This window comes from Crotalus tigris, unplaced genomic scaffold (assembly GCF_016545835.1).
Source record: "Crotalus tigris isolate CLP2741 ecotype Arizona unplaced genomic scaffold, ASM1654583v1 scf7180000018510.657491, whole genome shotgun sequence".
NCBI classification, from domain to species: Eukaryota; Metazoa; Chordata; class Lepidosauria; order Squamata; family Viperidae; genus Crotalus; species Crotalus tigris.
The window spans coordinates 321945-382892 of NW_024097046.1; the positions used below are offsets into that span (position 1 = coordinate 321945).

Below are 60948 nucleotides of genomic sequence, written 5' to 3' on the forward strand. Positions count from 1 at the left end.
TTATAATAAGCTGACCTTATTTCATCTCATTAAAAGTAATTTTCCAGATCCAATCAAATGGGGAAAAAATACATTTTTGACATGCAATACCAATAAAATTTCACAAACATCTGAAGCCTATTTGGTAAGCAGTTGAGGCTAAGTGACTGCTTTATAGGCTCTGGAATTTTAAACTGGTGTTATTTATTTCTGAATTAATTGCCTTTTAAAATATATTATGCTTTTTATTTTTCTTGTAGTTAGTTGCTTTAAACATCATGTGGTTGAAAATAAAATCCAGCTTTAACATATAAAATAGTATAAAGTAAACCAATGAATCTCCTCAGTACTTGACATTTCGTATAAATTCCAGACATTTGCACTTCTTACAAATAAGTTTAGCATTTTTCATTGGAATAAAACTTTTTTTAGCAAATAATACAGTAAACAGGATTCTAATCAATACAAAAACTAAAGTAACACTTTTTAAAAATCCCCAAACATTAAGTAAGAAGCACATTTTAACAAAAAGCTCTAGATCACACAGAATACCTGGAACCAAAATTCCTATTTCTCATTTTGAATATAGTACCTAGGTCTAAGATTTTGTAAATTTCTCCCATTTTATTGTTTTTAATAGCAAGATTTAAAAAATGCAAAGTACAAAAAATCCAAACGTTAAATAATAAAAGAAAAATGAAATACTAAAGAGAGTTCATAATACCCCTAAGTTAAAAACCCATACAAATAAAAAATTAAAATACCAATCTAATCTATTTGTCTATTTGTTTGTCCGTCTGTCTGTCTGTCTGTCTATCTATCTATCTATCTATCTATCTATCTATCTATCTATCTATCTATCTATCTAAATACTATATAATTATCAAATAGAAATGAAAATAAATTATATAAATATAATGACATTTATACTAAGAAAAACACTTTGCTTCATTTTCTGATTAGGTGAAAATATTGCCTTTCTGAAAATAGATAATTTACACATTTTCAAGTAGTGTGTCATCTATACTTTCAAATATATATTCTTTGGGAAGTATAATAGATTTGAAATATAATGTTTTGGTGAATCATGTTAATCTCAAGTCTATTGTTTTTAATTAAGCATTTTTAAGGGTTTGCAAACACTGATGTGGCATTTTCAGACATTCTATACCTTTGGTCCATGGCTGATAAAGCCCAGTGCTATACACTCAATCAATCAATTTTATTTTGGTTATAGATGAACATAGAACTAATAACATAACAATTGCTCTAAAAAAAATAAAAAGTTCTATTGATAGAATAAAATAAGGTATTAACATAAAATTACAGAGTATAGGAATTAAAATGCCAAAAAACTTCTTTAAAATTATAACTAATTTAAGAATGAATAATCTAAATGCTATAAATAACTAGGATAGATAAAAAGACATAAATAATGCTAGAATTTATTAAACTATGAGGATGTAAAACTATGCTAACTTATATTACTTCTAATACTTGCTAAAATCATGCTAGGGTTTGTTGGGATTAAGACAATTATGGTGCAACAAATTATAACAAATAGCAAAATAAAACAAAATGGTATGTGTATTTTTATATCTGTAATTCTCTCCTAAGATAGCACCAGGTAATTTTCACCAAGAAACCTAGAATTTGTTTTGAAAAGTCAGAGGCTGGACAACCTAGGTTAAAGATTAATTTGAACCAGTAACTTACATGTGGTGTTTGGGCACAAGTTTTAATTGGACCATTCCAGCTTCAATCTGAAGGCTTGAGTTAGAACAATGAACCAAACCAGGTTCCTTAGGAAGCATGATTGTATAGCTTCTAATGGTTCTAGATTCTTGCATACACATATATGGGAGCCGTAGGGCAGCTGTGATATTACTGCAGAATATATCCGGAGAACTTCAAAACTGTGTTAAGCTTTGTATCCAAAATGATAATGGGAATGTTGAAAGTTAACTTTCCTTCAAACAAATACGCTAAATCTTACATAAATCCCCTCTGTTGTATTTTATACTCTCCGTATCTTATACAAAAGTGAATTTATTAGAAATGAAAGCTGCATCTTACATAAATCCCCTCTGTTGCATAGATGCGGTATAGGTATGTGTATTTGTGCATGCCTCTGTGTGTGTGTGTGAACTGGGCACAGCTTGAAAAAAAAAGATATGGGCTCTTAATTGAAAATGTGCTACTAATCTGGGTCTCTACCACTTTCCTGCTAAAAAGCTGAGCCGACGTCTGGCCTCAAAAATGCTACTTAGGGCACGGGTGTCAAACTTGCCGCATCACATGATGTGTCATGATGTATCACAACTTTGTTTGCATCGCAGGAGCTGGGGTGGGTGCGGCCTCTGCATGATGCAACCGGCCTGCGGGCTGGCAGTTTGACACCCCTGACTTAGGGTAACCTCTAATTTATTGGACTGGGGTCTTTCAGTGAGATTTGCTTCTGTGTGAAAAGGCTCGGTGTACGACAGGGTAGATGTGAGTGACTCACATCAGTTATATTAATATTTAATGCATATTTTATTATTGAAGGAGTTGGGAAGCTCTGAATCTTTATGGAAGTAGGTGGCTCTCCGAGTCTGACAAATAAATTAATTGATACATCAGTTAGTTAGTAGCTAGTTTAAGCCTAATGCTAACATCTGATTTACAGTTATATAATTATATACACGAGTCAGTTTGGTATAGAGATTAAAGCACTAGGCTGGAGACTTTGAGCCAGTGGGATGACCTTGGGCCAGTCACTTTCTCTCAGCCCTAGAAAGCAGGCAATGCAAACCAATTCTGATCAAAAAACTGTTTTGGCAAACACTTACAGGGCTTAACCCAGGCAGTGGCCAGGAGGCAAGACTGAATCAAAGGGTCAAAACAAAGAACCCCCCCCCAGATTTCAAGCTGCTCCTTTTTCTTTCTCTGCTACAGTCATAATTGCAAATGCAAGCTTCTACTTTTAAATTACCTGAAATTCCTTGTTATACCTAAATTCAGCTGAATGTGGCAAGTTTTAACTATGGCTACAGAAGAAGCTTCAACCCCGACTGCTCTTTAGAAGGCCAGATCCTGAAGTTGAAACTCAAATACTTTAGCCATCTAATGAGAAGGACTCACTGGAGAAGAGCCTAATGCTGGGAAAGATTGAGGGCAATAGAAGAAGGGGACGACAGAGAATGAGATGGCTGTATGGAGTCACTGAAGCAGTACGCGTGAGCTTAAATGGACTCCAGAAGATGGTAGAGGACAGAAAGGCTCGGAGGAATGTTGTCCGTGGAGTCGCGATGGATCAGACACGACTTTGCAACTAACAACAACAGAACAAGCTAGGGTCACATGCTGCCATCTGATTCTGTCTCCTGCAACAATTCTTAATCCTTCCCTATACAATGTACTTGTCAATGCTTTGGCAATGCTAACAACGCGATAGGATTTTACAGCTTTTACTGAAAGCATTGCTGGCTGTGGAATTCTGGGAGTTGAAGTCCACATGCCTTAAAATTGTCAAGGTTGAGAAACACTGCTCTAGAAGCTAGCCTAACACAGTACCCGAAAATAATTTCTAACAATCTTTTGAAAACAATTCCTTTAAAACCCTGTGAGTACTTTACAAATATCTGTTTGGTGCTCAGGTCAGTTTTATATTGTAAGTTGTCAAGCAGCTTTCTTTGACTTAAGGATAGGCATAAGTGTCTTGAAGAGCTACACCTTTGAAATTATTAAAACAGGAGATATCCCCGGCAGTTGCTACAGCTGCAGTTTTTTCTAACCAAATCCTCAGTTCTGAGTGGTAAATGTTGCTATCTTACTAAACTTCTGAACCATTAAAGTCTGATAGGGATAAAAATTGCAACATAAGCAATTATCTACTTGTCTTTCCTCCAGATGCCCTAGCTAGCGCAAGGAGAAATTGACAGTTAAAATGCAGAGAAAGCAAACCTGACTAATTACAAAACTTGCTGGCTTTGTATATGTCACTCTATATCTTAACAGACAAAAGCTGTGGCAAGAATGTGTACATTTTAAAAGCATATTTATAGGGTTGGCTGAGTGCTGGTGGTAGAGGGACCACAGTGAGTGCAATATAAGTGTTCCAGAAGGGGAATTGGGGAGAAATTACAAAACAACTGCTTTAATATGAGTGAATGATACTTGAAGTGAAGATAAAATAAGAAAACCTGAGGGGAGAGCTTATTAATAAGATATAAATTTATGCTGAGTTTGCATGGATCTCTTGATTTTTCAGGTTCATCCTTCATTTGTTGAAGTCAAGCATTTCATTGCTAGGCTGGAATGAGTGGAAATGCAGTAGCCCATTACTGCTACATTGTTTGTGAGCTCATTGGAAAAAAGTTGTTCATGAACATTTGCAAAGTAACTTTAGGGTATGCATATATCTATACACTTCTTTCTAAGTGTACCAGAGAATACTAGCACAAAATTGACATTTACTATGTATATTCTCCTGTAATATGCGATACACAAGGTTCATGCAACAATTACAAACTTCACTGCAAATTCTGAAAAAAAATATCAATTTTGGCATATATATATATGTTCTAGTAGTCCTATGCAAAAGGCTTGAAATGTATTTATTCAAATATAAATTTTCATGTGATGTATACTTCATCCATCTCTAATTCCAGGTGGAAGGAACTAAGGACGCTTACAACAATGTGCTCAACAACAGATGCAGTCTCAAAAAATAAAATTTGGGGGGAACTAGGGGCTACTGCGTTGTTTACTTTCTGCAATATGGATGTTTCAGTGGTGACTACTTTTTCAGGCTGATGGCACCCAAAGTGTCCCTGAGCCTGAAAAGTGAGGCACATCCTGAGAGAGCAGAGCTAAACCACATGGGTGCAAGCTGATCTCTTTAGCCTGCATGTGAAATCTAAAGCCTTGCCTTCAACCTCTGGAAACCTTCCAAAGTCATTATAAAGGTGTAATTTTTAATGTGCCAAAAGGAAAAATGTATTGGCTGCATGGCTGAAGATATTATATACATTTACACTTAATTTAAATATATAAAGTGAAATTTAATTTTTCTCTTCATCACCACAAGGAGTCTGATGCTCAAAGGCCAAGGGTAGGCTTCAATCCAGAACAAAAGGGTCATTCCTGGTATAAATGAATAAAAAGCACCTTTGGCTATTACTGTCAACTTAAGGTTCCCTCTTCAATGAAAAGGTGAAAAGACCCTTGAGTTCAGCATGACTCTGGGGCATTGCCTAGACATAAACATGTAATTTGATTTACAATAAAATTGAAATGATTGCCATTAATGCTTAACTTCCAGAGTATTTCTGCAACTTTAAAATTCTGGAATTTCCTTGTAATCTTCATCTAAATACCACCCAAGTGTAGCTCTGCTTACGTCTTTTAGCTGCACCAAGATTAGTTGGGAATTGCTATTTCCCATGACACAAGTAATAATAATTCATAGCCATATTTAAATAAAGAGTTGGTTGTTACATTTCTGGAACCTCTCTCACCGTTATAGAATTTTAAAATGTGTCAAATCCAGCAGTGTGCTGCAGCTGCCAAAAAAGTCAACACAGTGCTAGGCTGCATTAACAGAGGGATAGAATCAAGATCACACGAAGTATTAATACCACTATACAATGCCTTGGTAAGGCGACATTTTGAATACTACATCCAGTTTTGGTCACCACGATGTAAAAACGATGTTGAGACTCTAGAAAGAGTACAGAGAAAAGCAACAAAGATGAATAGGGGACTGGAGGTTAAACATATAAGGAAAGGCTGATGGAATTGGGTATGTCTAGTTTAATGAAGAGAAGGACGAGGGGTGACATGATAGCAGTGTTCCAATATCTCAGGGGCTGCCACAGAGAAGAGGGTGTCAAGCTATTTTCCAAAGTGCCTGAAGGCAGGACAAGAAGCAACGGGTGGAAACTGATCAAGAAGAGAAGCAACCTAGAACTAAGGAGAAACTTCCTGACAGTTAGAACAATTAACCAGTGGAACAACCTGCCTCCAAAAGTGGTGAATGCTCCAACACTGGAAGTTTTTAAGAAGAAACTGGACAGCCATTTGTCCGAAATAGTATAGGGTTATCTGCCTGAGCAGGGGGTTGGACTTGATGACCTCCAAGGTACCTTCCAACTTTATTATTATTATTATTATTATTAATCTCTGCAAGCAGACTAAGAACAGTGTTTTCAAGGATACTGGGGACTGATTCCAGCAACTTCATGCTTTTTTAAAAATGATTAGCAATGTGACAATTACATCATGATGTGTTGGATTATATACCGCAGAAAATGGGAAGAAGTCAATGAAGTAAACAGGGTTGTAAAACATTGAAAATGAAGTTTTAATGTTAATCCTCTAGCAAAACTGACCTGAGACTTTTTAAAATTAAAAATGAATTGGGGTGTAAGGTTTCAAATGTATTATTTCCAAGTTATTATTCAAGCATTATTTAATATACAAAGGTGCTCTGTACAATTAGACTCTTCCAGCATATTGCAATAAAAAAATAAATAAAGGATGGCTCTCAGAGGTGGTATGTGGGCAATACTATAATAGCTGTCCTCCACATCAAAACAGCAACATGATACCAAGAAAAATACATAGCTCTTAGTGCTGCATTTATTCTCAGGTACATTGCCCTTTGCATATGGGTAGACCCACATCACACAACCAATACTGAAACGTGATCTACTTTTACGTCTTGTGACTACTCCTGCTTTTTATTAAAACAGACGAGTTAGGTTTTATTTTATTTTTTTTATAAAAGGAGGTTTATTTCATTTAAAATGTTTTACTTGATTTTAACTCAGGGTGATGAACAATACATGGAAAGTAATGAGTTCAATCAATATTTCCAGAAATGTATTTTTAGGTGTTTTGATACTGCCAGATGGTATTGTCTTAATGATGGAGGTGAGGTGATTGGATAACCAGGGGAATAGTAATAAATTAATATGTCCTTTGAATCCCTACAACCAGGCTGCAAATCTCTACAATGTTTAATTGAAACAGCATTAATAAATTATGTATTTGTTACCGAAATGGATTATTTGGTTTAAGGTTGTATACAAAATATGGTCCTGAATAGTCAGCAATGACTTAATTGCATCACGTTACTCATACTCCTTTCCAGTTGGACAACCGGTTGAGCACTTCTGACATGAAATGTTCCATCCATCCATTCATTCACAATATCACAAGGAAAGGCTAGGACTAAATACGGCTTATTTATGGTCCTTCTCCTTTAAAGACCAGAGCTGAAACAGAGCTGCCTAACCAACCTGGGGCAAAAGGGTTATGTCAGAGTTTTGAATGAGAAGCTGGAACCGCAGATGGCCCCAAGACCAAGGCCTGCAGGTACCCAAGAGCAGAGATAAACTGCATCACGTTTCATTGAAATTAATTAAAATGACACCTATGCGCCAAAGCCTGGAATTCAGCAGGTGTGACTCTTGCCTATATTTCTGCAGTTACCTTACAGCAGGGGTGTCAAACTCAATTTCATTGAGGGCCGCATCAGCACTGCGATTGCCCTCGGGGGGGTGTGGCCAGGGTGGGTGTGGCCTACTGGGTGGGCATGGTTTCGGCAGCAGCGGGGCGCTCTCCTCACAGCGCTGAGAGATTGAGCCGGGTGGTGTGAAGCTCGCCAACTTTGCACCCTGCTGCCTGCTGAAACTGGGCAGGCTGGGGGCTAGGCAGCATTGCACTTCTCATCAGATTCAAGCCACCCAGCTCAGCTCTTGGCGCTGTGAGGAGAGTGCCCCGCTGCCTGCTGAAACTGGACAGGCTGGGAGCTGGGTGGCCTCGCGTTTCTTTTTGGATTTGCACCGCCCAGCTCAGCCTCTCGGCACTGTGAGGAGAGCACCCCGCTGCCTGCTGAAACCCCTCCCCCCAGAGCCCATCAAGCCGAATATGTGAAGTAGGCAAGGGCCATTTGCTGGCCACTTCCAGGTGATGGTGCATTTATTCATTCCTCACAAAGGGTGACACCTCCCCAGCATGCACCCAGGGGGTGGGGCTGACGTGGCAGGGGCTGGTTCCTCACTGTTTCCAGACAGCCTTGTGGAGCTAAGACTGAATGTGTTTCAGCATAGATGGCCACCACAAAATTGTACATTGGCTCCCGGCCGGCCTGGGCCAGGGCCAGGGCAGCAGGGGCCATTCCCTCACTGTTTACAGGATGGCTTCGCGGGCCACATGAATCACTTCACGGGCTGCATCCAGCCCCTGGGCCTTGTGTTTGACATGTCTTGCCTTATAGGTAGACCTCAACTTATGACCACGACTGAGCCCAAAATTTCTGTTGCTAAGTGAAACATTTGTTGAGCAAGTTTTGCTCCATTTTACAACCTTTCTTGCCACAGTTGTTAAGTGAATCACTGCAGTTGTTAAAGTCAGCAACGCGGTTGTTAAGTGAATCTGGCTTCCCCATTGACTTTGCTGGTGAGGAGGTTGCAAAAGGGGATCACACGACCCAGCAATCATCATAAAGATGAGTCAGTTGCCAAGCATCTGAATTTTGATGACAGGATCACCGGGATGCTGCAACGGTTGTAAGTGCAAAATACAGTCATAAGTCTCTTTTTTCGGTGCTGTTGTAACTTCCAACGGTCACTAAATGAACTGTTGTAAGTTTATTTACAATGTTGTATTTTAAAGATATCTTTAATAGTAACGTCCTGTGTTGGCCCTCTCATTGGGGCAAGTACAGCAGTCTCCTAAGCTCCCTGGACATTTCCCTCTCCTGGAAGAGAATTGTGCTTCACAGCAGCTCTCGACTAACTATCCTGATCTTAGCCAAGCCAGTCATAGGCACTGAAGATTTAACTGTTTGTCTAAAACAGTTCCATCTTCTGTTTTATCATGGGGAAGAAAAGGGTGTAATCATTTTTGCAAAACATGGCACTCAGTCTGCCAAGTTTAGCTTGCCAATCGTTAAGGTGACCAACTTTTTTACAATGAAAAGGAGGACACAAATAAATTGAAGAAAAAAGTATCGTAGATTAAAAAAAACATTTTATTCATTGCAACAATAATACAGTCAATCTGGATGTGCAAAGTTTGCCAGCTGGGTGTTTTGGCGCACTCAGCAGCAATTCCTATTGGCTTTTGAAAGCCAATAGTGGGAGTAGCACAGCTCATGCAAAAGTTGAAAAAAAAAAACCATCAAAAAAAGGTGCCAGAACACCGTTCTGAGCGTTTGATGAGAAAAAAAAAAAAGCCCTGCAGATTAGTCTTCAAATATCAAAAAGGAGGACATGTAGGAGGATACTTTTCGAGGGAGGACAGAACTTACAAAACAAGGACTGTCCTCCCTAAAGGAGGATAGTTGGTCACCTTACAATCGTTGCTATTAAGAGATTTTAATGTCTTTTTTTATTGTTTTGGTTTTCCGATGGGAAAAAGCTATGGTTGTGGAAGGGAAACAAAGCTTACTGTAAGGTTCAAGAGCCTATTCTTTAACATAGTAAGATGTCACTGCAAAAAGGAGTAGTTCTTAGTGGAACTATTGTTTGCACTTCTTAATAATCAAAATGCTTTCATATGCATATTTTTCTGAAGGAAATGAATCTGCGCTTTGGGTTGTGTATTTGGTGCATACCAGGAGTCTGCAAAGCAAGCAATTTGACCAGATGTATATAGGTGCCTCTCTGGAAAAAAAAAAAAGCACAGGAAGGAAGTGACAGCTTACTTCACCCTTAAGACGTGTCCTTTGGGGTTTTCTTTTCAGTCATTCCTATCAAGAAGACAGACATTTCCCAATTTTGAAATGAATGTTCGAGCTAGGTTAAGTAAAATTTGCTGCAGACTGCAGCACACCAATACACACTTATAGTTGGATTTCTTATAAAAGGAAGCAAAAGAGTTTTTTTCTTAAAAAACTAACCATAAATATTTTATTAAATTAAAATGTTGTAATTTTTGTTTCAGATATAATGTAAGTTGCCAAGAGTTGTCCTAATGGCGATATAGAATGTGATAAATAAATAAAGCCAAGTTTTGTTGTTGTTATTGTTGTTTTATTTTGAGGGAAAACTCAAAATAAAAAGGGAAACAAGTGAAAGGGCGGAAAACCCCTGGACCGCATAGATTGGGTTCTATGAAGCTCTGCATCCCCCAACCTCTGGGAAAAAGATACAGTATTTTTACTGTAAGGGCCTTCTCAATCAGGGCTTCCAACTGAACCATAAAACAAATTTCCCTCTTCAACTGCCAGTATCACTGTTTTATTTGTTTCTTCCAAGTTTGGCAGTGTGAGACTTCCTGGGAATCAGGCTTGTTGCAGAAGCCTCTTCAGGTCATAAGAGGCCGGCCTATTCCTGCCCATAACTGAGTCAGTTGTACCACACCAGCCTGTTTTAAATATTTGCTACTGACTTTAAAAAGAAAGTAATTAAGCATGATAATGAAATGATTATAATACATGAGATTTTCATGAGGGCATACCCACGTTAATTAAATTTAACCTCATTTAAAACTATTCATTTTTTCAGCATATATGTACGTGTAGATATACACACCGATGCTGTTCCTTGACATTGCTTTTTTGCTTCAAGTATGAAAACAGGGACTTAGTGTTCTTCTGGATAAACTTATGTGTTTTCCTATATGGGAAATGGAACAATGGTTTAGACTTCTGGCAACACAACCTTTTGCACTTTTAATCTCTCCTGAGCTTGAGGAACTGACATCCTGCAGTGTATATAACTTTCCAACTTTATGGTTGAAATTAACTGCATTAGTCTCACTGTTCTAAACAAGCCGATATATAAATAAAGGAAACGAAGCATACAATTAACATTTCCACAAACCATGAACTCCTCATATGGCTGTGTCAATACCTCTTTCTAAGCTTAATTGTTCCACAAGTTGTTGAGATACAGCTATGTTTGCTGCCAAAAGGTGGCTACCTTTTTCCTTTTATTTATATTCTAGTGTACAATAGATTAAAATGCTGAAATAGGCCCCCAATCTGGGGGGGGGGAAGAAGTGGCTCCTGCACTTATGGGACAATGCTAGGAATTTTAAAAAGTCAGCCTATGAAGCTAGTGTAGAGAAAATTCAGAAGGGACCTCATCTACAAAGATTAGATAATCTCTTAGGACAGGGGTTCTCAATCTTGGCAACTTTAAGACTTGTGGACTTCAACTCCCAGAATTCCTCAACCAGCAAAGCTGGCTGAGGAATTCTGGGAGTTGAAGTCCACAAGTCTTAAAGTTGCCAAGATTGAGAACCCCTGTCTTAGGAAGACTTTGGATTCAAGTTGGCTCTACAAAATGGTAGGTCTGCTTATTATAAGCCCCTGCTTTTCTACAGGTAGTCCTCATTTAGTGACTGCCTTGGATAGAAACATCTGCAGTTACGATGATGAAAAAAAGTAACTTTGCAACCAATTTTTGGATTTATGACATTTTCAGATCTTTAAAGCAAAGGAAAGCTGAAATAAGATTGTAAGCACAGTAGCAACTGCACTTAGCAATCTCTTACTTAACGATTGAGTTGCCGGTCCAAATTGTCGTTGCTAAATGAGGACTGCCTATAATGGAAAAGAGAGTAGAGCCAGAATGTATTACAGATCTTGGCTTAACAAGCTCTGGGAGACGGATTTCAAGTTGTACACCAGCCACTACACCAAGGTCAGGAAATGGAGGAGGGATGGCCATGATATACTGTGAGAATGAGATGTATTTTTCCTCTGAATCTGAACTCACTATAAGTGATTTTGATTAACAAGCATAATCTGGGAGTAATATTAGTATATTGGCCTATGTCTGTGATGGCGAACCTTTTAGCGACCGAGTGCCCAAACTGCAACCCAAAACCCATTTATGTATTGTCGGATGCTGGGTGGCATGGCCAATTGGGTGGGTGTGGCTGTGGTGATAACGGCAGATTGGGCGGGACTAAAAAGTTCAATCAATCAACTCCAACTTTGCGAGATCTTTTTTTCCCCACAAGAACTTGAAATTGATTGATTGAATCTTTTTTTTTTTTTGCACATGGTGGCTGAGGCCTAAAGTGAAAAGGTTTTATAAAACCCTGAAGGCCTAGGACTGGGGCAATGGCACGCGTGCCCACGGAGAGGGTCTGTGTGCCACAGGTTCGCCACCACGGGCCTATGTTATAGCCTGCAGGTTCCCTCCCAAAGAGCTTTCATTTCATTGCCAGGCTGATAGTCTCCCAAAATTTGTTTACTGGGACCTGGATGAGGTTAGTGTACTTCTACTACTGTTACATCTCTCAATGATACTCATCCATGCTGTTGACTATGGTATCATTTTGGACTATTAAAGACTTGGGGTTAGGACACCGTTCTTTCTGAATAGGTGGTGCCATCTGAAGTTGGCGGGAGAGAGGAGCTTGCTGTAATACATCTCCACCCCCTAGGCTGAGCAGAAGCGGTGGTGAAAGTCTTGACCTGGAGCCTGGAGATTTTGTGGTGACTTCTAGTTTCTATTGGTACAGAATAGGTGTCAAGCCCCCAAGGGCCTGACATACACACGGGGACGAGGGAACACGAACGGTACACCCCCAACCCCCGAGGACGCCGAGATACCAGCAGCCACAGCCGAGGACCACACCAGGCAGGGACCCGGGGCTGTGCGCCTTCACGACCCGCTACCTGGTGCTGTCATGCCGCTTCCGGATTCCGCTCCACCCAACTACCGGCTGCTGCCGGGGCGCGCCTACCAGCTGCTGCCGGGGCGCGCCGACCTCCAGCGCGCCGAACTCCGGCTGACGCCGGCTTGCTGGAGGAACGACGGCGCACGAACAAAGGGAGCCGAGCGAGGCAGCGCGTTGCAAAGGAGAACGAAGCGGACAAGATTGGAGGACCTTACCGGCGTGTTCAGGGTGGACTGGGGGTAGGGGATACCTACCCGACGGGTGGGATACCAGTTGGGGAAGGGTGGGCGGCCGGAACAATGCACAGGGAGCGGGCGACCGAGCAGAGGAATGCGGAAGCGGGATAGCGTCGGTGAAAGGGAGGACACCGGGAGAGGGTGGGGCATTTATTGAGTTTAGGCGGATGTTGGTTTGGGGCCGGGGGCGGAGAATCAGGGTGTGGCACACAGTTATAGAGCACCGGAAAACCACCACTTCCAGTGCTGACTTCATTTCATCCTTGGAATAAACTAGTTGATGAGTTCGTTGTATACCGGCGTTCCAGTGCATTCTTTCTTCTTGCGGATGACGGCGGATACTCCTGACAACAGGTATTATGGACGATCCATTTGTAGGTCTTGATGGAATTGCACTTCATTTGAAGGATCAACTCTACAGTATGTTTGTTCTTTTAGACTTCTGGCTCCTGCTAGAGCAGCAGATAAAAACTGTAGGTAGGGAAGTCTTTGGCCAGCTTTGTGTGCACCATTTGCTCTCTTTTCTAGATGAGAAAGTTCTGGAGACAGTGAATCTTGCTGTTAACAACTCCTAGTTAGGCTACTACAATTTCTTCTACCTGGAGTTTCCCTTGATGTTGGTCTGGAAGGTACAAATGGCACAAAATTTGTCTGCCTATTTTGTGACTAGCACTAACAGGCTTAGCAGAGTCATTTTCCATCCAGCAGCAGAGTTTACCAGTAAGCTTCTGAAACCAAGTCATGGTGGTGATGTCACCTATAACTCCTTTTATGGATTAGTTTCTTGCTAGTTGTGAGGTGGTCTGCTTCAAGTAGAAACTACCTGCCCAATACATCATAATGGGAAGCAGCATCTAAGCCAGCGGTTCTCAACCTATGGGTCGCGACCCCATTTGGGGTCGATCGACCATTTCACGGCGGTCGCCAAGCAAGGCTGTCCGCCATTTTTTCCCCCTTTTCTGGCGGGTGCCTAACCTCTCTTGTGCTGGGCCAGCTGGTGGCCCAGCCGGTGGTTGGCCTGCTCCGTCTCTGCCGCTTGCCAGCTATGCCTCGGCCGCCGCAGGGGGCAGCACCATGCATGCGTGGCGCTCCCGGGCAGGAAAGTCCTCGACTTACGACTGGTTGGGTAGTTCTCAACTTACGACTGATTTAATCCTCGACTTACGACCGGTTGGGGTCGCGGCATTAAAAAGGTTGAGAACCACTGATCTAAGCAATTATGTGACAGAACATGGTCTTTTTGGTGTCTCCTCACCCTCAAAGAGTTTGTCTACTGCAGTCAGAAAGCCACCCACCCTTAAGACTCTGGTTGTATTAACCGCCCAGTTAATACTCTAGTTGCAAACAATATTCTTCTGCAAGGAAAACTCCCAATACAGGGAGAGTATAGAATTTATTTATGTTTATTTATGGAGTTAAGTACTGTTTATAAGCATAGGTAAGCTTGGAGAGGCATGGAAATCAGGGGTAGGCAACCTTGGCCTTTTATGACTTGTGGACTTCAACTCCCAGAATTCCTGAGCCAGCCATGTCTGGCTCAGGAATTCTGGGAATTGAAGTCCATGAGTCATAACAGCCAAGGTTGCCTACCCCCCCCCCCCCCCGGGCATGGTGAATGAGGTTGTTATATACTTGTTTAGAATTATTAAAAAAAAATATCTTGTGCCTTTTAATTTCTTTGCTTTACCACACTTGGTTATTTTTGCTTTCCATGAGTTTATTCTGAGAGAGAACAGTGTGCCGAATATCCTTTTTTTTTTTAAAAAAAATGATCTTACATGGCCCGAGTCTTCCACATACATTAATTGTCCCTTTAGGTCTCTGCTGCACCCAAAGTCTTCCAGGGAAATCCTACCCCAGATCGTGTGTTGTGGGGAATTTAATTAACCTGCCTAGCAGCAGCGTCTCCTCCTCTTAGCCTCCCCATCTATTGCAACGAATCTGAACAGCCTCCATTCTGCGAGTAAACAACCCACTTTTAAACCGGTCTTTAAACTCCCTCATACCTTGTACAATGCTTCTTCCCCCACCCCTCCGGTCACCTTTACTTAATTCTTTTCGTGTTCCGTTTTATTCCAAAACCCTGCACGGTATATATATATTGATGATCTCACAAGGCGATCGATTTAAACAGATTTGAAACACGGCATTTAGAGCTCTGAAGAGCAGCCGGCCTTTTCGCCCGGCGGGCGCTCCTCGCATACACCCTCCGCCCGCACATCCTGCCTTGCTCACCGCAGCCGCACCCTCGCATCCCCGCGGCCTCTCTCGCGGGCGCACACACCGTCGCTCGCTCACGCGCGCGCACGAGGGGGGGGCTCCATCCCACGACGCGAAGGGGGAGCAGAGTTCCCGAGGCCACCGGGGTCTCGGCGGACCAGACCGGGAAGAAAAGACGAGACGCTGGGTTGGCCCTGAGCGGCCGGAGGGGGGGAACTTCAAGAAGTCCCCACAACTCGCTGAGGGCCGCGGGCCGCGCTTCCCCCCCTCTTTTGGCTTGGACTGCGAAAGTCCAGAAGTGTGTGTGTGCGTGTGTAGGGGGGGGAGGGAAATGCCCCGACGTACTTCTCTCCCAAGCGCAGAGGAGAGCGCCTCCCGCCTCCCCTCCGCCCAGGCGGGCAAAGCCTTAGGGGCGTTTCTTTTGGCCTTTGGGCCGCCCCCTCGTGCTCGTCCCTTAGGCCCGGGCGGAGTGGGCGGTGCTGGTGCTCGTTCCTCAGCCAGGACGCCGAGCTAACTGCGTGAGCCCTGCCCGCCTGTCGCCCAGCCAGCCAGCCAGGCAGCGAACGAGCGAGCCAGTGGCCGCGGGACGGAGTTGGGAGTTTGTCAAGTGGCGTCTGGCGCTCAACGGGAGGCTGCTGGCCAGACGAGGAAGCCGGCCGCCCGGCTCAAGAAAGCTCGCTCTTTCTCCCCCACCCCGCTCCTCCTTCGCCTCCCTCGCCATGGCCGAGGCGCCTCACCCCGTGGAGACCGACCCTGATTTCCAGCCGCTGGCCCGCCCGAGGTCCTGCACTTGGCCTCTACCCCGTCCGGAGCTCGCCCCGTCCAGTCCGGGACAGACGCCCACCGCAACTCCGGCGAGGGCCGCGTCCCCGTCCCGCTGCGGGCGGGTTACGGCCCTCGGCGCCTCTTCTGCCGGCGCTGACCTGCTGAGCTTGCTGGAAGCGGGCGGAGGCGATGGCTTCGAGGCTGGCACAGGCAGTTCCGGAGCGGCAGACCTTGGAGTTTCAAGCAGCTGCCCTTGCGGCGAGTTTCCGTGCCTTCAGCACCCCCAGCCGCAACAGCATGCAGGGCCCGCCGCCTTGGCCTCGGTGACGGGCCCTCGCAAGAGCAGCTCTTCCCGCCGCAACGCTTGGGGCAACTTGTCCTACGCGGACCTCATCACGAAGGCGATCGAAAGCGCCCCGGAGAAGCGGCTCACTCTCTCCCAGATCTACGAGTGGATGGTCAAGAACGTGCCGTACTTCAAGGACAAGGGGGACAGTAACAGCTCCGCCGGATGGAAGGTTAGCAGGCCTTGGGGGTGGGGGGGTGGGTGGGATTGCCCCTCGCCCGTCCAACTCTAGCCAACTTTGTTTTGGCGTCTAGGAAATGCGGAAAGGCTACAAACTCTGCCTCGCCGAGAGGTAACGTGAGGCCGGCAGAGGCGAGGAGCAGGGAAGTGGAAAGAGCCGTGCAATAGCTGCCCAAGACCCTGTCGTTTCCTCCGCTTACTGCCCTTCCAAATCTGCAGAGAGCAGCGGGATAATTTCTAGTTGGCTCGTATGCATCGGTCGCCTTTTCCCTTCCTATTGATTCTGGGGTGTCTAGGGGTGGGGTATTCGTGGACTTTTAGTTTTCCCTCTGCGTCCTCTTTCCTCTTGGTGTTGGCAAATGAGGAGCCGCTCGGGCAGTGCTAGGTTGAAGAAGGGTCCCCAGATCCTTCGGTCTTTTTCCTGTCTTTGTCCCAGTTGCTATACATAACTCGCTAGACAGCTGGTTTCAAGCACAGCTGTGTCATTTCCTCTGGTATTTTTGAGAGGCCCTTTAGTGATCCAGGCACTTGAGCAGTTTTGCTTGACTAACGCAGCCTTTCCGAACTTGATGCTCTTTGAATCTTTCACGCTCCCACATGATAGTCCAACACATCTGGAGGGCTTCGCATTGGCTAAGGTTGGATTGAGGAATAACTGGATATTACAGGTTTAGCTGAATTGCCCGGTGCAAAGTTGACTTCTTTCGATATTTGCTTCCACATTGTACCAAGGCAGATTTTTCTTCCTGCTCTGAAATCTACCTGAGTTCATAGCCATGGTCAGTTAATCCATGTTAAGCATCTATATCTGATGGCTTTGAGAAAGTACAAACTAGGAGAAACAAATACTGTACAACAGTGTACTGTATACTCAACAGTATTTTTTTTTAGAAAGGTACTGCTACACTCATATTTTATTAATGTATCTTGGTGCAGATGTTACCTAATGGAGAGAAATGACTAATTGAGATGCTTGAGCTTTTGGGGGTTCCTTCCAACGGGCAAGATATTACAGCTTACTAATATTTGAGACTTTCTTTTGGGAATGGATATGTTTTGTTGGGTCCTGAATGGTCACTAGCTGTTTAAGTCCAATAATATAGTGTATGAATATTATCTCCACACTTTCCAAAGGAAAAAAAATGGAGTTGAGCACTGACATTTTTTGGTAAAAGGAAAAGAACGAAATTATTAATATAGCAAAGAGATATAGTGCTGATTCACAACAAACTCCCAGTGTTATAATGTGACAATTAGGAAAAAAAATGACAAATGCTGTGGCAATCTTCATCAAAGTTAGCCTTTTGGTGTGCCCAATATTGCCAATCCCAGAAGGACATTATATGAAAATATATGAGTAGTGGAACATCTTGGTAGCAGGTCATTTGAGAAAAGAAATAGTTTGTTGGCTTTCCCATCTCCATTTCTGGAAAAAAAACACTAGTTAGCAGTCATCATTTGTTTAGCTAACGTATTATTAAACAAAACATAACCCCCAGATTTAAAGTTTAGTTTCATATTAAATTAGCTTTAATTAATTCAATATTTTCAGTTCTAATAAATAGATCCCGTAAATACAATGAACAGACGAATAGTTTTCAATTTCAGCAAGGAAAAATAGGAAACACACTTCAATAAAGTCATGGGCAATCCAGTAAAGTAACTGTTCAAATGTTTACGGATTGTTGAGATTAAATGTTCAGTAGGAAGCTATTTCCAATTTCCTTTTGTATGGACGTAATTTCAAATATAATTGCTCTCTCTTGTTTATGTAGACAGTCATAATTTGAGTATGTCACAAATACTGAACTTCTCTACAGAAATCTGGTATGTGCTAATACGGTATGAAAGCAGGAAGTTCCTACCTTTAACAAGTTTAGACAAAAAGTGCTTTTCTTGGTGAAGGTAAACATTATTTAACCCAGCAAAATGTATGCTGATAAATATTTTTACATAGCATGGCTGTGCAAGGTTCTAGTTGCTGATGCCTACTGAATAAGGTCAACACAGAGTGAAAACATATGTACAATATTCAGTATTCAGTAAAATGTGTCTATTCTGTCTTATTCTCAGTGTTTGAATTGCTTAAAAAGTCAATACAAATATTTGTGTGCAATTTTGTTTGAAGTGTTCCACAATATTTGCATTATTTGGCAAGTACTTTTCCTTGAAATGCCATTTTTATACAATTCTCTACAGAGTACATTTGATGGTATATGTATTTTTAAAAATTGGAAATCAGGGATTACTACATTCCAGTTTATACTGGGAAAGTTCAGCATAATTTGGTTCATATTAAATTCAGATCAAATGAATGTCTTCTTCCCAGACACAAATAATTGTCTTGCATTTGACTGATGCAAAACCAAATGGCACTTATACTTATTCCATTACATTTCTATTCAGCAATTTTTAGCATTCAAGTAAAATCTAGTTTTGATAAATCTTGGTAATATATTTACTTTGAAATAATTATACATGATAATAATAAAAAAAACCTGTCTTTCTTGAGTGCTGGTATAATCTTGAGCCAGGCATTCCTGGTTGTCCATACTTTTTACCTCTTAAAAGATTTACCGGTAAATGCTCCTACAATATATATTGTACATTCCCTAGTTTTAAAACTTAAATCATTGCAAAAACAACTGATCAGACTGCAGTTTGGCTTAGCAAAAGCTGCAGCTTTCGAAATTTTGTTCGATGTGATATCTGTATCCCTTGAATCATAATAATTACGGTAGTATGGATACAATTAGAGAAACCGGATCTGGACTGTAAGAATCCTGATGACCACTAGATGGCAGGAAAGAGACACAGAAAACTCCACTTTGTTTGCTCCCATCTAGTAATTGTTTTGGGGTTTGCATGCCAGATCGGGTGACCTTAGAAAAAAATAAGCAGCCTCTGTGTAAAATCTGCATATAGATCACAGCCTACTGCTTGCTCTGCTGCAGAAATGCTGTTTGAGTCATCTGAGATTTCTGTCAGTAAAAGCAGCCAGAAGTAGATTTTAGTGATCTGCCCTCTTTTTTGCATTTCCAATCTGTTCTGGAAGCTTCAAAACAACATGGAAAATGGTATGATGAATTCTTCAGAGAAGAGGAATTGCCAAAGTGCTATCTTTTTTTTTCCCCTGTTCACGGTGGCCTCTGTACAAAGATGGATTTCAAATAGATAACAACTTGTGTTTAAAATTCTGTATTTCCTTCTGTGGTTTTGGTGATAATAACCTAATAAATCTAATCCTCAACTATATCTTTCAAAGGACAGTTTTGTCCTTTGAGCGCCAAGAAATTTGTGTGAATCAGTTTATTTGAGTTGTAAAAAATGAATTGTAACCTATCCAGGTTATATGTCAATAGCAATTTATTCCATTTTTATAGAGGAATTGGCTTCGAAAGATGATTTGGTATGATAGGATTAAAAGGAGACTCCTAATATAAGGTGTGAGTCTTTGTCAGTGTTTCAGCACCACAAACATCCTTAATGTAACTGTTCACACCTCTCAATGCCTTCTGTCTGAACTAATGGATTTATCAATTTGATTTTTGAATATAAGTTTTTCTCAAAAAGTAAATCAAGTAAGATAGATTCACTCATCCATATGTCAAAAGTGATAATGTAGATTTCATTGTGCTCTATATTCATAAGTCAGTACAGATGGTGTTGATGACAAACTACCTGTTACTGATGAAAATTATGTAAAATCTGTGTATTTGTTTCAGCTTACTTGTTTTCTGGACTGAAAATTGAGGACAATATTATAACTATCAAAAATAGGAGCTTCAGCATGTGCATGTGAATTAGACATTCCATATTAGAAAGGAATATACCAACAAAGCAGCAATTCGTCTCAGTTTTGTGAAGAGAGATCATCTGTTTCCTGAATATTTTTACTTTCTTGTTGCTTAAAGTACTGCAATTGTTGCTAATGAAAACTGTGACTCTCCCATGCTTAAATGTTCTTTAAGTTTTTGGGCAAAAGTTGGCAATTGGCTGTTTGGAGCTATAATTCCTGTAAAGTCAAGCCAGGAGAGTCAGTGATCAGAGATAATCTGAAGTTTAGAAATATCCAGGAATTAGAATTGTATCCTTTAGGGGTCATTTTAGTAATTCTGAAAAGTGAAAAAGTATAGAAGTTGCTCTGCTTCTAGTATGTATGAATATGTCTCCACACCTCAGCAAAAAAGGATTAAATGATACGGTTCTACTTCTCTTCAGAGTGGATTTTTTAAAAGGAGTTTTTTAAGGAGATAAGACTATATAGCAATAAACCGTCACACAGAATATTTTGAAACAGTGTACTAATTTTTGTTTGAAAACAATAAAAGAGTTTCATTGCACCCACTTTCTGAAATACTAGGGTTGCCTCAAGAAGATAAAAAATTATCCTCATCTGGTTGTGACCACCTGTTCCAAGTTGTACCACATGAACTAAAAAAGCCTCTTTTGTTTTCTGATCTTTTCATATTTTTAAAGTATTTAGGTTGGGGTAAAGCTCTTTTGTATAGGCTGGTCAGGAGAGAAAAGTCCTACTTCTTTTCCAATTTTTTTTGCAACTTGGAGAACTTTAGTGAAAAAGAATATCAAGATCAGTTGGACAGTGGCATTATTGTGAAGCTCCGATGGGCCTTTCAAGTGAAGTGAGAAATGAATTCTGAATTATCTGCATGGGTCTGAGGCACAGACATAAGAAAGTATAAAACTGATAATTTCTTTGTCTGCAACTTGGATTTTCTGGTTACATTTGACACTTTGATGATCTCTCATTAGAGTGGAAAAAATGACAGCCTCTTATAGGAAATAATATACTAATGATGTCTCCCCCTCATTCTTTTCTCGAAAAGTAAAAAGCTGCATCAGGTGCTTGTATTTCTTTAAATCCCAGTCATCCTATGTTGGAAAATTACATTTTTCTTTTAAACAAACCTTGCGTATATTTCCAGTGCTGGAAAATTGGAAATCACTGGTCCGGTGTTATAGTATTGAAGATACTATTTTTGCATTATTGGTTCATACATGCAACACAAGTTCATCAGATTGTCTGTGTATTAGGCTTCCATGATGTATGCTGGTGTTTCAGCTGAAGCTCACAGTCATGTCTTCCAAATTCAGATGGAAGCTGAAGTTCTTAATGTCTCACAACAACTCTTCATTAATAAAATATTAAATAAAATATTTTAGGATCTGTTACCTGTTTAATCTGCATGATCACTGCAACACTGAACATAAGTTTTATAACAAAATGGTGGCAATAAATTTGCTTACTCCTGAATAGACTTCTCTGCAGAAAAAATGCTGGTCTGTTATATGTGAATTCAAAGCCCACTAATAAGAAGGTTCATGGAAGTAGAAAAAATATGCTATATATGGAACATCTTAAATTGTTATTAGTAAATCATTAGATATTGTTTGTTTATTCAAATGATTTATGTGGCCACCTATCTTGGGACTACGACTCTGCACTGATTTACCAATTAAATTAAATGAGAAAAAGATGTCAGTGTTACCCATATAAATTATTTGCATGAAAAATGCTGAGTTTCAAGGCTTTCCTCTTTGGCAAATTGATTGGTTTTTATGCTGCAGCCATCCCCTCCCCAGAAGAACAAAACACCTGGCATCCTTCACCTGCATACTGTGCCTTGCTGTCCACTTTGCAAGCTTATAAAAGACATGTGAATTTCCAGCACTTCATATCTGGGAAACTGCTTTTAATATCAGAAATAGCATTTTTTCAGCTTGATACACTATTTGTATTAGTTTTATTATATTATTATGTTATTACACTGTAGTATATATGCTATACTATATTAGATTATATTTTATTATACATCATATTTTAAAAAAATTATGCTGACCATCTCAATGATACAGCGACTCCAGGTAGCTTACAATTTATTATGATTTTATATTTCTTTGCCCAAGAAGATGTTGTTTGGGATAGCACAATTAACTATAAAATTATGAAATATTTATTCAGTAGAAACTATTTTGAATGTTTTTCAGGGTAAATCAGGCACTTTTTTCTATAAATACTGTATTTTCTGAAAAATAGACTGTTAAAGATTTGTATACCTGTGTATGAAATCACGTTTTATTTAGAAATCAGGGAACCTTGGCTGATGTCAAAAAAATAAGTGAGACTGCATTTGGTTAGTACTTGATTGGGAGGTCACTACAAAAGAGCAGGCCTATAAGAGGCTGGGGAATTAAAAACGTAAAATAAAGCAGGGATAACCACTTCTGTAATGCCGCCAAGAAAACTACAGATATGAGCACATCACGAGCAGTTGAGCTCAACTTGACTTCACTTACAAGTTTAAGAACGGTAATTGAGAACACGGATTTGATTTTGAAGCCTGTCTATTGTATAATTTAATAGTTGTAACAGTGTTAGTACTACGGTAGTTTTATTATACTTTTTGTATAATAATAACTACAACACTAATAACACTAGCACTAATAACAATAATGCTAAGAATATCTTTTTGTAACTAAAAAGGGATGGACTTGTCTGCAATTCATTTTTTTCTCCTTTTTTTTTAATATAAGTAATAATAATTTATTAAATTGACATGCCACCCCACTCCCATTGACTCTGTTATTTCCCATCTTTCATTATTTTTTTCTGAATGTATTTTTTCCTGCCGCAATAGTAGAAGAAAATCATGCTCTCTGGTTCTTTTTGTTACTTTTTCCCACATTACTAGAGAAGTGGTTAGAAAACGGTACTTGCATGTCTAAATGCTAATTGAGGACACAGGTGTAATTTTGACACCTGCCCAGTGTACAGCTTAAAAAGCTGCAATGCTAAAAGCAGACCCCAAAGGGAATTTATTACTATTAAATAGCTTGGAAACGACAGCATGCTGCCATCCAATAATTGACTGCCAAGAGGCATGTTTAAAAATATTTTTTCAGGATATGCTTTCCCATGTTTTACTGCCTCAACATTTCCTCCTACTGATTACTGTAATGATTCTTCTTTTATATGCTTGCTTTTATATGCTTGGCCAACAATTTAAAGCTAGTCCTGTTAGATGGAAATTACAAGAAAGATTACTGGTTGTGCTACCCTTATACTTCCCCCCCCCTCTCTGTGTGTGTGTGTGTATGTGTGTGTGTGAATATCATTAATAAATCTGTCTTACCAGAGAAAATTAAACATAATATTGTATTCCCAGAGCCCACCTTTCTTAGGGAAGCAAGAACATGGATGATTACCATCATTTAGTGAAACTATGCATCTAAATGTATTTGAGTGTACATTTTAACTAAATATATGGTTAACATGGTTTTCTGGTACTTCTGTACTAACACTTCTCTAATGCTGGTATCCTTATAGAGACATGAAGAGGGAGTCAGCCATGTGATCAAATTCTCTCTTTTAAGGGGTATAATATGTAATGTGCATAAAAAGATTGGGGGTTCACTCATGCAGTTGTGGCTACCATCTTGACTTTTTTTGATATACACACCTCACAGATGCTCTGTGTTCTAGGGTCATTTGATTTTTATGGACTCACATGATGTCATTGTAACCATTTGCATTTTAAAGTGTTTTTTAAAATAAACTTCCTGTAATTTTTTGTAGCTTTTATGAGTAATAGTAATAGTAATAGTAGTAAAGTTGGAAGGGACCTTGGAGGTCATCTAGTCCAACCCCCTGCTCGGGCAGGAAACCCTACGCTATTTCGGACAAATGGCTGTCCAGTCTCTTCTTAAAAACTTCCAGTGTTGGAGCATTTACTGCTTCTGGAGGCAAGCTGTTCCACTGATTAATTGTTCTCACTGTCAGGAAGTTTCTCCTTAGTTCTATGTTGCTTCTCTCCTTGATTAGTTTCCACCCGTTGCTTCTTGTCCTGCCTTCAGGTTCTTTGGAAAATAGCTTAATTCCCTCTTCTTTATGGCAGCCCCTGAGATATTGGAATACTGCTATCATGTCCCCCCTTGTCCTTCTCTTCGTTAAACTAGACATACCCAATTCTAGCAACCGTTCCTTATATGTTTTATCCTCCAGTCCCCTAATCATCTTTGTTGCTCTTCTCTGTACTCTTTCTAGAGTCTCAACATCTTTTTTACATCGTGGTGACCAAAACTGGATGCAGTATTCCAAGTGTGGCCTTACCAAGGCATTGAAGAGTGGTATTAATACTTCGCGTGATCTTGATTCTAGCCCTCTGTTAATGCAGCCTAGTACTGTGTTGGCCTTTTTGGCAGCTGCTGCACACTGCTGGCTCATATTTAACTGATTGTCTACTAGGACTCCGAGGTCCCTCTCACAGTTACTACTATTGAGCATGGTGCCACCTATGCTGTACTTGTGCATTTGGTTTTTCTTGCCTAAATGTAGAACCTTGCTTTTTTCACCATTGAATTTCATTTTGTTAGTTAGTGCCCAGTGTTCAAGTCTGTCCAGATCCGTCTGTATCTGAAGCCTGTCTTCTGGAGTGTTGGCTATTCCTGCCAGCTTGGTGTCATCTGCAAATTTGATGAGTTCCCCATCTATCCCTTCATCCAAATCGTTGATGAAGATGTTGAAGAGTACTGGGCCCAGAACAGAGCCCTGGGGCACCCCACTACACACTTCCCTCCATATAGATGCAGTTCCATTGAGGACCACTCGCTGAGTACTGCCGGTCAGCCAGCTACGGATCCATCTGGTGGTGGTTCTGTCTACCCCACATTTTTCTATCTTGTCAAGTAGTAGGGTGTGATCTACTTTATCAAATGCCTTACTGAAGTCCAAGTAAATTATGTCCACAGCATTCCTCTGATCCACTAATTTTGTCACTTGGTCAAAGAATGCAATAAGATTTGTCTGGCATGATCTATTTTTGACAAACCCATGTTGGCTCTCTCAATCCAACCTACCTCACAGGGTTGTTGTTGTTGTTGTGGGGAAAATAAGAGAAGGAAGGAGTATTAGGTATGTTCATTGCCTTGAGTTGTTTGTGAAGTAATAAAGGTGGGGTAAAAAAAATCTAATAAATAAAATGAACAAGAAAGCCACTGCTTTTCTTATCGAAAAATACATTACTGTTCCTTGCATACCCTTGTATTAACGAGCAACCTCTGAGGAACTAGAGCACGGGTGTAAAACTCGATTGCGTCACATGATGTATCACAATGTATGACTTTTTCTGCCTTTGCGGAGCTGGGGTGGGCGTGGCCTGTGTGTGATGCACCTGGTCCACGGGCCGGCAGTTTAACACCCCTGAACTAGAGTCTGAAGTTTGTTATAGTCAGATTATATATTTTGTTGTTTTCTGTGGTTCTACTTTTGTAATTATGTAATGGGTTTTTAATGTTATTTTACTATTTATAGTTATTTACTATAGATTTTCATAACTACATTGCCAATTTGGGAAATGCTTTTTATTTTCCAGAACAATCACTTGGCAGGAGCTAACAGAATGGCACATTTAAAAACTAAATGCACACTTTAAAAATTTAGATGAAATGATAAACTGAAAAGGACCAGGAACAAATATGGTATATTTTCAAATATTAATTTTCCTCAATCAATGAAGCCAACATTCCATCCCTGATGAAATATTTAATCTCTTTGAATCACTTATAAAGTTATACAGGTGAGATAAAAATCTAATAAATCTATAAATAAATAAAAACAAGAGAAACTTTAAAAAAGTAAAAATGGTAACGTAGTCTAATGTACTTTATGAAATGTACACTTGTGAATTCGATACAAACTTTTTAAGAATTTATATTTAGTATTTCTGTCCAAAAGGATATTTGTTTAACAAGCTGGGCTTAACATTACATTTAAACACTGAGATTATCTTGCTTTTGAAATAAAGCAAACATACATCATTCTTGAAATATTATTATTGGTCTTAATCAATGACTTATATAATATACAAAGGAATGACTAAACTTGACTCATTTGGTATTTATGACATTCTTCTTCCAATGTACTGAGTCACAGGGTTACTATCAAGAAGTAAAATTTCTCTTGAAAATACCTCTCCTTTTGGGGGTGGGTTTTTTCCCCCTTTGGTATGCAAAAGAATGCCTTCTTCTGAATCACTTAAGTGTTCTTCCTTACAGGTGTGTCTGTTCACGAGGCTCATAACTTTTGGAAAAGAAATTAAATCTTGGTTCTTCAATCAGGTCTTTTATGACAGGGATGTCAAACTCGCAAGGTCACATGACATGTCGTGACTTTTTCTCCATTGCTGGCAATCGGGTGGGCGTGGTTTTGACATGACGCATATGGCAGTTTGACACCCCTATTTTATGATGTCATTTTAAAAAATGTAATCCCATCTTTGAATATTATTTTGTATCTCTTTATGCAAGTCAGCCTGATCACCCTGATTGGATGGGGAAGTTATCTGAACTCTCATTTTTCAACGGCATTGCTATTTTTAATAGGCCTTCCTTCTATATTAACTGTAGAAAAGAGATCTATGTGGCTCAACTTTAGTGAGACTGTTCAAGGGTCAAATCAGTAGTGATTTGATAATAGCTTAACCTGGACTAGCAAGAAGTAGTAAAATAGGGTGAAGCTGCAAACAGGCATTTAGATGCATTAGGAAAGATCTTTGTTTATCAGAAATAATGTAGTTTATTAAAATACATTTCTGTTGGTATTAAAAATATAACAGCCTAAGACAATAAAACCTTAAGAATAGATGCATACCCACTTAATAGACATGGTGATTGGCCAACTGCATTTAAAAATTGAGGGAACAATTAGTTAAGAATGAATTCTGAATACATATTACATAACAGTTGTGATGGAAGAGCATTGATTGGTAATACAGTTCTATATTAGAAGAATTTTGATTTTAGTTCTACTTTTAGTAGCTTCTAATTGATTAAAAAAAGCTATTACACATTATATGCTAAAGAACGGAAAGTATTTTAGTATTTTACCTGTACCATAAATATATGCCGCCTAATAATGAATAAAAATATAAATTCTCACACTTTCTTTTGCTGTCCTTAATGTGATGGATTAAATTGAAAACATGTGATTTTAATTGTTGGTAACAAAGTGTATAGAATGCTAAGAGCCATAGCCCAGGAGAGTTTGGTCAAAACAGTGGATGAAGTCTCATGGGAGGGTTGAGAAAGCAATAGAAAACAGGGTGACATAAAATATAGAATAGCTAATTGCAAGCCAGGGTCCGAGTTAGGAAGTTAGAGAAGCTGGAAAAGCCATTTCAGAGAAACAAATAAAAGAGGAAGCAGGAAAATCAAAAGATAGGGAAAGTGGACAAATAGAATACCATGTTTCCCTGAAAGTAAGGCCTACCCTGAAAATAAGCCCTAGCTTTGGGGTGAGGCACACATTTAAAAATCAAGCTGGGGTGGGGGTGTGGAGATGCCCCACGCGTCTCGCACCATCTTACCTTGCAGCCAGGCCTCTCCTTGCCAGCCCACTTCTCCTGCAGCATCTTCTGCAGCATCTTTTGCAGCCAGGCCTACATTTCTCAGTCACAGGCCTTACCAGAAGGCCAGTGCAGCTGAGAACCGAGCTATAGATTCAATCCATAGCTCGATTCTGCAAGACCTCTGCAGCCGAGAACCGAGCTATGGATTGAATCCATAGCTCGGTACGCAGCTGCACTGGCCTTCCAGAAAGGCCTGACTACAAAATGTAGGTTGGAATGCAGCTGCAGAATGAAGCTGCTCCTTCGCTTACAAGAAGTGGACTGGCTGAACGGGGCTGTTGGTGCCGGAGGTGAGTATAAAAGACACCCCCCCAAAATAAGACCTGGTCTTATTTTCAGGAAAACATGGGGTAGATAATACGGCTGACTACTCCTTTAAGTAGAGAATTGGGAGTGATACACACAAAATATTTCTGGCACTCTGTAAAGATCCGGTCTGAATAGCAAATATAATGAAACCTTGATTTAAACCACAAATTGGAAGGAAGGGGTTCATTAAATTGAGTATATCATCTGTAGTTACGCCATCATGCAAATGACATTATTATGCAAATTGGAACCATGGAAATGTTATCTGTTGCCTCTCAAGTCCATTGCATTGAGGCTTCACTGTATTATATCACTAATCCAAGTTAAAGAGGGTAATTGGCTTACAGCAGGGAACACATTCAAATTCCTTTTCTTCCATTGATAGGAATTGAAAATTGAATGGCATTTTATATGGTATAGATAAAGTGGCAGATTCCTGTTTGATATTATAGCACATTCTTGTATTTGGTAATTGGCAGCCCTGAAATATTGGCAATTAACATTCACAGATAGTTGAGATACCAGATTTTACATTTTATAAACTGCTTTTCAAAATGTAAAATGTATATATCAGGAGAATATATAACACCTGCGAATATATCAGGTGTTATACACTTATGTGTACTTTACAGTTTGGAGACATTTGATTGCTGCATAAAATCAGTTTTAATTAATAGGATAGACAAGAAGAGCACTTGCCCAGTCTAGCCACTGAGCCAGCAGTTCCTGTAATCTGAAGTGAGTATATAAGTCTTTAAGTGCTATTGCCATTGCCATTATTTCTGATCAGCAATAAATCAAAGAAAAGCAATTTTGTGTACAATTTTGTATAAATACAAAAATTGTATTTTTCACAGAATAAAAAATCAGGAGCATTCCCATTCTTGTTTATAGAGAAAGAGGTTCCTTTCTCCACTGATAGCTGAACTAAGGACCAGTCACTCATTGTCTCTATTATATTTATTTATTTATTTATCTGTATCCTGTCTTTGTTATTTTTACAAATAACTCAAGGTGAGGAACATATTCAACACACCTTCCTCCTCCTATTTTCTCCACAATAATAACCCCGTGAGGTATGTTGGACTGAGAGAGAGGGACTGACCGAAAGTCACCCAGCTGACTTTCATGCCTAAGGAGGACTTGAACTCACAATCTTCTGTATCTAGCCAGGTACCTTAACCACTAGACCAAACTGTCTCTCATGAGAAAAAGCTCCTCCCTTTGATTTGGGATTGTTCTGCACAGTGGGTGGTCCCAGTTAACGCTTGGTGACATAGATAAATGATCATTATTATCTACCTAGTTCCAGGTCACTGGGAGGGCACTTCCACCTGACTTTTACATCAAAAATAATGTTTTCTGATTTCTTCTGGGGCAAACCATGTTGTCTAGTTATGGGGGTTAACATGCTGTATTACATGTTGTGGTAGGCCCATGGTGGCGAACCTATGGCACGTGTGCTACAGGTGGCACGCAGAGCCCTCTCTGTGGACATGCATGCCATCGCCCCAGTCCTAGGCCTTCAGCTGGGTTTTATAAAACCTTTTCGCTTTTGGTCTCCGCCGCCATGTGCAAAAAAAAAAAGATTTAATCAATCAATTTCAACTTCTTGCGGGAAAAAAAAGATCTCGCAAAGTTGGAATTGATTGATTGAACTTTTTAGTCCCACCCAGTCTGCCATTACCACTGCAGCCATGCCCACCCAATGGATCACGCCCACCCAATTGGCCACACCCACCCAACGGGCCACGCCCATCCGGCACCCGACGATACATAAGTGGGTTTTGGGTTGCAGTTTGGGCACTCGGTCTCTAAAAGGTTCGCCATCACTGTGGTAGGCACTACAGTTGGTTGCTATATGCTGAGGAAAGGATACCACAGAGTGCTTCCTAAGCTTGGTTGTTTTCTTACAGATATTTCATTACTAGACTAGGTAGCATCTTCAGTACTAGGTTCAGTGCTAGTGAAGGATAATATCCCTTTTCTTCCAGTCACTGGTTGATCTCCTGGGCTGCATGCCCCCTTCTAAAGAGACCTTAACCAGTGAACCATTTTTTGTTTCCCCAGTGGCCCAATTAAATGTTGGATGATCTTCATTTTTTGCACAAGTTCACTGGTGGAATGATGAAAGTCTGTTTCTTTTTTTGTGGGGGGAGGGATGAACGGATGGTGGGTCTTTTGTTAATCAGGTGAAATTGACAACAGTTCTGCCAGCTTCCCCTTTGAGACTAAATGACAACAAGAATGGTAAAACTAATTATCTCGGGAAAAATAAACATAACACTGTTATCCTAGAACTCACTTTTCTTAGGGAAGCAGGGACATGATTGATATTTAATGAAACTGTACATTAAAATGTAACTGAGTGTACATTTTAACTAAACACATTGATAACATGATTTTCTGGTACTTCTGTATCTGATATTGCTATTCTTCGGCATCCAGAGGGAATCAAAGAAGCAAAGATGGCGGCTGCAATCATGTAATCTAAATCTTCCTTCCTTCCTTCCTTCCTTCCTTCCTTCCTTCCTTCCTTCCTTCCTTCCTTCCTTCCTTCCTTCCTTCCTTCCTTCCTTCCTCCCTCCCTCCCTCCCTCCCTCCCTCCCTCCCTCCCTCCCTCCCTCCCTCACTATTAGGCCACTGATATGAGGGGATTTTTATATGGTGACCCTCGGTAGAAGCCACGTCCTTTAAGATCTGCCCAGCTTGCTTTCCCAGCATGAATAGGTGCAGCAAAGAAATATGATCACAATTAAGTCCTTTAATCCAAAGATAAAGTGGCCATCGCTTTGGCCAAGTGGAGGAAGCTGATATCACTAAAGGGATTTCTTGAATGAACTTAACTTCTCTCTGGTTTATGCATGGGAGTCAGTCAAGCGACTTAAAGCTGTGGTGTGGAAGAACTTTAAGTCTGGTCCAAGAAGTTTAGGAGGAGATGATACAGCCCTTGGGCCAGATTACTCTTGAATTAAAATTTTACAATATGGATTTTGTCAATCTTATCGCCTCCTGTACAGCCTGACTAGTGATTAATGTTTATTTCTTAATTAGTTGACTTAATTTTCTACATATACATATAATGGGGAGAGGGTGTTAATTACTGTCTCTATCTTGCATAATCTTTTCATTTCTTCATGGTAAAGCAGTGATATTTCACCGTAAAAAAAGGCCACGATACTAGGAAGCCAGTAACTAAAAAAATCTCCTGCAGGAAAGAAATGCCAATTAAAGGAATATTAAATACTAATCACACTTAACCTGAAATTATGGATAACTGGCCAGGATGAATGAGTAGAACTTGCAATAAGGACACATTCAATTTACTTTGCAGGAAATCCTGGTGGATATAATGTTATTAAACATCATAGAAGAACTTGTCTTGTGTATGTCTCAGTAACCCCATTAAATCTAGCAGTGCTCATTTCCACCCCTTGGAGTTTAGATTTTCATCTTGAAGTGTGCGCCCATTGATTTTTGGAAAACCTTCTCAGCAGAACAAGAAGAATCTTGTATAAATACAACCTAAATGTATGCCTTTATTCTAGAGTTAAAGAACAGTGGCCTATAAAATAGTCTGATTTGTTCAGCCTTGTTGGATTATGTTTTTCCAGTTCTTTTTCCTTTCTTAAAATTAATTAGGGGTTGTGTTGTTTCTCCCCTTAAAATGCTGTTTCCTTCTAAATTCATTCAATGTATTAAAAACATGTCTTTTCTTTCCCAATGAATTGTGGGAAGAGGCTTTTTTTTTAATGTTAGTAGCAAGGCAAATTGATTCAGTTATTTTTAAACTTTCCTGTGAAAACAGCATCTGTGAGTGTATCACAATGGGTCATGATGTATTTCCTTTACCAGGATGAAAAATAAGTCATTTATTATTTCAGCTATGACTTTTTGACTCTTGGGTCTTTTAAATTAAAATAATGCAGGATGCTAGAAGAGCAACCTGGGTACCAAAGATGCTTGTGACTTAAGAAAAAATATAATATACAGTATCTTCTTGCAGGTATAATGCACATAGGATAAAGCAAAATAATTTCTTTTGGCTCATCAGAACAATTCTAATTTTCTAATTCATTATAGGAGCCCCACTTTCCTAATTTCTAGAGAAGGCAAAGCCTCCTCTAAATCTCTGGATTACAGGACTCCATAACTTTAGAGGCTGGTCTCCTTCATATCTAGCTTCAGTTCGTTCTCCTTGTTAATTATCAGTGTTGGCATCATGGGGAAGATCAGAATTCCCTAGCCACCATGCTAGGAATTGAAGTCCACTCACTGTTGAATTGCCACGTTTAAGAAACACTGGTTTAGTCTCTGAGTCTAAGACTTGTCTCCAAGAGGAAGGCGTAACAGTAATGGATGGTCTAGTGTTGAATTGGTCTAATGGACTCTTGTGGTGCCTTTATTATGGCACTGATAAGCAAAATCATACAAATAGATTAATGACTAAAAATGATCTTCGTAACTCTGAAATAACCAAGATACTTATAGTTTCCAAATCTTGTTTTCTGCTGAATTGACTGATTCCATCCCCTGATGGAAATATCTACTAAGCCAGGCCTGTAAAAACTAAAAATGAGAATTCCTAAATATAAATATCTGGAAGTTGACTAAGGGACTGTTGGAGAATCAAACCTATTTATTTTTTTAAAAAGTTTCAATTCTCAGAAGGTCCCCAACATATGCTAGAATTGAGGACACTCCTATATCTATAAAGCTTTATATTTCCAGTCAGAAAAAGACTTTCAGCAGATCTTAACTGAAGAACTTTAAGCATCTCTTATCAACATGTTGGAAGGATTATCAGTGGAGTTTTTAAACAGTAGAAGATGCACAAATGTCTAATGTATTCAAAAACCCCATGAAGAACTTCCTAGTACTTCAAAATACCTGCTTTAATTAGTCCCCACCAAGGCAGCCTTCATACCCCAGATTTGCTTTTTAATGGAGAGGAGTGTCATGACTTTCATTTACTAGATTTTACAAATTATTACATTTGAGTGTATGTTAGTAAGTTGCTTATATCTTTTAGTCAGTGGGATTTTGTATGTTGGCGTGCAAGGTAACCTGACTAAGAGATCCTAGCTTGTATGGAATAGCATGGGATACAACTTGTAGTACAAGTGAATTTTTTTTTTCTTGTCGGATATACCAAACTGACCAGCACTGTCTTTAACATTAGTAGCTAATGCAACATGTGTTATGATATAAGTAAAGATGGTTTATATCCTTTATCTTACTGAAACATGTTACATGAAATCTTTGATTGACTGAAGTGACAGTGATTAGTGGTGGTCAATATTTGTGGGCCCTTCAGATGACAAGCAAATCATAATCATATGGAAGATTATGATTTGGAGTGTAAAAATAAGTAATGTAGATAAAGGAGGGAGGGAGGAAGGGAGGGAGGTTGTGCATATGAAACTAAATACAGTGGAAAGTTTTCTGATGAATAGAGAGTTAATTAATACATGCAGAAAAGTTAAGGTTGGATTTAAGAGAAAAATCATATATCAGAAAGTACAAATTGTTGTCGTCTAGGTTCTTCTGATGTGTATGAAAATAGGAATCCATAGGGTTTTGCACTGTTCTCCAGTAAAAAATGATAATAGAAGAAGCAGAGATACTCTACATAGTTTAGTGGTTCTCAACCTGTGGGTCGGGACCCCATTTGGGGTCGAATGACCATTTCACGGGGGTCGCCAAACAACGCAGTCCGCCATTTTTTCCCCCTTTTCCTTAGTTGTGCTACTCCCTTTTATTCTATTGGCTTTTGAAAGCCAATAGAATAGACTCTCTTGAATAGAGTCTAATTCTATTGGCTTTCAAAAGCCAATAGGAATTGTCCAGGCTGTCTTGCCCTGCTGAGCCCGCCAAAAGTCCCATTCTGCAAACGGTGCTGTACCAGTTGAGTAGTCCTCGACTTATGACCGGTTGAGTAGTCCTCGACTTACGACTGGTTGGGGGTCACGGCATTAAAAAGGTTGAGAACCACTGACATAGATGCTGATACTTTCTGAATATAGAATATATTTGGTAGTATCAAGAATATATTTTAAGAAAAATGGACAGGAAAAACTCTGAAGTATTAGAATAAGAATAGAACATCTGAAAGGAGAGAGATGATTCTTTTATGCAAAATATTAATTTCCCATCAGAATGAGTAGAAAGTGGGAGTAACAAAGGTCAATATGGAAATGACTTGCAATAGAGTGAAAAGAATTACATGTTGCAGATCTGTGTGGAGCTATATTAACGATAAGAATAAGAAAAGATCCTTGGTGGTATGATAAATTTAAAGAGGGTGAGAAAAAAAAATGCACATATGAGATAACTATGCAAAAAATAAGGATAAGAGAAAGATATTTTATAATGTGTATAAGAAATTAATAAAAAGTTACAAAAATGTAAAAGAGGCCAGGAAAGATTAAAATTAAAAGAGGCAAAGAAAATGCAGACTGATTTTGATGGTTTTTTTTTTTTTTTAAAGTTTGGAAGTGGCTAAAGAGGGCTAAACAAGAAGTTCCAGCACAATGAAAGTTTCTAGAAATAAAAGTAAAACGTATGAGATTAAATTGAATGAAGCACTACTGGAAGGAGTATTTTAGAGATTTGTATGGGAATGATAGTGATATGTTAAAGAGTGGGATTAAAATTCAGGTTATAAATGTTGAAAATGGTAAAAAGTTGAAGGATAGACGTTGAATGAAGTACAAGCAGTATATGTGGAAGTAGACCATGTGTTAGAATGAATTGAATTTTAGATGAATGGTCCATCATTCAGCAGAAAATAAGATAAGATTTTAATACAGTATCTCCAACAATGTCTGAAGAAATGCATCAGAATGACAGCAACTTATTTTTTTGTTTGTTTACCTATATATTAAAACAAATGTCAACTTACTTATCAATTTATCTGAAGATAGTTCCAGTGAAGATTATTACAGTATCCTTTGAAAAATACTATAAGAACTTTATGACCCCAGTTGCGTAAATACTGCTTGCATTCTAAAATTAATCTAAGTTATAGCCAAAGAAAATTCAGCTTTGTTTTTATTGTCATGATGTGCCTAATCTAGATCTACTTTGCAATGTGTGCCAGCTTTCATTATGAAAGTTGGGAACTTTTAGGCAAGACAAATTCTTCGGAAGAAGCATCTCATGTTCTTTAAATTTATATTTTTATAAGAAAGCACATAACTTTTATCATTTTTTTGCTGTAATATGGTAAATTCACCAATGTTAAGTTTGACTCTATTAGCCTAGCTGCTAAAGCCAAATCAATACTTTAAGCAAATTTCTACTTCTTATTCTAATCTATGCACACTATCTATAAGGGCAAAATAAAAATGCAAGATGCAGCCTAAGAATCTAAAATGAGATGGAAGGAAGTTTTAAAAGTCTCCCTTTAAATGCTGATTACATAAATACACATAAAATACATTCAGTTTTGCTTTTGTCTCATCCTTGATGATCTGAGATGGAGCAAGGTTTGAAAATGTGTTTTAACAACAACTCTGCAAATCTACTTCTGTTCTCTACACCACTTGCTTCCTGTTCTACTTGCTAGGTAGAAGGATAAAAGAGAATTCACACATTACAATACAGCCTTTTCCAAATATTCATTTCAAAATAGCGCCAACAGTGCTGCCCTGTATGATGCTTTATGCCATTCCGTGAGCCTGGCATTCCCACTTAGAAATATAATTCTAATTCCTTCGTTGGGCTCCATATGCCATACAGGGTGGTTAATTACTTCAAAAAGTAGAAAGTTGCAATTTATAATGGAAAGAGATCTTTACTGTAATTGCTCCCTTAGCCAGAAAAATCTGTAATTGCATAGAGGGAATTACATATGTATTCTCTATTATGTCTCGATAGCTTCAACAGCCTTTTAAAGAGGTTTAATTAAAAGCATCTCCTTCTGACAGACACTTTCCCCACCCTAATGCAGAGCTGATTCATCCAATATTGTTGTCCCAATTTCATTTTGTGACTACCAAAATTATGAAATCAAAAGAGCTGCAGCCATATGCAAGCAGGAGGTATCCGCTGATACGGGAACCCAAAAATTTATTCTAGAACCCTCCCCCCCCCAAAAAAAAACAAGTTTTAGAGGGGAAAATCTTAAAGAGGGGAAAGAAAAAATAACCCAGTGAGGACTGAGCATGCTTTATTGCCTGAGAAATTCTGCCTTCCAGTTGAAAAAAATGAAAAAGAGTGGAAGGAAAACCTCTTAACGGAAGGAATTCTTCCTACAAGCTTGCCGGTCAGTAACACATCCAATTTTTATTATTGTCCCAGCTTTTCTTTTACAAGGAAAAAGGCCTTTTGAATTTCTTTCCCCACATGTCTGAGGAATCATGTGGGGTCCAAAGGAACATCCTGAGGAGACATTCTATTGGGAAAAGAATGATAGTTAATAATTAGAAGCCATAAATTGACTGAGGTGAATTGAGGTGTGAATTTATGAACTGCATGTGTGTGTCAGAGAAGCATAATTCAAAATGGGAAAAGTCTGGGTTTTATATAGTTTTCTTTTGAGGATTGTTCTGTTTTAAAAGCATTATGAAATGACTAAAGCAAATGTCATGCTTACTTTTGAAGTCATCTTCAAAAGAAAAGTAACGCAGTTGTATCGTGTGCATGACGTACACTTATGGACTCCTCTGTAGGGAAGAAAGCAAAAAATACAGTTTCATCAAGATAAAGCTAACAAGGAGAGGTTTATAGGGGTGTGATCACATCTTCTAAGAGGCATTAAGGAGTGAATAACATTTGCTTATATGGCTGCCCCCTATCCTGTTTCTGATCACTGATAGGAGTGAATAAGACTAGTCTTATTTTCCTTTAAAAGATCTGTTGACGATGTTCTAGTCTGATACAATTATGCTTTTATCTCTCTCCTTTTTCCTTCTTTCCTTCTGCTGCAGTCAAGTTATCATGTAATGTGTATATAATAACACCTGTGTCAGAATTATGCATTAGACTGAACTTTGATGATGATAATTCAAAAACGAGGCTTTTACTATGAAGTTATTCCACTTCAATCATAGCTTCATGCAGGGGTCTCTCCCATATTTTTTCTTACCTGTCAGTATGGACAAGATGAAATAGCTGCAGGATATTTTTTTGAGGAATAACAATGGGGACTTTCTATCTGGAACTAGCTGGAATTGTTCCATATGCTGTGATGATAGTCTTTATTTTGCATCTGGGATATTTGAGAAAAGTTCGGTATTAGCCAAGACACAAATCTTCTAGCAGATTTTACAGCCCTTTGGCTGTCCCCCCTCTGGCCTGCATGAGGTTAATTGGAAATTAGAAATCAAACATAAATAAGTGTACGTCATGCACACAGTACAACTTTTATTTTGAAGGTGACTGCTTTTTTAAAAAAAAAAATTATATATGTGTGTGCATCAGTGCCTACGTTCCTTATTGTGCCCTCCACAATAGCTCCAGTTTCTCATGTGGCCCCTTGGGAACATTAATTGCCCACTCTTGTTCTAGCATCTCCCAAGCTTGCTCTAGAGCAGGGCTTTTCAACCAGTGGTACGGGTACCACCTGTGGTACATTGGCACCTGGCAGGTGGTACGCGACCATCCTAGAAAAGTGGTAGTGGGGGAAGGGAATGAGAGCGCCGCCTGGCGGGCAGGCAGGCGTCTTGCTCAGCTGTGCCTTGGGGGGGGGCACTTTTTCAGTGCCATTGTAACTTCAAACAGTCACTAAGCAAACTGTTGTAAGTCGAGGACTACCTGTACTTTATCACTTTTTTCCTTTTTTGGAGGGGTCATCAAGTTTTTGACACCTTGCTAGGCGACTGGTGGTACTCGGATATTGCCATATCCTAAATGTGGTACAATGGGTGAAAAGGTTGAAAAGCCCTGCTCTAGAGTGTCTCCATATAATACCAGGGATTACATACTAAACATCAGAACTAGTAGCTGTTGGTAGTCTTAAAATTTTAAACTCCTTTTAAAAAGACTTTTATATGCAGATAATCATTAATTAAGATGAATATGCACATTATTCGTTATTAGGTACAAATAAATAAATAATACATTCCTCATTATTTGTACTCCACCTAGGTAAGCTTTGTGGAACAGGTAATTTGCTCACTTACTACAGATCTTGCTCATAAAATCCTGATGTAAGCTCAAAGGCAAGCAAATTACAACAGACAACAAGTAATTTTAAATGATTAAGAGCTCTGTTACAAGTAGGATATAGTAATATTGGGAAAAGATTGGGGGTGGAATGGTGCAGTCTCTTGCTTTTCTTTTCATCTATTTATCTATAGAGAATATATGGTTGACTGAGGATGGTGAACGTTATTTTTTTACATATTGCAGGAAGCAGATGGGTGATAATTGATGGCCTGTTTAAAGGATGAATGAATTTGGGGCCCCTGGTTTCCTAATTTTAAATGTTGTGGGTTTGGTTTTTTTACACTTGTCACAGATTTTATTCTTGCTTTACTGCTGCAAGACATGTGTCTGTGTGGGCAGGTGGCACTGGCATGCTTTGTTGTGGAAGTTTAAGGATTTTTCCCCCTTCTAATATGCTATTTAATTATATAATAATTTTATTCAATAAAATAAATGTTTCCATAATATTTCTGAATTCTTACAAGAGGTGGGATCTCTCAGGAAAAGTTGAGTAGAGATTGATTGGGACAGATACTGTTGTCTTCTTAGTTTTTATAGTTTAAATTGTATTTCCATCCTTAGCACAATCTTTTAGAAAACCTCAGCCCATGATGGGGAAGGGAATAGGAAAAGTTGTATAACCAAATGGGCTAAGAGAAGGTATTTACTTGTGAGCATTTTCTGATTAACTTTGGCTTCAACTTATAGTGTCTGAAATCATTATCCCACTGAAGGACCACAAACGGACTGAAGTACTAATGAAAGCAATTGGGGATGACAAGCATGAGCTCTCGTTGGATTACACATTAAGGGAGAAAACTTAAGTTGCAGAATGTAGAGAATAAGGAAGATGATCGACAGAAATATGCAAAAACCAAATAAGCAGGGTTCAAATATTTTTTTAAATCCTGAGGTACAATATTCAGAAGTGGCTTAGGCAGATGCCTCCCTAGTTCAGTACAAGTGTACAGGTGCCAGAGGGAAGGGGGAATTTACAGCACAATCAGACTTGCAAGATTCTGTTATTATAACCAATCTCAATAAAATTAATTTTAACCTTCATGTTGAGTTGATTCCTCATCTGCTGTACCTAATTGTGCTGACATAGAAGCACCAGTTTTAATCCCACACAGATCCCATTTTACACAGGTTTCAGACTCACTATAATTTTAACCTGGATCAAAAGAGATCCCAGATGGTATTTGCTTTGAATTCAATAGTAGACGATCTGAAATCTCTGAGAATTAAAATGGCATTGATTGTGCTTTTGCTACCCAAAATTTCTCCCCAGGTAAGCAGCATGTTCAGAACTGTTGTGTTACAACCATGTAAGTTAATAGGAGAGATTCTTTTATTTTTTTCCCTTTTACTTATTGGATACCAGGACTAATGGATGACATCAGTTTTTTTATATCTGGTTGGGGATGTGGCAGCTTTTCCAATGAGTTTTAAGGATGAGGAGAAATAATTATTTCTTGTGTCATTTAGAAAACATAAATTTTCTTTTGGGTATAATCTCATCAATCCAATTTATTGATCTGCAGCAATTCCTTATGACTGTACAGAGTCCATGAAAGGGAAAGAAAGAGAGGGAGAGATTGTATTACATTGACCGTGATAACAATAGCATGACAAAAGCACTCCTACTAAAGTCCATAAGTTAATTTGATAATTAGTAACTTCTAAGTCATTATTTCCATTCCAAGATGGCCAAAGCAAAATTCATCATTCAATGGTTGAATATGAAATTAGAGAATAGAGAGATTTATCCTTGACCCCAAGGCCATAAATAGTTACCAGATACCATGTTATTGTTTTCCTCATGTGACCCAGTCACTGCAGAAGGCTGTAAGATTGGCAAAGATAGAAGGAAGAAGGAGAATGACCAGCAGCAAGAAAGATGGACTTAGCTACAATGGTAACGAGTACACTGTTAGAAAATCTGAAAATCCAGATTAGGAACAGGTTGTCTATGAAAAATAACTATGCGGTCGCTAAGATTCAACATCAGTTTGAGAGTACATAGTCAGTCAGTCAGCCAACCAATCTATTTAATTAAAAACATATTTGATAGAAATGCTTTCATTCTTTTTTAATTAGCAGATTGGATTCTTAGCAAATAGCACATCTTACTGTATGTAAGGAGAGTGACTTCAGTGCTATGCTGTCCATTTTATTTTCTATTTTCGGAATTCTCATTGTTACAGAGGAGACTACATAGTTAAGTACGGTATATCTGAATTATCTTGCAAGTTTAGTCATCTAGCAGCATAACGAATAGCATGTATGTCCAAATAATGTCAATAATAGCATGTGTCCAGATGATCCTTCATATTTGAAGTTACAGCTTATGTTTGTGCACTGTTATTTTACAAGAAGGCCCATCCAAATCCAAAAGTTTTATAAAAATTTGAGCAAACAGCATCTCCTTGCATTTCAGGGATTGAGTCCAAACCTTCCTTGTTCCCCAGATAACCACTCAAAAGGCGATACCTCAAGCACCTGCATCAGTAGCTGAATTGATATGGGGATACTGGACTGATGGTCTATGTCAGGGGTAGTCAACCTTGGCACTTTTATGACTCGTGGACTTCAACTCCCAGAATTCCTGAGCCAGCCAAGCTGGCTCAGGAATTCTGGGAGTGGAAGTCCACGACTCATAAAAGAGCCAAGGTTGACTACCCCTGGTCTATGTTTTTCCTTTCATTCACTCCTGAGTAAATAGATAAACAGTGGTTAGTCAGTCATATACATTTATTTTATATGCCATCATATTTTCTACAGCAAGGGTTCCCAACTGGGGGTGCAAGATGATATTCAGGGGGTGCAAAAAGTCAGGTTTTCAAAATTATGCATAATTTGTTGCCGATATTTCGAACTTTTGCAAGGGGTGCGAGAATATATCAGAAGTGTTCTAGGGGTGTGGGGTATAGAAAAGGTTGGGAGCTGCTTACAGTAAAGCAATATTATGTCCCAAGTAAATGTATCTATCAGATAACTGTTAGAGAATTTCAGATAAATCTTTTGGGGAAGGGGTTTGAGGGAAATTCGAGGTTAAAGAAATCACAATATGCTAGATTAGTTGATTTTTAATTAAAAAGTATTTGCAGAGTTATAAGAAGAATTTGGTCTATCTAAAAGCGTGGAATGGCAGTATACATAATTAAAACATTGCTTGATTATGCAGTTTTGACTTGCATCAGCAGCATACAAACCTCTTATTGTAAATAGTTTGGAAAATTTTAAACCCAACTTTTTTTAAATGGACCAATAAAGAAAATTTTGCAGGTAGGTATCAGTAACCTTGCAACAACAGTGGAACAGGAATTGGAACATTCAATCTTAATTAATCAACAGATTTGGCCTTTAACAATGTTAATATTAAACAATTTTATCTATGTACCTTTTGATCTAAAGGCATTTAATTCAAGAAAAAACTACTTTTTTTCAAGTGTATTGAATCTGTTGTATAAAAACGGAATTATTTTCTTTATATGAACTGTATTATGTATATATATTTTTTTCTTTTGGCACATTATTCCTACTATGTTTTAGTTTTAGTTTAGTTTTATGTGCATTATTAGGAATAGGATTACTTTTTAAAAAGTAAGCACATTTAGCATTGGCAGAAGCAAGGTTTTTATTTGTGTAGCTTCAGTGTGACTATGAGAATGGAGCTACAGTGATTTAAGTGTTAGTTTAAAATGTGAAACTGCACATGCTCAGGGTATTTCCTTTCTCTGCCTCTTTAAGTCTATGTTGGCAAACCTTTTGGGTGTTCTCTATAATAGGGATTATTTAAAAAAATTAAATCAGGGTGTGATAAAGAGAATAGAGAAGAGAAATATTAGTTTAGTGCTTCACAGTTGAAATTTTTTGGAAGAGAATTCTTTAAGATAATTAAATTCAGAATGTAAAATTACTTAAATGAATCACAAAGCAGTCTATTGATGAATTACATTTCATCATCTGTATGTCCTAGTGGGAAAAAGAAACCTCCACACTGTTGATTATTTCCTTTAAATGTTTAAATTGGTCTGGAAAGAAACTATGAGAAGATTGACAGTAACTTGAAGAAAAACAGACATTCTGAAACAGAAAACACATTACATACCTAATATGTTTATGTGTAAACAAATAAAGACTAGGAATCTGGACAAACTCCTCTTTAAAAGAGAAAGTCATGCAGAAATGTTAAAAGTAGAATTGCTCTGAGCAGCTGAATGAAAGTTGAGATATTGGACTGTTTTGCCAGTAGTGAAATAAATTCTTTGTATAGAAGAACACCATGCCCATGTAGTTAGAAAATACTTGAGCTAAGCAGAACTTTATAGTCTGGTGCATGTTGCTTTGATAAATCCCTCTGGGCAGTTTGCATGTCTTTTGATCTCAGTTGCTGCCTGTCCCATTCATAAACTTGAAGCTAGTGTTTGTGGCACTGCAGGAAACTTTCAAAGGCTGCATTGAGTTCCTTGGAGGTTGGGTGGAATACAAATGTAACAGGCTATTTGTCTTTCTCATTATATAGTGTGCATGGCATGTTTTTCCCCTTGGTGTTTGTAATACAGTACTGGAATTTCTGAGCAAAACTCATCCTGTAAGGGGAAGGGGAGACAAAGAGCGGGTGTAGGCAGTGTGAATGGATGCCTGGCCAGGTCCACTTCTATTGTCATTTCCAGCCTGTTATGCCAATTCTTGTGTGCCTCCATTGAAAACAATGGAGGTTCTTGGCTTAGGGCCTGTCATTCCTGCTTTATGATTCTGAAGTTGCAGGAAATACTAAATAGGAACAAAATATAAGCTAAAGAAGTTGGTGGTGTTTTATTGTCAGCTCAGAGGGGATATGGCTTTTAAACGGTGACCTTTCAAAAGTGTTTACATGGCCTCGGTTGACAATTAAATGACAGCTTTCATCACCGATTCTAACAACTGTTTCCTTTGATATTTAAATATCTGTAATTCTAATGAATGGTTCACTGTAGATATAAATATTAAAAACATATCAGCCAGGCCTCAGTGTTTATGATACATACTGATAAAAGAAGTTTGACCCACAATGAAAACATTGTATGTATGTATGTATGTATGTATGTATGTATTTGCTGCCTATCTCGCCATAGGATTACTCCATGCGGTTGACAACGATAAAAGGGAAGAAATGAAAAAAAGTAAACAAAACAGAAGTAAAATAATAGAACAATAAAATAAACAAAAAAGAAAACAATGAGAATACAATTTTCCCTTCCTCTGATTACCTGTGAATAATCTGTAATTTCATATTGGCAAGAATAAGTACCTCGCATACAGGGAAAATGATGCTTTATTTTACAGGTAGTTTTAATTATTAAGGATTAATTTAATCAGTTTTCTTGTATGTGTATGCATGTTTGTGTTTTCATTCATTCATTCATATTCATGACTCAAAAGGTAGGTCATAAGCATGCATTTATTGGATTGGGAAATCTCCAGGACTGATTTTAATGGCCATTGGCAACACTGGTTGACAAGATAGGAAATCTTTATTCCCTTTTTTGATTTTTTAAAAATTTTATATCCCTTTTTCTAATCACATAAGAAAGACTCTTGATGACCTTATGGACATATCCATGCGGTTTTTTTAGAGGAGCCTCACTTCGGGCTATATTTTGGCTTTCTAATCTAGATTACAGTATTCTGGTATTCCAGGAAGGGAGCATCTTGAATTTAGGGGTTCCTGTCTTCTGGGTTTAAAAAAGTAGTTGTTTCCTCAACTGTGCTAGCTTTTCATTACTTTACAGGAAATGCATGATGATTCTACCTTTGGCTTATCAAATCCATCATTTTGTCTATCTTTGTCCTGGAGATTTCCCAATTCAAAGGAGTTTCCTGATTCCATCTGTAAAACAGATTGGATAAATTAAATGGCAAGACACTATCTTAATGGACAATTCTGATCTGTATTTAAAGGAGGACTGCTCATGATAGCAATAAATACAGGTAGTCCTTAACTTAAAACCATTCATTTAGTGACCGTTGAAAGTTATAATGGCACTGAAAAAAGTGATCTATGACTGTTTTCACACTTACTACCATTGCTGTGTCCCTGTGGTCACGTGATCAAAATTTAGGTGCTTGGCAAGTGGACTGTGTTTATGATGGTTGATGGTTGCACTGTGTCTTTGGTCACGAAATTACCTTTTGCGACCTTCTGACAAGCGAAGTCAATGGGAAAAGCCAAATTCACTTAACACTTATTAATTTAACATCTGTAGTGATTCACTTGTGGCAAGAAAAGTAAAAAAAAGGGGGCAAAATTTACTTAACAACTATCTTGCTTAGCAACAGAAATTTTGGGCTCAATTGTGGTGGTACGTCAAGGACTACCCGTGTTTGAAAAGCATTATGAAAATGTAGTAAAATACCAGGATCCAGAGACTGAAAGACCATGAGGGTATGAATGTGAAAAATGCCCACGAATGAGGCAATACAGTTCAACTAAGTTTTCCACTCAAAACTCAAGCCAGGTGAAAACCTGGCAGTTACACTATATATTTTAAGGGCTCTTCCTCGTGGCCGTGGTAATGTACTTTCCCCGCATCCTTGAATTGGGAAGAAAGTATATCAATATGAAAAGGGCTGCTTCTGCTGTTTTGTTTTATTATACCTCAGCAATAACTGCTGCCCTCACCCAGGGTGTAACCTTGAGCAGTCATAGGTAGATATTCAGCTACCTTTCTCCTTCCTGCCAGCCTCACTCATTGGGTAGGAAAATAAAATTACCAATAATTGTTCATACATGTTCTAGGATGGGTTTCAGATTTGAGCTTTCATTTTTATTATATAGCTATTTTTCTTACCTATTCTTATTGTGGCAAGAAAGCAGACTGTCCAGGGAATGGAGCGGTTTTCTTTTTATGACGGCTGAAAATAATGGGTTCTTTAAAAAAATCTAGCTACTAGAATATTTTCCTCTCAAGTGTCTTCCAGAACTGCTCTGTTCTTTAGACCTTGGAACTTACATAGATGATCAGGATAGTGCAGTGATGGCGAACCTTTTGGAGACCCGAGTGCCCAAACTGCAACCCAAAACCCACTTACACATCGTCGGGTGCCGGGTGGGGGTGGCCCATTGGCTGGGTGTGGCCAATTGGTGTGTGGCCCATTGGGTGGGCATGGCCCATTGGCTGGGCGTGGCTGCGGTGGTAATGGCAGACTGGGTGGGACTAAAAAGTTCAAACAATCAATTCCAACTTTGCAAGATCTTTTTTTTCCCCACGAGAAGTTGAAATTGATTGATTGAACCTTTTTTTTTTTGCACACGATAGCGGAGGCCTAAAGCAATAAGGTTTTATAAAACCCAGCTGAAGGCCTAGAACTGGGATGGCGGCGCGCGTGCCCACAGAGAGGGCTCTGAGTGCCGCCTCTGGCACCCGTGCCGTAGGTTCGCCACCACTGGGATAGTGGTTCTGACTCCTCTTTCTCAGTAATCAGAGGCTTAAGGATGGTAATAAAGGACTATAAAACACATGGTTCTTACCTTCAACGTTAGCTCTTGACGCCCCTGATCCCCCACCTTTGCTTTTTTTGCTCTCTCCTAATCCCACAAAGCACCTTCATAAATTATAGGATCTACTTAGAGGAAACTACTTGTATCCTGGTTTGTGTCTTTATGGTAGGGGTGAGGTCACTGCCTCTCACCAATGCTAGATCATGTGCCAATTATAGCTTCAGTAATTTTATCTGACTCAGGTAGGTCTACCTAGTGAACAAGCACAGGCTGTTCAGCTGTTTTCTAAGGTACCCTAGTGTCAGCAGCCAAAATCAGCACAATAAATATTGTCCATGCTGTGACATTAGCTCTCGCAAGCTTGCCACAAGCTGAGGTTCTCTTGAAATCTCTCCCAGCCGTCTGATTGCGTCAGTACCTGGAATGGGGTAGCCTACACAGTTGTCCCCTCCTAAATTCAGCAGGTGCCTAGAATCCTTTAAGGGCAATACTTCTGAGGTTTACCTTTGTTTCTCAAAACCTACGTCCTAGGTTTGTATATTGTCTTCCATGACATCAATATTCTCACACCCACACCTCCCAAAAGAGGAATTAGGCCACTCACGTGAAGTATCTATCTCTCCTGTAGCCAAGGCAAAAATTTCCATGAAGATGCTGAGATCAGCAACCATATAGGAGTGGACGGTGTCACAGCTGATCTTCCTGGTCAGTTGGAGCCAAGCAAATGGCTGAGCCTGTCCTCCAAAGCTTCTTCTCTATGTGCTTTAGAATGTCCACAGGAGAGGTTTTGTGTCATATTATGAGGGAAAGCGTTACTTTTCGGACCACAACATTTTAGACCAATTTCAGCCTGACTGTACAGTGAGGTGGTGGTAAGATAGCGCCAATCTTATTAGGACACGTCCATGAAACATTACTAGCAGGGTGTCTTTGTATTATGGCAAGCAACATGAGAATGAGATGAAAGCTTGTTAGCTTTGAAGGGGGAAGGCTATTTTGCTTTCGTGGCTTAGCATGTTATAAAAATAGTGTGCTTGGTTGTATATGGTACAATGTATTATATGACGCTCTGAAAATATTTTAATTAAATAATCGGGTAAAATATGTTATTGGAATGCAGCAATTTACTTCTTTTAAGAACACTCATAATATGTGTTTTGACTTTTGACTAAATTAAGATTTTGTGCTGCTTCTTGCTACCTTGAGTTTAAATTCCTTCTTTTTAAATCTACCGGTATATTTGCTATTTTTAAAAAATCCATTTTATGCTGTACATTTCACTTTAATTTAAAGTACATGTTTCCTAAGACCAAACTCAAAAAACAGAATGTAAAGAATACATTGAAACATAGAGAATTAAGAAATAAGCAGCTAGGGTTTTATTTCATTAACTCATAGACACATACCCAAACATAGACAAACACACTTCATGAAATGCTTTGTAATTTCTGTGTAGTCTCAATTCTGCTATAAATAGGGTGCACAATAACTAATGAAACAGATGTTCAATTCCCCAGAGATGTAATTTGTAACTGATTTAAAAAAATATTACAGTGTTTTAAAGACATCACCTAAAATCTTGAAACAGTGAATTGTCATCTGAAAAAAGCAGTGTAACAAATCACCAATATAACTTTCTAATTTTAAATATCTTCCGAAAACTCTTTTCTATGGATCAGAATGGAAAACAGATATCAAATCCTGAAGTACAGGATAAAATCAAAACATTTTACTACCATTATATGTATATGAATATATCAATGATTTTTTGGCTAATTAACGTTGATAAGCAAGCCTCTAACTAAATCCATTGATATGAGAAACTGTTCAAAACTAACATGCACATATGCTTTCCTATAGTTTGATGATACATATAATTTTAGAAATTCTTGATAAAATAGCCATGTCTTACAGGTGATGGATTAATTTGGTTATATACAGTAGTTATTGTAAGTGATCGGATTCAAACTTGTTTATTTTAAACTGCCTCAAGAAGATTTTCAATGGAGTATAAAAGATTTAACAAGTAAGTGATGTTGTAATACCATTATAAAAATCTATTACATTCACGCCTAAGCAGATCATACCTTACTTCTTTTCAATGGAATAGCAATGCCTTTCCCCATAGATGTGTTATTGCTAGAAATGGAGAAGATTTTCAGATTAACTGAAATTTTGAAATACCAATATATTATGGATGGACAAGCTTATGGCCTTAGAGTCATAGACAGTCCTAAACCACCTACAGTGTGACCTCCTGGAATCTTAGGAACTTGATTTGCTTTTCCTGCTAGCCAACTAATCAGCACGATCAGCTGGCCGGCAGGAAATGGATCATTGGTTTCCTGCTGCTGTTAAGGCAGGAAGCCCAACAATCTGGTGTCCCAACTGCTTGCTGATTACTTATTCAAAAGATTGGTGAGGATCAGACCACTGGTTTCCGGTTGCTAATAGTCATTGAAAATCAACAACCTGTATTAAGCCATAGGGGCCTCACTGGTTCAGATTTATCTCTGTAGAGCTCTCCGCTTCCAAAGTTCATAGCATCGCCTCCTGTACACATATTCCAGGTAACAGGAAGCAGATGCTAGCTTTGCTGTGGAGGGACATAAGTGGGCTTCTGAATGGACAGTAGATGGAAAATTAACGTGTCTGATTTAGTGATCCAGGAACATTGATCAGGATACAATCAAGTGCTTCAAGTGCCACAAACATTTGGTAGCAAATGGCTAACAGCAAAACAGTAAATATTACTCAAATGAATAATATTTGAAAAGGATGAAAGTAGTGGGAAAGTTTGGTTTCTCATTCAGTTGCAGTATGTGACATTGGAGCTGTACAAGGATTAGACAGAGGCATTTTCCATTCAGGAACACAGTTGCAGGAACACAGTTGCCTGAATAGTTCCTTCCATCATTTAAACTCAATAACAGATTTTACAGGCAATGTTATAGGATTCACAATTCCTGTAAAAAACTGTGCAGCTTGATTTGCAAACCCGAGCCTTGAACTCAATTTCATCCTTCTTGTCAATTTCACAATCTTAATTAAATGCTTGGCAGGGTGGTTGGGTGGTTGGTTTTTTTTTTTTTTTTTTTTTTGGTAGTATGGATCAAATTCTTTTGTATCACGTCCAAGTGTCTGGATTCAAGCCAGTCATTGCTTTCTTTCTGGTATCTAGGACAACTCACTATGGCTAACTCGCTGCGGGACAATTCAACACTGTATTAATTGTTTCATTCAGCTACTTTTATTATTGGTGACTCCATTTTTGTTGAAATTATTGTGACTTGTATTTCTGGATTGACTTTATTATTATTGGCCATGGTTCTGTTGAAATTAATTTAACTTTTGTATTTGTTGAATTGGTTGTGGCAAGTTGGCCGCAGCGAGTTGGCCGTGGTGAATTGGCTGTGACGAGTTGTCCTGTTTTGTTCTCTCTGCTTCCCTACACTGTTCTAGAGTGTGACCTATAAGTGTTGGGAAAGAGAGTAGTGATAAAATGATTCTGTTATGCCTACATCACAGCATTCAATGGGGATTTATTTGCAGAAAGTCTTGATGTCTAAACAATTTTCCATCATACCCAAAGCTTAGATCTGTCTATCTGTGTATCACAAAGTAGCTAAATACACATAGCATGGACTTGAAACATGGCCTAAAAATTTTAATTTCCCCTTTCTCTGTGCAGGGGGAGACAAGAGTTTTATTATTATAGGAATTGCTGTAAATTGTGGGAGGTTAGTAGTAGTCTTAGCTTTCCACTTGGTTGACTGGAAAGGACACCCATTTGCCTAAGTCAGTGATGGCGAACCTTTTAGAGACCCAGTGCCCAAACTACAACCCAAAATCCACTTATGTATCATCAGGTGCTGGGTGGGCGTGGCCCATTAGGTGGGTGTGGCTGTGGTGGTAACTGCAGACTGGTGGAACTAAAAAGTTCAATCAATCAATTCCAACTTTGCAAGATCTTTTTTTTCCCCACGAGAAGTTGAAATTGATTGATTGATTGAACCTTTTTTTTTTTTTTTTTGCACACGGGGCCAGAGGCCTAAAGCGAAAAGGTTTTATAAAACCCAGCTGAAGGCCTAGGACTGGGGCGACGGTGCAAGTGCCAACAGAGAGAGCTCTGCGTGCCACCTGTGGCATGCGTGCCATAGGATCGCCACCACGGGCTTAAGTTATACCCGGCCTGTTCCTTGCTTTCTAAGCTGGGCATGAGGAAAAAGGGTCACGCAGATCATTTTTCAAACATAATGGGGGGATCAGGGATCAGGGGAACATAGATGTATGAAAGTGGGAATAGAATAATTATGCCCACATGCAGAAATGTTTCCAGAGTCAATGCTTGCAAAGTTAGAGAGAAACTTAGTGACTCCACTGAAGATTTATTGTGGATGAAGTTGCAATCAATCCTGCCAAGAAATAGAGCAATAAAATTTGACACACACAGTTGATGCATGTACTTTGAAGTGAAACTCCTGCTTAGTTTAGAAAAAAAAAAATGCCACCTTTCATTTTCAGTGTCACTCAAGTTCTTTCTAGGCATAAGGGACAGACTCCAAATTCAGTCAGTGCGCTTGCTGGCCCAGTTGCCAAGTTCCAATGTTTAAAATTGTACCATTATCAAGTCATGTCTGTGTTTGGCAAAGATTTGTAGACACAACATCAATAACTATGCTAAATATTTTTGCAATACTTATTTCTCTTCCACACTTTTTTCCAAATAATAAATCATACTGTAGTTTCTTTAATCTCCCCTGGCTTCCAAAAAACAAGAATTTATGTAAAAGGCACTCTGCTGCAAACTTTTTCCTGTTTGGAACTTTTGTTGTTGTTGGCAAAATTTGGAGATGGCTTAGCTACTCCAAAAGTGACCTTGAATATCCTTTGTATAAGAATACTAGGCTGTAATTTTTTTGATGACTAAGGAGGTCTGCAGTTTCTGCAAAATACTAAATGGTTCTTTTGTGGACGGAGTGAATAATTTGCACAGATAGGTCTGCACACAGAATTACATTTTCACTATAAACATACTTTAAGCTTTGCTAAGGTGGGCTATATGATGGCCACGAAACATCTTGGGTGTCACGTTCTTTTTGCAATGTATTAATGGATTTTATTGTGAGGAATTCAGAGTATTGTGTTTTTTAAAAAGTTTCCCAATCTCATATTCTTCCCGTGAGAATGATCAAAAGTTTCCTCAAAAGTTGCTTAGCTGTTGGTGTTGCCAGGGAAACAGTGTAGCGCTATTATTCTGTTGTCCCTCTTTAAGTTATTTTCAGTAGGAATATACTGAAGCAGGAAGTAGGAGAATACTTTTACTCAGTAGATGAGCAAAACATGATGGTTCCAATTAGAAAGTGATAATCTCTGGATCTGACATTGGGTGAATGAAGCAAATTAACCTTAGCTAGCAAACATAGTACAAGATAAAATAGACATGTAGAGCAACGGTGTATTTCTCCCATTCATTTATGAAACAGAAGACGGGTCCTACTTTTCACCCAAAAAAAGTACATGCAAAGGAGGGAAGTAAAATTTGACACCACACACCTTTCATTTCTCACTATCCTGTGTTACTTTAAAGGTTTTACCTCTCAGTCTAACTGCATTGTCAAAAGTGAACCAGACAAGGAAGGGTGAAATGCAAGAAAGTGGGGGGAAAGGTCAGGTTTCTGCTGGCTTGACACAAAGCCACAAAAGCCCTCCTCCCCGGTACAAAACACACTCACAGCAATTTTCTCTTTACCTTATGCAAAACCACCCCCACCTTTGTACCTTACAAAAAGGGGGGCTTCGTAGCAAATTCTGAAATTGATAACCATACATTCCCCTAATATTTCTAGTAGGTTTACTCTACTTGTTCAAATGAAATCTGAATACTTTGGTTTTAGTTTTATCTTATTATTTTATTCTAATCTTTAGTTTTATCTTATTATTTTATTCTACATACAGCCACATACATATCTTATTATTTTATTCTACATACAGCCACATACATACTTCTAAACAAAAAGGTAAAAACTAACACAAGCGAATGTAAAGGGAAAAAAGAAAAAGAGAAATAAAAAAGCAGAAAGTGCAAGAAAAGAAAAGAAAAGAAAAGTTACAATGAATGGCTTTCAATATTCTTCACAGCATTTATAAGTGTATGTTTTAATCTGTAATCTTAATTATCAGGTGGTCCTTGAGTTAGGCCCATAGTCGAGGCTGCCCATTACGCTCATAAGACATAACTGTTTTATTTTATGACGTTTGCTGGAGCGGTTGTTAAGTAACTGCCAGTTTTTGGCAAAACCTTTGTACGTGCAGTTGTGTGACCTGTTTCCATGCTGGATAAGCCCATTGTCTACTGTCTATGGAAATGTAACAAGCTCGTTTGGACAGGGTCAAAGCTATCTGTCCCTTTGCTGCCAACCCACCTGATTCCAGTCCTTTCCAGGACATCTACTAATAGAAAGACGTGCCCGGGAGGGCTGGGACAAGGCTTGTTTACTTTCTGCGGTCCTGAGCCTTTTCCTTGTTTCTCACAGGCCAGGAGATGAATGGCTTGATGGGAATGGACTGTTGGCTTCCCGCTCCTTTAGCTGAGGTAAACTAGCTCCCTGTTCAGACCAATTAGCTGGTCAACTGGCAAGAGAAGAAATTGTAGTGGGTTTAACCCATTGGAAGCCAGGTGCCATCTGCCTTGTTCTGTGTCCTTTGATTCCTCTCTAGGCAGCCTCCCCTCCTCCTTTCGCTGCTTTTACATTAGTCTCGTCTGTTTCCTGAGAAGTTTGTCTTTGAGCTGACGGAATGGAATTATTGATGAATCCAGACTTTCCAGTTCCTTTTTGAAAAAAAAAAAAAAGTAGCTTTCAAAGTCCATAGCAGATCCTGATTTCCCCCCCCCCTCCAGCTATGCTCCCATGAGGAGAGCTTTTTGCGTGGCAGTCTGGCTGAAAGTCTAGTGTCCAGACATTTGATAATCTATGGTGTTAATTTTCAGATGGAGCAGGTGTGGCTTCCTGCTTGTGTGTAGTGCTTACTGACAAGGATCCTGTTGATTCTAACAATGAAGAGTGTTATTATTTGGTGTGGCAGCCACTGTGATTTGCTGATCTTGATTCACCCTCTTTGCACCTACAAGTATGATAGGTTTTGTTGCTGATAGAAATACAATTTAAAATAAGTGTGTGTGTGGGTGATAACTATTTGTAATATAATGTAATAGTAGTAAAGTTGGAAGGGACCTTGGAGTCATCTAGTCCAACCCCCTGCTCAGGCAGTGATAGTGATTTTATAGTGATATTATTGTATGGACTTGATGGATTTGATGGACTTGATGGATTTTTTTGGGGGGGGCGATCTAGGATATATTACTGTGGCAGAGCAATTCAATATCTTTCTTCATTTTCCTTTTTTAGAACTCAATCCGTCACAACCTCTCTTTGCACAGCAAGTTCATTAGAGTACAGAATGAAGGGACGGGAAAAAGCTCTTGGTGGATGCTTAATCCAGAAGGAGGCAAAAGTGGCAAATCTCCCAGGAGAAGGGCTGCCTCCATGGACAACAGCAGCAAGTTTGCAAAAAGTAGAGGGAGAGCTGCAAAGAAAAAATCAGCTCTTCAGGCAGCTCAAGACGGAAATGGCGACAGTCCAGGAGCACAGTTCTCGAAATGGCCTGCAAGCCCCAGCAGTCATAGCAACGATGACTTTGATAATAACTGGAGTACTTTTAGACCTCGAGCCAGTTCAAATGCTAGCACCATTAGTGGAAGACTTTCCCCAATTCTGCCAGAACAAGATGACCTTGGGGAAGGGGATGTGCATTCCATGGTCTATCCTTCATCAGCAACCAAAATGGCCTCAACTCTGCCGAGCCTTTCTGAAATGAGTAGTTCCGAAAATATGGAAAACCTACTAGATAATCTCAATCTTTTGTCTCCAAATACATCATTGACTGGGCCTGCCCAATCGCCACCGACTACCATGATGCAACAATCTACTGGTTATTCATATACATCGTCCAATACAAATATAGCTTCAACCAATGCAGACTACAGGAAATACACTTATGCTCAGCCTAGCATAAATTCTTTGTCACAGATCCCTATGCCGACAATTCAGGACAATAAATCGAGCTATGGGACCATTAACCAATATAACTGCCCTGGACTTCTTAAGGAGTTGCTTACTTCTGATTCACCACCACATAATGAGGTCTTAGCTTCGGCAGATACTCATGTTTCCCAGCCTAGTAGCCGAGTGCTGGGACAAAATATATTAATGGTCTCTAACGCTGCAATATCACCCTATGGCAACCAGCAGTCCCATAACAAAATCATTGCCCCCAGTGCTCACTCTCACCAAGGACACATCCAACCCACGGCAGTAATAAACAGCCATACTTTGTCTCTCACCCTTAGTACTGTGTCTCACGCTTCAAGTGTGAATCATTCAACCTCAGCAAAAAACTCAGCCCAGGGAGTCGTGAGCCACCCGATGCAAGTGAATAGCCTTAGTCCCTTCACCACTCTGAACAGCTGTAATGGGTATGGAAGAGTGGGAATTGTTTCTTTCCATCAAGAGAAGCTGCCTAGTGACTTAGACGATATGTTCATCGAGCGATTGGACTGCGATATGGAATCAATAATTCGTAATGATCTGATGGATGGGGAAACACTAGATTTTAACTTTGACAGTGTGTTACCTAACCAAAGTTTGCCGCACGGTGTTAAAACAACAACACACAGCTGGGTGTCAGGATAAGACTGGAAGGTTAGTTCTCGTTTTTGTTATTTTATGACAATGTTGCAATGCATTCATTATTAGCTTAAAACCTTAAAAGTAATACTATAAGGACCAAATTCAGCTCGGGGTATCAATTCTCTTATTTTCATGAAGTTATTATATACAGATTCTGCTCCAAGATTCAGTTGCGTTAAAGGAACTGCTGCACTAGAAGGAAATTAAGACAAAAGGAGAAGGCGCAGTAAATATTACATGTAAAATATCATTAGCAAATGCCACTATACTATTTGATTATATGATCAAAGCATATTCTAGATCAGAAAGTTTATAAACATATGCTTTGCCTTGTGGTAGAAAGATGATTTATAAATACATACAGATAATCTTCGACTTACAACCTTTCGTTTACTGACCATTTGAAGTTGCAAAGACACTGAAAAAAGTGACCTAGGGTCAGTTAGACAATAACAATAATAGGGTTGGGAGGGACCTTTGAGGTCTTCTCGTCCAACACCCTGCTCAGGCAGGAAGCCTTGTACCATTTCAGACAAAGGACCGTTGCAGCATCCCCGTGGTCATGCGATCAGAATTGGGACGCTTGGCAACTGACTCATATTTATGACGGTTGCCGTGTCCCAGGGTCATGTGATCATTTTTTGTGGCCTTCTGGCAAGCAAAGTCAATGGGAAAGCCAGATTCACTTTACAAGTGTGTCACTACTTAACAGCGGTGACAAGAAAGGTTGAAAGATGGGGCAGAACTCACTTAACAACTGTCTCACTTAGCAACAGAAATTTTGGGGTCATAAGTCAAGGACTACCTGTACTTCGAAAATCATTATAGATGCTATAACAATGCTATCTTATGAGATATTATAACATGTCAGTTTTCTAGAAGAAGAAATACTTATTTTACCATTAATCTAGGATTTTAATGACTTCGATTTAAAATTACCATCGTGCTTTTCATTCTCAGTTTTCTAAAACTTAATGGTTTTGGTAGGATAGTCTTGCATATTTGCTTTTATATATATATATATATATATATATATGATGAAAGGATGGGGTGGAATTACATTTTAAAAGTATCTAGGAGATGAATTGCAGTGTGTGATCCTAAGCACGGTGTCACAGAAAGACAGTTCATCAAAAGGCAACAACAGACATCAAAGAGCAAACATAACGTAAAGTCAAATATAGTTTTATCTTTAGCGTCCTTTGAGTAAAACCACAGGAAAAATCAACTACACCAGTTTTTAAGGCACGGATACCTCAGTATTCTTACTGAAAGACTTATGTTGAAGTAGCATAAGTTGCCAGATCCTGATTAAAAAGTAATTCATAAATGCATTTTATATAGAGATCTAATCAATCAAGAATGCTTTTTCAATCATTGGATGTTTTCTTTCTATTATCCTAGGCTACAGTTTAAAGTGCTTCAGACATCTCTGACTACAAGAAGTGCACATGCATAAAGAAGTCCAAAGATGTTCTTCAGCTTTTTTTGCATTTTCTTGTATAATTTTTTTTCTCTCGTCAGTCTTGGCTGCAGGTCTCTTTTTCTCTAGTTTTTGTACAAAACGTTTGCTGCCAGATACTTGCAGGTTATTCGCTGCTGTAAGTAAGGAATATGCCATTGGAACTGTCTTTATTTGGAAGTGCCAAACTCACTACTATGTCATAAAAAAGCAGAGGATATTTGAGCATCATGTATTGACTTTATGCTGTAGCGTTCCCCAAATAGATGGCTTCCAGATGTATTAAAATTAAAATCCCACAATCCCTGCTAACATGGCACCAGTATGGGCAAAGTGGTGTATAGAATAAGCTTTGGAAGTAAACTTAATTTCTGTAAGAATATATTCGATTTAATTAAAATCATGGAACATGGTGAACACCTTGATTAATTTTCATTTGGTGAGTTAAAGTTGCTGTAAATTTTATATGTGATACACCATTGAATACAACCCAACCAAAGTTTTGCTATTCAGATTTCTACATTAGAGAGTATGTTGAGAAGCTTTGTTTGCATATGGAGTAGATTTATTGTAGAGTTCATTTCCAGATTGATTAATTTTAATAATAAACGTAAAATTTGTAATACATTTATAACTATTTTCTTACATTTGCTGTTTTACAAGCTTCTTAAAAATATGCAGAATCCAATACTTTAAAAACATTCAGCATATTTTATACACAGTATTTTAACAATATAAGAGGGAAGAATTTTTATTAGTACTCTGTAAGATTTATAAGAGAAGGTTTTTACATATGAAATTTCTGGTTTTTATCTGGCATGAAGATGATCTGTATTCTTAGTACTATACTGACTGTCCAAAAGTCTTAAATGTTGTTAAATACTTTGTACATACAGATCATATTTGTATTTATTTTATGAAGTTTTATAAAGATTAGGCATTTGTGTTAATATTTTCATTAATAATCCATTTTAATTTACCTTTTTTTAATTGCATGGTCCCTCATTTCTTTTTTATTACTGCCTCCTATTTTGATTTGAAGAGATCATACAGTTAGAAACTGATTTACGCTAATTATGATGTAATAAATGTATTTTATATAAATGAATCTTGATCATAATAATATAACAATAGTTTTGGTGAGGTTTACTGACCATTGCCTTCAACATCTTACAGGGATCAAGAAGAGTTCCAATAATTTACTCTTAGATTGATAAGAGCAGGCTTACAATATATAAATAAATATAAATAACATTGAAATTGTGAGCTATATTTTATGTCTCTTTGATATAATAGCTGTGCTGTGCATCTTTCTTTTATATGATATTGAACCTCCTCCCTCCAAAATCCAAGCAAAAAAAAATTATTCAAAAAAGTCTTTAAATCCTAACAAATCGAATTTCCAATTCTCTGAAGTAGTTTTCAGGAAAAGAAGAGACACTGGCCCCTCAAAATTGCCAAATCATTTTGTTTCAATGTTTTGGAGAGTGAAGTCATGAGGAATAGCCAAGGATGATTTAGTGGACATTAGGTGAAGTACAGCCCTTGAGGGATATTTAAGCTTCAACCCTCCTCCAATTATTTAATATATCATGTGGTTCAACTGCACATGTCTCATGGGGGAGACATACAAGGTATTCTTTGAAGATCCTATTTTCATATAATACCACATGGTGTACAGCTGCAGGCGTATATTTTAACTACCACCAGAATACTCCTAAGAGGAGAATGGTCCGATAAGCATATAACCTAAGAATATTCTAATACTGCTGGCAAAGAATCCTGGGAAAAACTGTTAAATACTCTCGTCTTTCTGTATATGTTTCAATTCATTATGAATATTAATTGAATATTGTTTACCCAGATAAGGAACACCTCTGCTCATTTTAAACACTGACAATTAGTGTTACTTGCACCCCAATGCTCTATAATGCTATTATAGGGCAGGAGGACAGGAAAATTAAAAATGTAATGGAGTGTGGTATTATAAAAATGAATGTGAAGACTGATCATACATGTTTTTGCATATATATCTTTATATTCTGTAATTTTAAATAATTGCATATGATGGCTTTGTGAATTGTGTCAGTTGCTTTTCCAAGCAGCCAGGCTATTCTCTGTTTCAGTCTGCAAAAGACATATATTATATAATAGAACTGTTCCAGTTTAATGTATTGTTTCTAATTATGTATTAACTGCGTTAATGAGATCTCTGCTTTGATAAACTGACAAGTTCTATGAAATGATAAGCTAATGTCATACTGTTGAATGGTGATAACTCAACATCTGTAAAAAAAAAAAAGAGATGATTATTAATATGGACCAGTTCCTTAAAAGTCTTACAGTGCAATTCTGCACATGCTTGCTGTGATATAATTCTGACGATTCAGTTGCAAGCATGTCTCAGGATTGTAATCTTAAGTTTGCACTTGTTCCAATAAATTTGATGTTGCTATGACTTTTAAACAATTTAAGATCATAAGATGAAAAATTCAGGCTTATTAATTTATAATCAATATTTCAAGAAAATGTTTTATTTGTGTTTTTAAGGTCTGAAATTAATAATATGGTTTAAGATAACAGAGAAATGTAACTGCATTACAACTAGTTTTTTAAAGAAAAGAATCATCCTCCATTTTGCACTTCCCCTGTATCTCTCCCTTACCAACATGTTGATATCCAAATGTTTCAGATCATTTTTGCAATTTGTAAAGAAAAGGCAATTTTGATTGCTGAACACCTCAGACTGTCTTTTGGATATTTGTGGAAAAGTGCCTGATGTTTTTCCAAACAGAAAATAATCCATTGTATAAACCCGTACGTGTATATGCATTACTTTAATGATCTTGTCCTTCATATGGCTACCTGTATGCTGATAAAGGATTCTGTTTATTTGTTATTGTTTGTAATCATTCAGATATGCAAAGGCATTTAAAATCTTTCTAGTCTGTCTTTACAATATCATGAGAAGAGGCTTTTTTAAATAACTTCATGGGAATTTTTTTATCGGAAAGATAATATATTTTATAAATAAATAAATACTTTTTCCTTTTTAATATATGGGGACCTGAAATTAAGGGGGTATGATTTGCTTCAGACAGTCATTGCCTCAGGCCCTATTTGCACCCAAATCCCTTGGCGCGGATTCCCAATTCTGCATTCACTCAGCTATGTGTGGGATTGTTTGTGTTCCTTAGCCTCTAATTTTTTCAATAAACACTTGTTTCAGCCTATGACATTTACCATCCACAAGCAAAAATCAGCAATAAAATGATGCCACTTGCAGATTTATTTTAACTCCTGTACCAACTTCTACAGCTGGAATCTTGGTCTGTGTTAATTTGGCGTCCTTATTCCCCAAAGTGTCACTCTGTAGCAAACAGAGCTCGCAATTGCACTTGAAAAAAGAGAAGTTGGAGATGCCGAAATCGAGGTAGCAGGTTGCTCTCATAAACATTGAGTTAAGTTGACTTAAAGGCTGTTTACTTCTCTGGTATATTCTGCAGCAGACTAGACTTCCTGTTTCTAAATTATCCTCCCCATGGCATTTAAACCAGGAAACTGGGTTTAGTGCCGCTATAAAGCAAGATATACCTAAACTGAGATTTCAGAAACCATTTTGCAGTTAAAGGGGGAAAATGGGTATATGCTAATGAGTTTTTTTTTTAAAAAAAAAAAGGCACTAACAGTAATTAGTGGAATGGGAAACTACCCACCTATTACTAATGAAAAGACCTCATCTTCCAAAGCCAATGACTAAAATAGGACTTCTTTTAAAACTTCTGTATATATGTCTCTGCAGTATTCATATCATAATAGTAAATCACCAGTGGAAAATAACCAGACACTCTTTTTGGGCAGCTCATTTGCCTCCCTTTCTGTTGGGGTGCATCAGTACTGCCCTTTCATTGTCACAGGAGATACACACAGTACAGTTTAGCTAGTATAATGTGGTACTTGCAGTAGTATTTTATATTGCTGTCTCTGCTGTTGGGGAAAGTTGTGAGGCTTTCTGCACAGCTACCACATGCAGCCTTAAGAAGAGGTTGCTTTGCTAATAAAACTTGGATATTACATGGACTATTCTGGTTTCAAGAGGTACAAATATAACTGAAGAAAGAGATTCAAACTAACGCTTGGAATTCGTCTTTAAACATTTAAACATTTTATTTTTGTTTAACGACAAGATATAAGTCAAAAACTAACCCAACAAAAGCAGTTAAGTTCCATAAAAGGGTGTTTCTTCAAAGATTTTTCCCACAATAAATGAAACATCACTTGGTACACCTGAAAATACAAAATGAAACACAAAATTATGCTTCCATTATCTACCATAGCAGTGGTGGTGAACTTATGGCACGGGTGCCAGAGGCGGCACTCAGAGCCCTTTCTATGGGCACACACGCCGCCGCCCCAGTCCTAGGCCTTCAGCTGGGTTTTATAAAACCTTTTCGCTTTAGGCCTCCGCTGCCGTGTGCAAAAAAAAAAAAAGTTTCAATCAGTCAATTTCAACTGGGGGAAAAAAAGATCTTGCAAAGTTGGAATTGATTGATTGAACTTTTTAGTCCCACTCAGTCTGCCGTTACCACCCCAGCCACGCCTACCCAATGAGCCACCCACCCAATGGGCCACGCCCACCCAATGGGCCATGCCCACCCAGCACCTGACCATGCATAGGTGGGTTTTGGATTGCAGTTTGGGCACTCGGTCTCTAAAAGGTTCGTCATCACTGTAGTATAGACTATTTTCAAAGTAACCATTTCAGTTGTGTCACAATATACCATATCTTCTCATAAGACAACGAAGCCCCTTCTTAATTTGTGTCCCATTCTTTGAAATTTTACTTAGGAACTTTTCCAGTTTTTATTATCATCAACTGTCTTCAGCCTTAGCTACCTATTTAGAGCCTTCGAAGCATCTGTGGCCCTAAGAATGCTTCCAATGTCTGCCACCAAATTGTAATTTTTATATAAATAAAAATATTCAATGTATGTAAATCAGTGTGAT

At 38.6% G+C, this 60948-nt stretch overlaps 1 protein-coding gene across 1 annotated transcript; it reads left to right on the forward strand.

The window, feature by feature from the left end:
• Window positions 1–14929: 14929 nt before the first annotated feature.
• On the forward strand, window positions 14930–58840 carry FOXO1 (forkhead box O1). The gene is made up of 3 exons (XM_039353304.1): window positions 14930–16348; window positions 53139–54491; window positions 55884–58840. The coding sequence occupies exons 1-2, from the start codon at window positions 15785–15787 to the stop codon at window positions 54480–54482; spliced, it is 1908 nt and encodes a 635-aa protein (XP_039209238.1). The 5' UTR covers window positions 14930–15784; the 3' UTR covers window positions 54483–54491; window positions 55884–58840.
• The last annotated feature ends 2108 nt before the right edge of the window (window positions 58841–60948 follow it).

Excerpts from the sequence above, each read along its gene's own strand:
- FOXO1 (XM_039353304.1), top strand. The coding sequence starts at position 15,785 with ATGGCCGAGGCGCCTCACCCCGTGGAGACCGACCCTGATTTCCAGCCG. Across the intron at positions 16,349-53,138 it reads ACAGCTCCGCCGGATGGAAG|AACTCAATCCGTCACAACCT; the intron begins GTTAGCAGGCCT and ends TTCCTTTTTTAG.